Source organism: Lacerta agilis, chromosome Z (genome assembly GCF_009819535.1).
Source record: "Lacerta agilis isolate rLacAgi1 chromosome Z, rLacAgi1.pri, whole genome shotgun sequence".
In the NCBI taxonomy this organism is placed as follows: Eukaryota; Metazoa; Chordata; class Lepidosauria; order Squamata; family Lacertidae; genus Lacerta; species Lacerta agilis.
The window spans coordinates 12,053,325-12,125,413 of NC_046331.1; the positions used below are offsets into that span (position 1 = coordinate 12,053,325).

Sequence of the window (72,089 nt, forward strand, 5' to 3'; positions counted from 1 at the left end):
TACTCATGTAAAAACACGCTGATTCCCGGACCGCCTGGATTTAGAAGGCGATTGGGCTGGATCCAGCCACCGGGCCTTAGTTTGCCTACCCATTCTCTAGATAGAATGTCAGGCAAGGGATAGCCCAAGCCTTCCCTGGAGATGCGAGGGATCAAACCAGGGACACCTGCATGTAAAGCAGGTGCTCTACCGCTGAGCTATGATGACCACCATCCTAAAAGGCAGGAGGAAGCTGTTTCTCAGCATAGTTCTATCTAGCTCAGTACTTTTTACAAGCAGCTCTCTGGGGTTTTGAATAAGAGACCTATCCCAGTCCCACTTGCAGATGATGGGGAATGAACCTGGGACCTTCTGCCTGAAAAGCAGGTGCTCTGCCCCTGAGCCATGGTCCCTTATCCAATTGTACAGCAGGTTGCACCCCTTGGCAAAAAAATCCTTGCAGGGTTCAAGTCCCTCCCCCCCCCCCAATCCCCAGGCACCAACCATAACAGCCTCGTCCCAAGTTAAATCTAATACACTCAGCCGATACTGTACCACTCACATTCCGTGTTCCCCGTAGTGATTGTAGAACTCCATGTGACTACAGGCCTGGATCCAGCCCACGATCCAGGTCTCTTTCCTGGGGAGAGGAGGCACCAACACCTGAGCAGAAGCCCGGAAGTGCGGGGTCCGGTATCTCAGAACCACACTGGATGACTCATCGATGTTGGTAGGGACAGGGTCGATGGAGGCCTTAACTTCAACGACAGTAATACTCTCCCGAAAACCTTTTGATTTGCAGCTAATGCTCTGAATACAGCCCATGGCCCACAACACCAGCACGATTTCCAAAAGTCGCCAACAATCCTCATCTGTTATCTCAAAACCGATATCCATAGGATAGAAGAGTCATCGTGGGAAAAGTTTTTCTCTCTATATACACATATAGATATAATTTTGAATCCCACTGTTTGTTGGAGTAACAGATTTTGTGGCGCTTTCTTCGTGAGCGGGGCCTTTTGGGTATGTAAACTTCTGTGCAACGGCAGGCAAAAGTCTGATAAATACTATTTTGGATAAGGAAGGAAAACTGTATATAAAAGAGATTCAGGTTCAGCAAATAAATATATCTTGGTTTTGTTTGATTTCCCTTCAGCCTTCCTTTCTTCGAATGCAGTCGGTTATTTACTCTTGCAATGCACTCTTGGCCTTTTATTCCCTTTTTATAGATTTCTTTGGATTAAAAAAAAATCCTTTTAAAGCAGAATGCTGATGGTCTATATGAATTATAAATCCATCCCTTTTGGTCTGTCTCCTCAGCTTCTCATAGACAACGTGGAGTCTTCACTTCACTTCCTGACATCCAGTTGTTCCCAACTTCCCCTTGGTAAAAGACAAAAAGGAATAAAAGACTTTAAACACACACATAACGCACAAAACACCACAATAAGGAAAAGACCAATAGTAAGTTTTTTAATAAATAACAAACTTTTCTCTACCCCTTCCCCTCCCCCCATGCTGGCTTCTGAAAAAAAACATGTTTTGCTGATTTTTGTAAGAAAAGCAAGCCAAATAAATAGCTGAAGAAATAATAAAACACAAGGAGTTTTACTAACGTATCAAATTTGCCCTGTTTTGCATTTAAAAAGAAAAATCTATGAAGGAGGAGGAGAAAAGGGAAATGGATGCACTCAGTGTGTTTCTCTTCCCAGTTAAGAGAAAACATCAAACTAAAAAAGAAGTCTATGAATTAAAAGTATCCAATTTATCGTGGCAGCCTTTTGAAGGCTGGAACCTCGTTCTGTCACATTTATGACTTCATGCACCTGATGAAACAGCACCTCTGGAAGAAAGAGGGGATGGCAAGCTGTAACAATGCAGTCCTTACCATGGCAACTTGAAAGCAAGTCTCACTGACTCCCAAGTAGACAGCAGCCTAAGGCTGCAATCCTCCACTTACCCGGGAGTAACTCCCAATGAATTCAATAGGGCTCGCTTCTGAGAAGACATGGTTAGGACTTAGGATTGCACGGCAAAATATGTTAAGTCTTCTGGATAGCACAGCGTTCTTTTTCACTGCAGCAAGCAAGTTCCTCGTTTCTAGACAAGAAATCTTAGCTACAGCTCAACTAAGAACAAGCCAGTTAAGAGTCCTTAGGGTAGCTGAAAGGAACAGGCTTAATGGGTGCTCAGCACTATTCTCTTCTAGTTCATCCCTTACTGTTTATACACACACCATCCTTCTTTCGCTTCCTTTCAGAATGCTCAAAGTCTCCTCTCTTGGGAAGTAAAGCAAAAATAATTAAGAAATAAAATGAAACACCAAGGCAGCTAATTCAGAAACCTCTCTGTCACAATCGCAGACACTATAGTACCTTATCAAGCCACTTCTAAATATAAAATATATGGGCCCTAGCCAGCAGCCAAACACTTTTTAAAAAGTTGTACTAGATTTCAACAGAAGCACGTGCTTCAATTGTCTCCCTTTTTGAAATCGAGGAGGAATTGTTATAAATGCTCAAAAGTGGATGGATTGTGTCGAAAACACAATCGGTAAGTTGAGTCCTGGCTCTCCTGGGAAGAAAAACTTATTATTATTTTTTAAGCCTCTAAAAACATCCGCGATGCCTTACTTTTCGAAATGCCCCAAGAGGAGAAGGAAGATGAATTTGAGTCTCTTAATATATCTATAGACATATATCTAAAAAGACCAAAAAGAAGGGGGAAACTTTTGCGTAAAGTTTTGTCTCCTGATGCTGAGAGGGGCTGCTCTGGCACTGGCGGCGGAGGCTGCTCCGGTGATTGCTGCTGCTGCTGCCGCTCCCCGCAGCTGGATGGAGGAGCCCAACCCGGCAGCCCCCCGGTACCGTCCAAGCCCCGTTGCGCATGAATCGCGCCTTTAGTGACCCAACCGCACCTCATAATCGCTTTCCGTGACATCTCCAATGACACCCACCTGAGCGATACAGAGGGGTGAGGGGAGAGGAGGAGGGGGAGGAGGAGGGAGGGGGAACCACCTGCAAAGCCAGCCATGCATGGGTTGCCCCCTCCTCCCTCCTCCAATGCTGACCCCCCTCCTTCCTCTCCTCTCTGTGCAATCTTTGCAGCCGACGATCACACTGCTGCTGCTGCTGCTTCTGTGGCCGCCGCCGCCGCCGCTCTCGTCTCCTCCCTCTCCTCGCCCGCAGCCGTGTCCTCAGATCTTCTCTGCAGCCTTGCGCCTTCCTCTTCCTCCTCCACCTTTTCCTCCCTCTCTTTCCTTGCGGGCCACCGCCAGTCACCCGAAGAGAGTCGTTTTGCAAGCCATGCCCAGGAGGGAAGGGAGACCCTCGCCCGCAGTCGCGTCGTGTGCGCGGGTACAGGCAGGCACAGTAAAGGGTAGATCAGCCAAGGTGGCGCAAAAGGAGACTCTCAAGGCAAGGCTTCTGAGGCAGGGAATGTTTCAGATGCTCCTCGCCCGGGTCTGTCATCCCGAAGCTTCCTATTCCCGCCCCCAGCGAACGTTGGAACGCTCTGCAAAGCGCTGGAGATTTATTGCAACGAGGGTATAGAGTTAATTTATATTTTACGTTATTTCTTTCACACACACCCCCAGTTCAGCTCTATTGAGCCCACCACAAAGCTAGTTTAATGCACAAGTGTGCATATGAGATATTATTATATTACCCCGTTTCACCTTTAAAAAATTAATCGTCCAAATGCCATTCACAAATCCCTCCAGAACTGCAGCTGCAGAAGCACCCCCCACCTCCGCCGCACAAATAGAATGTGTATACGAGGATGCCTTTTTGCAGCCAGAGAGCAATATAAGCAAACAGAACTGTGTGTGCAAATGACTTATCAGTACATGACACGGGTTTGGGTGGTTTATGTGCGTAGCGTATCTATGTGTGCATGTGTGTCTGTTGGTTTGCTTGATATTTTTGTGCAAAGGGTATCTTATTATTCCCTCCCCGCGCAGCGCGCTAGGCTGGCGCTTGCGGGAATCCCGGACCTCGGGCTCCTCTCCTTTCTGCAGCAGGGGAGTCCGCACCGGCGGCCGCGCGACTCTGCTCCATCTTTCGCCCACCACCACAACCCGCTGCTTGCCCGGTTCCTAATTATTATTATTAGTATTTCTACGCGCGTGGTTGATCCGTTGCTTCCGACGCTTCTCCTCGGCTGGGGACAGAACTAAACAGCCAGACGCCCGACCCGCTCTTCGATTGCTGCTGCAACAACATCGGGTGACTGCAGGCGCGGGTCAAACTTTGCAGAAAGTCCCACTGGCCAGCGGCGACATCCTCCACCTCCCAGCGTGCCCGAGGCGTCTTCTTTCCCCTCTGCAGTCCTGCTCTTTTGCAAACGGGGCTCTGCAAAAGCACACGCGCGGGCGCACTACCCTGCCCGCCTTTCTGCTTCACTCTGACGAGGAAGACGGGAATCCCAGTGATGTGTGGAGAGCAAATCAGCCTGACCGCCAGCCTCCCACTCGTCTCCTCTATCTGCAGCTGTTTCAGACCTTAAAGGCACTTCCTTCCAACCCGCGCAGGAATGCTGGGTATTGTAGTTTTGGTTCTTTATTATTCCCCACACCCCCTCTTTCCAAAGTAAAGATTGGTTGGTTTTTTTAAATTTAAATTTCGGGATTGCTGTTCTTGTTGCAAACGGATTGTATTTGTGTTCTTCCTCACTCCAACAACGCTTCTGAATACCGGTTGTTGGAAACCTCAGGAGGGGAGAGCGTTCTTGTACTTGAATTCTGCACCTGACATCTGGTTGGCTCCTGTGAGAACAGGATGCTGGATCAGATGGGCCACTGGCCTCATCCTGAGGGTGGTTCTTTTATGTCTGTGGTCTGACACTCTTAACCACTACACCAGTGTTTTTCAACCACTGTTCCGCGGCACACTAGTGTGCCGCGAGATGTTGCCTGGTGTGCCATGGGAAAAAGTGAAAAATTACTTTATATATAGTCAATATAGGCACAGAGTTAATTTTTTTAAACATTTTCTAATGGTGGTGTGCCTCGTGATTTTTTTCATGAAACAAGTGTGCCTTTGCCCAAAAAAGGTTGAAAAACACTGCACTACACCACACTGGCTATAAAATGATGCGAGGTGTGGTGAAAGTGGATCAGGAGATGCCCTGGGAGTGTGAATTAGGTAGGTTGGTGTTAAAACAGGGACCGAATTAACAGCCCCTGCTCCAATTTCTACTTGGAATCCAGCTTCTCAGAGTAACTCAGAGCAATGAGGGAGGGGGAAAAGGGCTGCACAGGAATCTCTGAGATAAGGAGGTGTAGGGGACAGAGAACAGCTCTGGACAGAGCTGTTCAAGATGCATGCAACCCACTCAATAGGGAAAGCTTGCGGCTCAGTAGTAAGACCATCTGCTTTGCATGTAGAAAGTCCCAGTTTCAATCCATAACGGTATATCAAGGAACATCTGCAAAAGATTCCCCGCCTGAAATCCTGGAGAGGTGCTGGCAGTCAGTGCCTACAATACTGAACTTGATGAACCCGTGGCCTCACTTGGTATAAGGCTGCTTCCCAAGTCCCTGGAAAGGATTCGGTGGCAGAGCATGAATTACAGGCAGCATCTCCAGGGGAATCCAGGATAGTAAAGGTAAAGGGACCCCTGACTGGTAGGTCCAGTCACGGACGACTCTGGGATTGCAGTGCTCATCTCACTTTACTGGCCGAGGGAGCCGGCGTACAGCTTCCGGGTGATGTGGACAGCATGACAAAGCCGCTACTGGCGAACCAGAGCAACACACGGAAACGCCCTTTACCTTCCCGCCGGAGCGGTACCTATTTATCTACTTGCACTTTGGCGTGCTTTCAAACTGCTAGGTTGGCAAGAGCAGGGACCGAGCAACGGGAGCTCACCCTGTCGCGGGGATTCGAACCGCCAGTCTTCTGATTGGCAAGCCCTAGGCTCTGTGGTTTAGACCACAGCGCCACCTGCGCTGTGTACCCAGTCTCAAACACTGGAGGACCACTGCCAGCCAGAGTTGACAAAACTGAGCTTGATGGAGCAAAGGTCCATGTGGCAGAGCACCTACACTGCATGCAGAAGGTCCGAGGTTCAGTCCCCAGCAGCATCTGCAGACAGGTCTGGCTGAGTCCCCGATCTCAAACTATGGAGAGCATAGGAGCCAACTCCTAGGGGCTGAGATCTCTTCAGCCCTCCCCCACATTGCCATTCAGATAGTGTGGGTGTGCTGCATCATGTGATCATTGGCAGGACTTATCTGCCCCCCGGCAAATATTTTATTCCAGTGGGCTTCCCTGCTGGAGAGCCTCTGCCAGGCAGCGTTAAAGAGACTGAGCTAGGTGAATCCAGCGGTCTGACTCACTGTAAGGCAGATTCCTGTGTTCCAGTGCAGTGCTGCAGTCTCTCATGCTGGTCAGCCACAAATCTGCTATGAAACACAGAACGTTTAATAAGGTTCTCCCCAAACCCTCCACCTTCATTTGTGTGTGTATTTGTGTGCACATGTGTTCATGTCAGTAGGTTTCATTTTCCAGTGGTTTGCTTTCTGCACAGAATCAAGCAGATTGTGATGCTTTGGGCTATGCTTTCTGAATGCAAGGTCACTGATGAGCAGCAAAGCTTCCTGCCTTCTCACCCCTCCTCTCCTCACTCACGCCTTGCGGGTATTTTGCTGGCCTGGTCAATTTCTAATTTGGGTGAGCCCATGCTGCCTAGAGGCAGCTCATCTCTCCCGTTTTTCATCTGGGAGTTAGGGACATAGTACTCTGCCTTACAATGAGCCAGACCGCTGGTCCCATATAGCTCAGTACTGCCAACACTGGCTGGCAGCATTTCTGCAGGGTTTCAGGCTTCTACAAAGCAGGAACGCATATCTAATATCTCTTTACACTCAAGGCTCTTCCCTGCCCTCTGACTCTCTCTGTTTGCCACCCCTTTCTCTCTCATTGAATCACACACACTTCCCCCTCTTTGACATCCACGTGAAATTAGGCTGAGCTGTTAGGCCAGGGGTAGCCGATGTGGTGCCCTCCTGTTGTTGTTGCACTACAACTCCCGTCACCTCTGACCATTGAATATGGTAGCTGAGGCTATTGGGAATTTGAGTCCAAAAAAAAAACACACAACAACACTTGGAGGTAGACTAGGTAGAGAGAGACAGTGGGGATTTGAAACTTGGTCTCCCAGGTCCTACTCCAACACTAACCACTTGGCGTAGCTGTAAGGGAGCTAGTGGGCAGAGGGGTTGCCTTTGGGTTGAGGGACTTGGGTTCAGGGGTTGAGGGACTTGGGTTCAAATTCTCCGTCATGATGTTCAACGGATGACCTCAGTCCGGTTGCTGGCTCTCAGCCTAACCTCCCTCCCAGGGTTGCGAGAAAAAGGGGATTTGGCTGTTCTATGCCATTTTGAGCTCCTTGGATTAGGGGATTAAAACACTAACAATAAATAATAATAATAATAATAATAATAATAATAATAATAATAATGCAGTGTGTTAAAGCTACGCACACTCCAGGTTACAATGGCTCTCTCCACCAAGAGAAGATCTCCCGAGTTTCCTCACTACTGCTCAGTCTGTTTGGCTCTCTGATTGACAGACTCACCATAGCAACAGCTATGCATGAGATTCTAGTGCCGGAAATGTGCAGCCAAGGGTGCTTCCTCAGAGTTTGGTGACTGTAAGGGTGAAGAGGCATGTTATCTTGCAAAATGCAGATTTATTTGGCAAATGCAGATGTATCTGTGTCCCCGGGTGGTATCCATATCAGATTTTCGATCAATTTCATCTATGTCATATTCCATATTAACCTGTTTTTAAATATACAGAATTGCTTTTAAAAAGTTTTTATATATGCAGCTGTTTTTATATTTGCACCTGTAATGTATGCTTTCATCGCATTGCATATCACTTTGGGATTTCTCATGGAAATAATGCCAAAATTTAATATATGCCCACTCAACCACTTCAATCGTCAGGCTTGGCACCATCACAGACGTCACACAATAGTTGTTGTGCATTTGTAAGAAACAGATCTTTTAGCGTGGTGGCCCCCATGCTTTGGAACTCCCTGCCTATTGACACCAAGCAAACAACTTCACTGTACTCTCTTCGGGCCCCTACTAAAAACATTTTTTTATTTAGAGAAACCTATCCAGCTAGGTAGAATGCTGACATGTGCTTTAATCTAGTTTTTAGTTTATTGCTGTTTTGTTTTTTTTTAAAAAAATGTTTTAAATAGTTGTTTTTGTCTGTTCTTAACAGATAGTGTCACTGTCCTACTCTTTTCATAAAATGCTTTGTGGCAGTTGTTGTTTTACAATCAAGTGGTATATAAATTTCATGAAATAAAATATCTATCTATCTATGTATTATGCATTAAAATACTTACCTGGCACAGTTTCATAAAAATGATTCCCACACCTATGTATTTAGAGGTTATATATCAAGGTGACTGGCCCAAGGTTGCTCACTGAGCTTTGTGGCTGGGGGGCATTTGAACCCCATTTTTAGCCCAACACTTTAACCGCAGCCACCCACTTCCTGACCTCCGATCCTTTCCTTGCAATTATATCAACAGTGTTTCTGAGATGAAAAAAATGCTTGGGAAACCCATGGGTATGTAACCTAATGTGCCATTCAGCTTTAAGGCGAGAGGATCTGCTAATGATTATGGATAAATCAGTTCCACTTGTGTTTTTCTTTAAAAAAATATATGTATCTGCCTAATTCGTCCTTCCCCACCCAATACATGAACTGAAATTGCAGTAATCTTTCAAAATTCACACTTCTCTGAGTTTTGCGGTGCATCTCTCCAACCAAAAGTATGCATTCAAAAATGCAAATATTATGGGGAAACTATACAAACGTACGTGTGTGTGTGTGTGTGTGTGTGTGATGAAAATGACATGCATTATATTAGGGGAAATGGCTTGCTACAACACACATATATATGTATTACAGAAAATAACACACAACGTTTTTTGTTGAATTTATATGCCAACCTTCCTCCCCATTGAACCCAAGGCAGCAAAAGATGCTATATTGGGGAAAATGGCTTGCAAAAATGCATGTGCCAGGCAAAACTGTGTGCAAAAATCCCTGTATTGTGGGAGCGGGGCAGGGAAAGCTGGGAAACAGGACAAAGTGAGCTGATGCTTGGGAAAATGAGACTGAGGGATGTGTTCATCCTGAGGAACATCCAGGGAAAGGCAAGAGCAACCTCTGGCCTTTGGGAGAAGCATTCTTCTCCTGCAAAGAGGTGGAATTCCGAGCGCTGGGGACTTCTCCAAGGTGCTAAAATAGACTCCGGTGAGGGATCAGATTGCAGCACCAAAATAGCCAGGAGGCAGCAGCAACAGCCATTGCTGCCTTGGAAATCTGAACTGGTGGGTGCAACAGCTAGAGGAAGCCAAGGCCTGGAGCAAGAGGGAGATGGGGTGGGGTGGGGTGGGGAATGAAACAGAAGAATAGTTTAAACCTCCCTTGCTTCAGCCAGTATCCAAACTGCGCCAAGCCTGCCTGTTCTGGGACTGCGCCTACCACGATGGCTGCGGTGGAGAGTCCCCGAAAGAGCTGGGAAACCGTTGCTAAATCCTAGCCATTGAAATCCAGGCACAGATATGCAAGGTAGCATATCTGAGATGCCCTTTGAATGTGGTTCTGAAGCTTCAAAGTGGAGGGGGCTGTAGCCCATTAGTAAGCCAGTGGAGTCTGGTCTATTAGGGCAAAAGGGGCATTTCCCTAACCTGCCTCAGCCTGCCCTCATCCAGCTCCCACCTGCCTGCCTTGCTTAAGACCAGTTCAGGCAGTGGCCCTGACTGTTAGCTTCCTCCTCCTCATTCTCAGTTTCATTCTGATAGGAAGATGGGGACAAAATGAGAATGAGCTGGATCTGCCTGTGATTGGCTCTGGCTCCCCCTGCTGTTGGGTGCTCCCTGTCTTTTGCCCTACCAGTCCCAATGAGCGCCAGCCACCACCAGTGGCGTAGGGGGCGGGGCGCCCCGGGTTCCAGGGGAGGGGGGTGACACTTGGGCTGGCCTTGCCCCGCCCCGCCAGTGGGCCCGAGCAAGCCGCGGAGTGAGGCAGCCTTGTCCCGCAGCCTGCTCACAAACCTGCTTGGCAGCCTGCAAGCCAGCCGTGGAGCAAAGCCGCTCTGCCCCGCAGCCCATCCGCCAGCGCCGCTATGGGACTGCCACATGCGATCGGCGGTTCGTGGACCGCTGCTGCTGTTCCCGCTGCAACCTTGCGAGTCACTGAGCGATCAGCGGCCGCACACGAAAAGCAGCACGGCTTGACGCCCGCCGCTCACACTCAGTAGCCCCACGAGCCGCCAATCACTCAGCAGCTCGCAAGGTTGCCGCGGGAGTAGCAGGGGCCCCGGCAGTGGAGCGTGCATGCGCTGGATTTCGCACATGCGCACTCCGTCCTGACGTGTCGTGATGTCACGACGCAACGTCACAACGCCCCGCCCCCAGGGGGTGCCTCCGTTTGCCGTCCCGGGTAGCAAGGAGGCTTCCTCCTTGCCTGGCCACCACTTTTCCATGCAAAAAGTGTAGCAGCAAGGAAAGTAAACCCATTTAGGGAGGGAGGTCTCCCAAGGGCATCTTTTGATTCCACACCTGCTCCTCTCAAATGGAGTCATCTACCCCTCCATGACTCACCAGTGGCCTTAGTTGGTTGCCATTGACAACAGCATTTTACAGACCTTTCTGCTGCCTTTGGTTATCTTTTTTTCTTTCAACTGAATTCTAGCTGGTTGTGTGGTTTTCAATGATATTTTAAATTGGGCATGTGGCTTTTATGGGGCAAAGCTAATAGGAAAAGCAAGTTACAAAGATTGTAAATAAAATGCCCTGGCTGAGAAATGTTATGTTCTACAGAATGAGTTGCACACTTGTCCAAAAGTTTTCTGGGAGGTGGGGCGCTGATGTTTCTGGACATGTTTTCCCCTTTCTCACCTTTGAACATCTTACATCTCCCGTTTTTAAAAGAGGCAGCTGTTTCTCCACTGACAGAGCAACCTAACCCCCTGATCTGCCATGCACTTACCAAAATGGTGGCAGCAGTAAGTACTGTCAGTGGTATCCTTCACTGGCGATAGCCAGCGGAACCCTGACCCCCAACCCCCCAATAGGGCATTTCTGGAACAGAGAGGGGTTGTTGCTGTTGTAATATACAGTTACTGGCACACACTTGCATGCATAAAAGAGTTAACCTGAACTCAGAGCTCTTCTTGCTTCCTGGAATGAGCAAAGAAGGAGCCATGTCACCAATGGCTCCCAGCTGCAAGAAAAACCAAGTGAACTGAATCTCCAAAAGGGAGGTTTTTTTAGCCTGCATCTTTGTTGACTTAAAGATTGCGTGATCTGTTTTAGTAAGGAAACAAAGTTTTTTGGGTGGTTTTTTGTTTAGTTATTTGGAATCTTTTTTTCTTCTTTGTTTTGCTGTTGGTGGATGGAGACTTTGTTTGCTGGAAATTCTGAGAGTGAAATATTCACTTATTTAGAAAGCCTATTCTTGCCTAAGTATTTTCATGTGGAATGTTTGTTTATAGGTGGGTGAGGGCAGATACAAACCTAATCAGGTTTTAATGTGCTTAGAGCAATCGCCATTGTGCTAACTCTGCTACGACAGAGTAATAATCTCTCTTCCAGGCTTCTCTCTTAAACAGTTGCTAAGTTGGCAGTGGACCTACTGGATCTTGACGAGGCACTGCTGACGTCATGTGATGGCTACTGGCCTGATCCAAGCCTATTTGCTGCTGCAGTCTGGGAACCGGCGTAGCAAAATGACTCCCCTGCCCTGACCAACAGCTTTTGATTTTGGGAGTAGGGGGGGGGGCTGTGGATGCAGTGGTAGTTGGCATCAGATACTGCTGGTGCTAGGGGTTTGGACTGCTTGCCTGAGTCCCTCTGCAGGATCAATGCTTCATTTGGGTGAAAGGAATAAGAAAAGGCGATAGAGTGGCATTGCCTAGAAACTAAGGAACGTTTCCCCCCTCAGGTATTCCTGAGCCACATGGTTACAAGGGAACTATATTTTCCAGCATCTAGGGGTGCTGTTGTATATTTTCGATACCCCTACTCAACTTCCGGTGGAGGGAAGATGGCGCCTGAAGCAAGTCTCCTGTGAGCCTCAGCAGAGTGAGTAGGAGCTTTTAAGAATAATACCCCTACTCTCACAACAAAGGGTCATTGGCTGTTTGTTTGTTTGTTTGTTTGTTTATTACATAAATATGACAGTATATGCACCATTAAACAAAAGCCATACAAGGGAAGTGTGTGTGTGTGTGTGTGTGTGTGTGTGTACATACATACACATACAATTTTATATGACCAAGATGTGGTCCAACAAGTGACAAAATATATCAATTTATCTTACTTTTCTTACATATATATCCCGCTTCCCCCCATAATAAAATCATTTGTTTTAAAATATTTCTGTGCTACTTTTCTGGGCACATACAGTAGTACCTCAAGTTAAAAACGCCTCAGGTTACAAACTCCGCTAACCTGGAAGAGTTACCTTGAGTTGAGAACTTTGCCCCAGGATGAGAACGGAAATCGTGTGCCGGCAGCGCAGCTGCAGCAAGAGGCCCCATTAGCGAAAGCACGCCTCTAGTTAAGAACAGTTTGAGATTAAGAATGGATCTCCCGAACAAATTAAGTTCGTAACTAGAGGTACCACTGTATTCATCCAAAGTGGCATACAAAAATAAATATAATTATATCTGCCTTTTAAGATCTGCCTTTACAGATGGGGGGGGGGAGAGAGAGAGAGAGAGAGAGAGAGAGAGAGAGAGAGAGAGAGAGAGGATGAATGTGTTCTGATTTTGTATCACTTTGGGGCATTTTTCATGAAAAAAATGACCAATAATAAATAAATAAATAAATCTAACAGGACTGCAACTCCATTATCCTTGACCATTGACCACACTCGCTAAGATGGGTGGGAGTTACCAATTTGATATACATGTATTGAGGGGCGAATACAATAAAGAATTAGAGATCTCAATTTTGACCATACAGTAGGAAACTGTTTTAAGTGCTGTAAGCGAGGGTGTCTCTGGACCTTAAATTGAGGCTCATACAACAAAAAAATAATATTTAGAATATACTGGACCCCATTACATTTGTTGAAAAAAGCGCTACCTACTCCTAAGGTATCTAACTGTTGGAGATGCAATAGGGACAATGTTTCCCTAAAACATATGTATTTTCATTGTCCTATATTGAAAGATTTTTGGCAGAAGGTAACCTAAATCTATCAACAGAATTGTACGGAATGATCTTACATTTACAGTGGAAAAATATCCTTTTGAATTATATACCCAGCACATGGATCCTTACAAAAGGACAATACAAGTGGACTCTCCGTGCCCTTATCACTGCAAAAAGACTGATACTGGTGAATTGGAAAAATAAAAATGCGGCTCCCTTCTACAATTGGATCGAAGACTTGTACAAACTTGCAACATATGAACATCTTGCAGACTTGCCATGGCAAATTCAATATTTGGAATCCATTCTTACAAATACTGTAATAGGTTAAGATCTGGTGAATTACAACAACTCTGTAAAGTATACAGTTTTGGTTCCCCCCTCCCCCCTTTACTTTGCCTTCTACTCAGGTGCTGTTTCTCTTTTTCCTTTTCTCTCTTTTATTTACGTCTCACTGTGTTTAGTGCACATATAATTATGTACAGTATTTCTTTTTTAACTTTCAATAAAGATGCCTGTTTAAAAAAATAAAAAAGATTGATGGGAGTTGTAGTCTATCAACATCTGGATGGCCAAACGTTTTGCAGCCCTTTCTTTAAATGCCGATTCTTAGGTAGGCAAAACACCACCATAAGGTCACATGTGGGAGGGATCAATGGCCTTGGGGGCTGGGTACAGGGGAAGAAATTCAGCTTGCTTTGCATAGGAAAGGTAGATTTCATGCAGAGGCTTAAAGAGCTTCAGTTCACCTAGAGCAGGGGTAGTCAACCTTTTTATACCTACCGCCCACTAATGCATCTTTCTTGACAGTAAAATTTCCTTACCGCCCACCAGTGCTCAATGGAAGGAGGATTCATCTTGTGCCATAGAACCCCCTACCACCCACCTAGAATCCTGAAGCATCCATTAGTGGGCGGTAGGGACCAGGTTGACAACCCCTGACCTACAGCCATTGTTCTGGCAAGTTGCTCGCATGGAGTTCTCCATGGTGCTGAAACAACCAACCTGCCTTGCTGTGCTCTTATTCGTGACCAGGACAAGACATTCCAGGTTCATTCTAGCTCTGCACTTGTGGGGTTTGGTCCTTACTAGGGACACTCTCACCCATGCCTGACTGGTTTTTCACACGGTGCTCCCAGAGCATAAACCAGAGACCCCCATAGGCCAAGGACCCTGAGGAGCAGGCAGGGTCCTGCGGAACCAACACTGAGGATCCCCTTGAGAGGCCCTCTGAGTTAAGACCAGCTGAAGAAGAACTGGTCAGACGAGAAGATGGGGAAACCACACACAAATACACCAGCCTCAAAGGTTTGGGGTCAGGCTGAAGAGCAACATCACATCTTACACATGATGTAGCTAAAATTGTTTTATGTTTAGTTTTTAGGTTGTAGCAAGTATAGGTTGTAGGTTGCTCAGAGTAGGCCCATTGAAATTGATGGATATGACTAACAGGTACCTTAATTTCAGTAGGCCTACTCTGAGTAAAAATCCAGCCCCATCTGCACTATACATTTAAAGCAATATTATACTACTTCAAACAGTTATGGTTCCCCCTAATTAATGTGTATGGAAAGGCTTGCAGAAACAGAATGGTTTTAAGCAGGCATCTAAAACAGGATAGTGAAGGCACCTGCCTGGTATCAGTAGTCAGGGAGTTCCAGAGCACATATGGAACAAACATTGTGTGATCATCTTACAACTAAGATTACCACCTTTTTTGCAAACCCTGTGTTTTTGCCTTTACCAGCAACTTGACAAAGCAGAAATCCAACAGGTGCAGCTTTTTCCACTGCTCCAGGAAGAAAACTTCACATACAGTTTATATGGCCAAAACAAAATAAAAAAATCCTTCCAGTAGCACCTTAGAGACCAACTAAGTTTCTTCTTGGTATGAGCTTTCGTGTGCATGCACACTTCTTCAGGTACACTGAAATAGAAGTCATAAGAGAAAGACCAGATTGTTTAAGTGGCAGCTTACTCCTTTATCAGGGATAGGGGAGAAATTGTGTATTTCTTGTGAGTTTTTCGTATTTTAATTATAAACTACCTGGTTTGTACTTCTTGAACCAATATGCAACCTGAGTCACACAGCTAGCCTTTGAAATTCACACTTCTCCAAATTTTGTGATGCAGTTCCCCAGCTAACCAATGTTTACCAAAAAAATGCACATTAGGAGAGAGTGCGTAAAAATTAATCTATTAGTTAAAATAATACACAAAAGTGCATTATGTTAGGATTTTTTTTTAAAGAGTACATTAATCAAAACTGTATACTAAAATGTGTTTATAAGGATACATTTCCACTAAAATGCTGGTGAATTTTCCCAAGGGTTTGTTTTCCCCACAAGAGATTCACAAATTACTTCAGAAATATGGAGAACTGGATATAAGATGATTATTATTAAGATTGGAAGAAAAAGAAACTGAGAGAACCGAAATTGACAGAGCCGTCCATCCCTCTCTCCACCCGCTAATTCCCCCAAAGTTGTAAAGCGTTGACACTAATTGCAAGATAACTGTAGCGAACAGGCAGAGGGAAGCAAGGGAACTACATTTCCCATCCTCCTTTGAGGCCCTCAGAAACAAGCAATTGGAAGATTTAAATAGACCAAGCCAGAAGCAACCAAACTTTATGACTGGTCAAATTGCCCTCCTTTGATGCCTGCCTATTGGCTGATTGGGCATTGATCTGGTGGCAGACTGGATGCTGTTACTGTCATTTATCTCTTTCTTCTCTGCCCCTCCTCCTCCAAGCTTGGTGGGCCTGCAAAGTAAACAGCCATGTGCATTGAGCATTCCTATCTCTATATTTAACAGCTGCCCGTCTTACCAGGCTCATGACTTTTGAGGGAGGTGGGGCAGGGGCTGCTCAGGTCTTGGGGAGGGGTATAAAAAAAAAGAAGAAGAAGTCTGAGGATTATCTCTCTTTTTCTTTTTTTCCTCCTCTTTAAAATTCTTTTTTAGAGAGACCTGCACCATGCCGGCATCTCAAAGTCGGGCCAGGGCGAGAGACAGGAACAATGTCTTGAACAGGGCTGAGTTCATGTCGCTTAACCAGCCCTTGAAAGGTGCCCAAGAACCCAGGAGTGCTGGCCGGAGGCAGAACAGCCAGCCCGGCCCCACTCCTGCCCCAAACGAGGGTGCCAAGGAGCGGAGGCAGTCTCAGCAGCTGCCCGAGGAAGACTGCATGCAGCTGAACCCTTCCTTCAAAGGAATCGCCTACAACTCCCTCCTGGCCATCGACATCTCTCTCTCAAAGAGGCTTGGGGTGTGCGCCAGAAACGCCTCGTCCTGGGGCAATGCCCGCTCCATGATCAACCTCATCGGGATCACCGGGCATGGGATCCCTTGGATCGGCGGCACGCTGATCTGCTTGGTGAAGAGCAGCACCCTGGCAGGCCAGGAGGTCCTCATGAACCTACTTTTGGGTGAGTCACTTTGCACCTTCCCACTTCTTCCTTTCCTTTCGAGTCCTATCTCCAGTGGTGCCCGGTGCCCAGTGGGAATGGTGGGGCGGAAGGCAGGGAGCCCGAACAGTAGGTCGAGTCACAGCCCATGACAGGCAGAGCCAACTAATTCTGGTTTGGTCCCCATCCTCCTCCCCACTGCTGAGTTCCACAAAGGCAACCCTGAGACGACAGAGGGGCAAGGTGACAGTCAGCGCTGCCTCCACCCTTGGACTGGTGGGCAGGAGGGGGCTTGCTGAGGGCAGGCTGAGGTTGGTGGGGGCAGTGCCCCATTTGCCCTGATGGACTAGCCTGCACTGCCCATCGCCTCACCACGTGGCTTAGCTGGCTTTCTTCCTACTCTCACCTACTGTACATTCCTTACCGTTCTTTGCCTTTGCTTCCTTGAGCATCTCTTGAAGTCATGGAATAGGGAAGATGGCTTTGGATGAAGACCAATATATTGTCCTAAGTGTGGTGTAGTGGTTATTTGTAAGTCTGCACCTTTGACTGGAGGTCAAAGACAGGAGAACAAGAGGAAAACGACGTTCTGACATATATTCTTGTTTGTTTGTTTGTTTGTGTTGTTGTTGTTTGTTTGGCATTACATTTATATCTCTCCATTTTCCTCAAGGAGCCCAAGGTGGCATACATTGTCGTCGTTCCCTTGTCATTTAATCTGCACAACAACCCTGTGAGGTGGACTAGGCTGAGAGGCAGTGACTGGCCCAAGGTGAACTTCCTGGCTACGTGGGGATTTGAACCCTGGTCTCCTAGGTCCAGTACTCTAACCAGTACATCACACTGGCTGTCTGAAAAGCCTAGAAAGCCAGATTCTGTCAGGCTGAACCCACAACCCAACAGGTTATACCAAGTTCCCACTCATGATCTTGTCAAGTTCTTCTCAGAATCGTCCCCCGGCCACCATGTTCTTCCTCTTCTACCTCGCCTCCTTAAACCTCCCATCCACATTCTCAGCTCTCAATTCTGCAATATCGGTATGAATGATTATACTCAATGCTAGTATAAGCACATAATTTGCATGCGTTCCTAACTTTGGGGAAGGGGTCTCGCTCCAGAGGATTTGCCTCGTATGAAGAAAGTCCCAGGTTCAATCCTGACATCTCCAGGTAGATATGCTGATCTGAAAACCTCAAAAGATGCTGCCAGTCAGGGTAGACAATACTGAGTTAGATTGAACAGTGGTCTGACTTGGTTTAAGGCAGGTTCCTATGGTCCTCTGCAGCCAAAATGTCACCATCTACGCACAAGAGGCTTAGAGGGAACCCAAAGGTCTGCAGAATATTTATAGGGGGACACTAAAGGGAGGGGGAAAAAATACCCCTCTCAAAATAACTGAATAAGGACTGAGTATACTCAGTAGCCACAGAATGCTGACCAACTGTTGAACAGTGAAATGAAAAAGGGTGAGAGTGAGAATGGAATGGAGAGCCACAGAAATGAGTATGGCTGGCTGGTACCTTGAATTGGAACCCTCTGCTCTGCAACATTTTGTTGTACCCGACAAGTTTCCATTCTTCAGTGGCTGCAAAGGGTGCTAGAACTCCAAGGGTAGTGTACCTGATATGCATGTTGAAGGTCCCACGCTCAGTTCTGAGGGCCTCCAGCTAAAACAAGGAAGTGATAAATGATAAAGACCAACCTTACTGTTAACCACATAAGGGTTTTTACTCTAGCTCCACCCTTCCCTGGTTTCCATGGCTTCAGAGGTCATATAAAACACCATCTGTGAGTGTTTCATGAGGATAATTGAGACATCTTAGACCAACCAGCCCTTCCCCAAGCTGATTATCCGTCCAGCCATTTCAGACTACAGCTCCCATCAGTCCCAGGCTTCACCTCTGAGCCATAGGCTCCCCCCCCCCTTTTAGTCTCAAGAGTCTGAGCCACAGAAGGCCTAGCAAGCCTATCTCAGTTATCCTTTAAATAGGGTAAACCATACAGAGGTTAAAGGGAGTTCAGGGATTATCATCCCATTAGGCATCTGGCTTCCCATTTCGGCATCTGGTTGGCCACTGTGAGAACAGGATGTTGGTCCCAATGGGCCTTTGACCTGTTCCAGCAGCCAGGCTCTTATTATGTTAGTATAATAGTGTGTGGAAAAAAGTTGGGTTGTACACAACTAAGTTCTGCTCAGAGTAGACCCATTCAAATTAATGGAACTAAATCATGCCCATTATTTTCAATGGGTTTAAAATGAGTAGGACTAGCACTGGCTATAACCTATTATTATTATTATTATTATTATTATTATTATTATTATTCTGTGTGTATGTGTGTGTGAAGGTGCTCACCAATACACCATCACCTTTTCTTTTGCTAGGCCTACTCATGGCAGCCATTTTGGACAGTCACCCACGGCACTTTTAACAAAAGTACCAGCACCTCATTTCGAACCATTAAAAAAAAATCCTCCTTCTCTCTTACTTCTTCATCTTTGACCTTTCTTAGCACACTTAAGTCTCAAAATACCTCCAGATATTTTTTGCCTTAAGCCCCAAAATACCTTTGAGACCACCTCATCCACCCTTTGGTCTTACTACCCTCTCTGAAGCCCACTGCTTTATCTCAGTGTCGGATTTGGACAGTGAGGGTGGGAAGGGGAGGTGTTCTTGGTGGCTACCTTTTGAGAAGTTCACCACCACCACCATTACACATGTGTAAGGTAATAGTAAAGGACCCCTGGACGGTTAAGTCCAGACTATGGCATGTGGCGTTCATCTTGCTTCAGGCCAAGGGAGCCAGCGTTTGTCCGCAGACAGTTTTCCGGGTCATGTGGTCAGCATGACTAAACTGCTTCTTCACAACGGGACACCGTAACAAGTATCAAGAGTGCAACGCTGTTTACCTTCCTGCCACAGCAGTACCTACTTATCTACTTGCACTGGCATGCTTTCAAACTGCTAGGTTGGCAGAAGCTAGGACCAGCGGCGTAGCTAGCCGCTTGGGTGCCCGGTGCAGTGCGCACATCCTGTAGCTGAGGGTGGAGCAAGCCGCCCATGGGGGTGGGGTGAGCCAAGGCAGGGCATGCTGTGTGGAGCCTCTCCACAGCCTTCCCATCAGCTGTAGGGCGGCTGAGGCGGTGGGCAAACGCAAGCCCTGTGCTGAGGCGGTGGGCAAACGCAAGCCCTGCGCTGCTCGAAAAAGCAGCTCAGAGCTTGCAGGCACACTGCCCGCTGCCTCCCCCGCAGGAGAGATGCGTGGCTCAGGCATGCTGCAGGCCGTACGGTGTGGACCCAGTGCCCCCCGCCTCACCTAGCTACCACTGGCATAAGAAGGGGGTGTGGAGGGTGTGGAAGTTTTTTGTTTTTTTTAAGGGTCGTGAGCCCCATTTTTAAATTTTATTTTAAAAACACATGTTTTTGCCATTTTGTCACCCCCTCAATTATGACACCCGGGGCGACTCGCATCCACCGCACCCCCCCTTCGTACGCCACTGGCTGGGACAGAGCAATGGAAGCTCACTCCATCACACAGATTTGAACCGCCAACCTTCTGATCAGCAAGCCCAAGAGGCTCAGTGGTTTACCCTACAGCGCCACCCGCCTCCCTGCATGTGTAGACCCAGCATCAAACTTTGACATGGCTGGGCATCTGCCGAGGGACCACACCCCAGGAAGAGGTGTGGCAAGAGCCACATAGACCTGCTGCACTGAGGACGTGGGTTTCTTTTACAAGAGCCCTGCAAAACCTAGAGACAACACAGCACATTTGCCAAGTCTCAGAATTTTGGAAGCCCTCTAGAAACTATTCTAGCTGTGGTTAGTGTGCAGTAGCATAGCTAAAGGTGTGTGGGAAGGGTGGTCCACATTGGGCGGCAGGCTTACCCAGACGGCCCAAAGCTCAACATGGGACGCTGGTGGCATGCAGCCTGCATGCCCTCCAGCCACCACCTCCTGCTTGGCCGTGGCTACCTTCCAGTGGGTCCAGCACTGCCAGAAAAAGCTACACGGGGTGTGGCGCTGGGAGGGCACCCAGGAGGCATGCAGTTGGTGTGCGCCAGCCTGCAGGTTTCCCTCCCAAGTCCCAGTTGCCTGGGCAAAGGTGGCAGCAGCGCCCTGATACCTGCTGGGCTGTGCCAGGCGGGCGGGCATTGCAAGATGGAGCGAGACGAGGCGCCGCCAGGCCCCATGAGTGCAGTTACAAAATCAGGATGGTCCAGGGCTTGGCCCACACACCCCTCCCCCGTGGGCAGATCATCCCACCCCCTTGGGCGGTGCATGCGTGCCCCCACAAGCACCCAAATGGCTTGCTATACTGCTATTAGTGTGGTGGACCAGAGGGAAGGGCTGCAGCTCAGTGGCAGAGCATCTGCTTTGCTTGCAGAAGGTCCCATGTTCAATCCCTAGCATCTCATGTTCAGAATATTGAGGACTGGACTCTTGGTTTATTTTTAAATGAAGGACAATAGCTCATTGTGGGGGCATATGCTTTGCATGCATGGGAAAGTCCATTGCCAGTCAGTGTAGACCAGGAGTAGCCAATGTGGTATATTCCAGGCATTCATAGAATCATAGAATCATAGAATTGGAAGAGACCACAAGGGCCATCCAGTCCAACCCCCTGCCAAGCAGGAAACACCATCAAAGCATTCCTGACAGATGGCTGTCAAGCCTCCTCTTAAAGACCTCCAAAGAAGGAGACTCCACCACACTCCTTGGCAGCAAATTCCACTGCCGAACAGCTCTCACTGTCAGAAAGTTCTTCCTAATGTTTAGGTGGAATCTTCTTTCTTGTAGTTTGAATCCATTGCCCCGTGTCCGCTTCTCTGGAGCAGCAGAAAACAACCTTTCTCCCTCCTCTATATGACATCCTTTGATATATTTGAACATGGCTATCATATCACCCCTTAACCTTCTCTTCTCCAGGCCATTGTGGACTACAACTACCATCAATCCTAGCCAACATAGCTAATGTTCAGGGGTGGGAGGGAATTGTATTCCAAAACACACAGAGAGCACATTGGCTATTGTCCAGTGTGGACAGCCTTGCACTAGATGGGTCAATGATCTGACTCAGAATCAGTTCCTACATTCTTAAAGCTCACTGGATAACCCTGGGCTGATCACCATCTCTCAGCCTAACCTACCTCACATAAGGTGGCCTGTTTTGCATTGTCAAAAAATGAGAATTAGCACCACCAAAAAACAAAGGGCAAAGGAGGGTGCAAATTTGCTTCAAATCTGCACATGGTAATTTATATGTGCAGGTGCAAATCCAGCAGCCCTCCAAAATAGAGGAGGGCAATGGCTATCTCTAACCACACAGGGTTGCCGTGATAATGACCTTTGCCACGCAGCCCTCACCTGGGCCGCTGCCACCACCCTCAACTTCTTAGGGCAGCATAACTACCCTCTGCTGTTCTTAACCCCTGGGAGGGTCTGTAGGGCTGGTCTTCCAGATATTTGAGGCCTCGGTTGTTTAGGGCTTCAATCACTAACTAAGCACCTTCACTTGATCCTGAAAATAATCTGGCAACCCATGCAGCTGTTTTATAAGATCTAAACAGAAGACCATCCAGTAACCTAGCCGCTGCACTTTGGTCCAATTGACATTTCCAAGTTGTCTTCAGATAAAGATATGGGCTGGATCTCAGGGTTAAGTTGGCAAAGGAAAGAATGAGGGGGTAAGTGCATTCTGGTTGCTATTGTGGGCTTGTCTCAAAAAAAAAAAAGCACACCCACCTGCTTTTAGCATGGCACTTTCATAATTGTTGTTGTTGTTGTTTGTTGTTACTATTTAATTAGTATGTGACATAGTGCCAAAGTGGGCTTCTAAATGATTTACAAAGTATGAAAGCCTGTTACACAAAGATTAAAATATGAATACTGTACTCGTAATTGAAATACACAATGAAACAATCCTGTTAAAATAAACAAGCATAACTACAGACATAATGAAACTATCCCATTAAAACAACACAGCATGCCAAATGGGAGACTCAAATTCTGATACCCAGAGAATGCATCTTCAGAGAAGGTGCATCTTCAAAACCAGTGGGGAGTGTGTTCTGTAGCACAATGGAAAAGCCAACAGCAGAAAAACCTCCTGTTGTGTTTCCAGCTAATAACTACCAGGCCTTGGCGAAAGTAACTGGCTTCCAATTGTAGTATCACTACGCTTAAGGCTGCAGATCCTAAAAGGTGTAGCATGGCTTGGGATGCCAAAAGGCTGCCATTGCAATAGGTTTTACCCTGACTTTTGGGGCCTCTCTGGTTCTTCTGATGGTAAATTGTTTTACCTCCTTTCAATATTGTGTCTTTATATTGCTATGAAAGGCAGGTAAGGAATTCAATAATAAAAACATAACAAGCATGATGCAGTTCATGATGTTGCAGATTCCTCCCTGCATTTTGCGGGCATTTGAACATGCGCTGATTAGCCTAGCCACCCATCTGCCTGTCATCAGATGCCAGGATGGGTCATAGGATCCATTGCACAACCCACTCTTCTTCTTCTTTTTATAAATGTATTTTTATTAAAGATTTCTTGGTTTACAAAAGCATGTGCAATGTCTCTTTTTTCAAGTTGCATTTTCTACAGATCAGTTTCATTTGTTGAGACATTAGTGTTACATTAGGAAGAAAAGGGGGGAAGAGGTGGAGAGGGGAATGGTGAGGGGTTGGGGTTGGGGTAGGGTGGGAATGTTTCTATTTTAGTTAATGTATGTGTGGGGTTTTGTGTCAGCGTCGCTTGTGCAGGTTCTCTTTGCTATTCACTTGTGTTCCTTTGGTTGTGGGAGAGGTTGGGGTTGGCCTAGGGCAGGGGTCAGCAACCTTTTTCAGCCGTGGGCTGGTCCACCATCCCATATTTTTTTGGGGGGGGGGAATGAATGAATTCCTATGCCCCACAAATAACCCAGAGATGCATTTTAAATAAAAGCACACATTCTACTCATGTAAAAACACCAGGCAGGCCCCACAAATAACCCAGATGCATTTTAAATAAAAGCACACATTCTAGGGCAACCTAAGGCCCGTGGGCCAGATTTAGAAGGTGATTGGGCCGCATCCGGCCCACGGGCCTTAGGTTGCCTACCCCTGGCCTAGGGTATGGTTGTTTATTTGTGATTGGCTGTGGTGAACTTTGTTTTCATGTGTGAATGGTGTGTGTGTGTGTGTGTGTTGGATCAGGTTAGCCATGTTGATTTGTATGCTGTTGGTGGATTCTTGTCGTCATTTTGTTGGGCTGTGTATGTGATAAAGGGGAGCCATACCAGGGTGAAGGCATCTTCTTCTATTTGTCCCTGTGTCAGTTTCAGTTTATTGGTTAATTTTTCTAGTATGGCTGTTTCCCATGCTATTTGGTACCATTGGTTCATGCTTACTCCTGACAGGTCTCTCCAGTGTCTGGTTATGATGTTTCTGGCTGCTGAGAGTAGGGTGCACAACCCACTCTGAAACTTTGACAGAGCAAAATGGATCCATTCGCTGGCTCCAAAATACCCTAGAGCTGTTTCTGTAATTATGGCTTCAGAGTTAGGTCCTGACATCATCCCACGAGTGTAAAACATTGCATCAAAACTAACCCTGTATAAGTTTCAAAATCCAGACCTTTCAACCTTATTATACATAAAGGGGGGGGGCTGTTGTTCCGGTGCTTTGCTGCTTGCTTGTTGTCGTGGCAATATGGGCCAATATGACCTGCAATGCAACTTGATACGGAAGGTTTTGTGTAGCCACCTCCTTGCACCAGGCAAGTGACCTGGTTTGAACTCGCTTTGCAGGGAGAAATTTATTGCTTTGTGTCCATTGCATTGCAGGCAAACTGGATGCTGAATTTCCAGGATTCAGATGTGCCTGTATTCAGAGGGGCTAGGTTGCATGGCCTGTGACGGGATCTGGTGGGACACTGTTGCTTTGGGAAATGAAAAGACAGATTGTTTTAGCTTGTCCACTTTTGGATTTTGACACACCAGGCAAAATTTCTGATGCAGTCACTGGGCTGAGAGCCAACCTCTGGCTCAGCCTTAGCAGCCAGGCTGTTGAAAAAAGGATGGGATTAGAGAATGGCTGGAGATAGTGTGTTCTCCCCACTCTCTTTCTTTTTCTCTCTTATCTCTCCTCTGTTCTAGGGGGGAACGCCAATCAACCCAATCTGAGTTGGAAGCCCCATTAGCAGAAGACACGAGCATGTTCTCTTTCTTTCTTTCTTTCTCATCTCCCCTCTGTTGGTGGAAGGGAAGTCAGTCAGCTTAATCTAAGGAGGCTAATCTACTGACCATTAGCTTAGTAGGTAGCCCAACACAAGTTTATTTTGCTGCGTTAAAACATAACAAGCCAGACTTGCTTATTGCTGCTCCAACCCACAGTCACTAGCTAACAGTAACCCGTGATTTGTTGTCGGCTTGCCGACTGCAAGAAACAACTAACCACACTCCCTAGGTCAGATGTTACAGCAAGCCATTGTTTCTTGGTTTATTAATTCCACCAGCAGCAAAATCTCAGGTAAAAAAACCACAGGGCTTTAACCAACTAAATTCTACTCATCGAATAAGCCTATTGAAATTAATAGGCCTAAATTAATCATGATTTCAATGGGACTACAGGATAAGATGTTGGACAAAACCCATAAGTTCAAAAAATAGGCACAGTGCAGTGTGATCCAGTGTGGTGTAGTGGTTAGAGACGAGAGCCTGGGAACGAACAGGGTTTGAATCCCCACTTGGCCATGAAGCTCACTCGGTGACCTTGGGCAAGTCCCTGTGGCTGACACTAACCTACCTCACAGGGTTGTTGTGGGGATCAAATGAGGAGGGGGAGAACCATGTATGAAAGGTGGAATATAAAAACAGTGAATGATTGATAAATAAATTTGCCTGCTAGAGTGGTTGTTGTTATGGGGATAACATTCTGCTCTGAGTTAGTCTCACCAAAGTCAATGAATCTGTCAGTATTTGCCATTATTTTCAACGGGGCTACTGTCAATAGAATGAGGATTGTATACAGCCCATAGTTTCTAGGTTACTTTTTACACATTGTAAAGTAGAAGAGATTTGTGCCACCTGTGTCTTCATGACATTACCAGCCATTGCAGCATTTTCCACCCTCATTTCAGAACAGTAACAACCAACACGTTTTAGGAAAGGGACAATGAGAGGCAAGAGTAATGAATGGTCTAGAATAAATGTGAGTGATACACATCTAGCATTAAACTGTTCCACGCATCTTTACGACTGCATTTCAATAGCAATTTCCATGACACTTTTATTTTGTGTGTGTCTAAGCATGTGTGCTCTCTCTTGCCAGTTGGGACACTGTACATAAAAACTCAATAATTCTCAAGTATCAGAAATCAATTTCAGAATAATTATTTCACACAGCTCTCTTCCTCTATGGTGAAAACGTAATTTCTTCTGCAGTAAGATGTTGGTGAATATACTGTGTGATATTACACATAGAATTATGCAAGGGAGCTTCTGAGATAGTTAGTGATGCACATTCATGCTTCATCCTTCGCCCCTTCATTGTTAGATTTATAAATGTAAGCAGGAAGATGTGCTTAATACCAGGCAACACTACACACACACACACACACACACACACACACACACACTTTCTGGGCTTCGCTTGACCTGCTGTGATCTCAGTAGGTGTGCAGTGATGTGGGATAAATTCCAAATGTTGTGCAGGCTGAAGAAGAGGCGGGCAGGGGCTGAGAGAGGGAATGCTTCCTCTTCTTCTCCTGGAATATGACGTCCAACTCCTCACAGCCTCGGGATGTGAATGAGAGTATCTATTGCCATCAAAGATCACACCATGAATCTCACTCTTTTCTGTTCTCCTTGGAAGCTGCGGTAAACACCTCGCCCCAAGTCCAGGAGATGATGCAGGCTGCTTTCTCTCTCTCTCTCTCTCTCTCTCTCTCTCTCTCTCTCTCTCTCTCTCTCTCTCTCTCTCTCTCCTGTCTCATCTGATGTATTAAATGCACTGGCAAAGAACAAACTGCGTCTGACTAGGGCTGTCTTTGTATAAACAGGGGGAGCTCGTATTTTACTGCCACTGTAACTTGCACCTAGGGAGAGATGAATCTGTCAGTTTCATTTTGTCATTTTTCCAGTCTTAAATACAGTTAATAGAGTTCTTTAGGCTGAATTTTGTGATTTTTAAACATATTTTTTTAAGAAATCCCCATGAAAATTCATCACCATTCTTGTGCAAGTTTTATCAATTACTGTAGTCACATGTTTGCAGGCGAATACCGGTATATGCATTTTTGCAAGCAATTTCCTCAGTGTAATGCACTTCTTAAAAAAAACCACTTGTGCTAATATATGCATTTTGATGCACATTTCCCACTAATGTGTGCATTTGTGTATACACTGCTTGGGTGGAGAACTGCATCACTAAATTCAGAGAAGTACAAATTTCAAAGGGCAGCCATGTTTCAGTTCACACATTGGTTGGAAAAGTGTGAATTAAGTAATTTCTCATTCAAATGCAAACAAAATAAAATATCTCCACTATCCCTATGTGTAGCATAAAAATGTTTAATCACCACCACTGCCAACATTCAAGACTCACAATTCACAGCTTTGCTATTATCTTCTACAGTATTTGCAATTCTTTCTCTCACTTGTATCCAACCATTTGCACTGTTTTGTACATCCACTGTTTCACATGGACACTATTCACTCAACACAGCTTAAGAGCTGACTTGCCGTCCTGCTGTTTCCTTTCCTTCTCTGCACACATTCCCATCTACTGCTCTTTCTGTCTCCTATGCATTTTGTGTGTCCCTATGTTGAAAATAACTTTTGAGCAGTTGGAGCATTTGCAGACAGTCCATAACAGGCTCAGGCACTGGCTAGAGGGTTTGGTTCAATCAGCTGAAGCCAGAGATCTTGTAAGGCACAGCTGGTACAGCATCTACTTTGAATGCACAAGATCCCAGATTCAGTCCTAGCATCTATCTCTGGATAGAACTGGGAGTGTCACCTGCCTGAAACCCTGGAGAGCAGCCAGTGTAGCAATACTGAGCTACCGTAGATAAAACAAGTGGTCTCTGTATAAGACTGCTTCCTAGATTTGTATCATTGTTGTTATTACTACAGGCAGCAACCATTTTGCATAGGGGTTCCATTCCTGGACTCCGCATACATCAGCAGAGCGCAAATAAGCCCCACCCCATTCCACCCTCTTCCGGGTCCGAAAGGAACCCGACTGTCAGCAGTCGCGTGTCAATTGGACATGCGCAAAATGGTCGCGGTCTGTAATTTTGTTTCTCTTGTCAAGGCTAACTTGATTATTGTTTTGTTTTGGCTTTTAGGAAATCTGCAAACCAATTTTTGGGGTGGGGAAGGGAAATCTGTGTGTTCTGTTCTTTACTTTGATAACTGATAGGTAGGTATCTCTACAAACATAGTCTTGCCCTAAACTGCTTGGGACCAGGTTGTGTGAAGAAACACCTGCACCACTCTAAGCCTGCCTGGCCTTTAAGACTGGCCTCTGGTAAGATCCATCAGGCACACCTGGCAGGGACGTCTCAGTGGCCGCTCTGTTTTTGTGGAACTCCTTCCATGGGAAACATGCTTGGCTTCCTCACTGACCGATTTTACATGGGCTGCGCTTCTGATTTTATGTTGTGAACCTCTCAAGAACCTGAAAGGTGGTTTTAACATTTCTGAAATAAATTATTATGCCTGAGCCACCTTGCTGCTTTATCACAAGAGGTTGCCTAGTGACCACTATAGGCCTACTAGCCTGTCCCCCCAAATGACTGGAATATTGAGACCTAGCAACCATTGTGGGCCCATCAACTGCTCTATCCAATGGCTGAAATATTGAAGTCATATTAGTTGCCTAGTGACTACTATAGACCCACCAGCCTGTCCCTCCAACCCAAAGTATCAAGGTGGTCATAGCATCATAGCAGTATAGAATTCTAGAGTTGGAAGGGACCCCAAGAGTCATCTGGGCCAACCCCTTGCAATGCAGGAATCTGTAATGCAATAGATGGTGCAAATATGTGTCAAAAACTAGATTCTGGACCAATGACCATTTAGTGCAGTGGCTTATAGAGTCTGGTAGTGAGAGCTGTGAGGCAGTCCAGGAAGTGACTAGTTAAGATTTAACTTCAGCTGTGAATTCAGGAAAACTTTAGGCCAGGGCTGGAAAACCTTTAGCCCTCCACATGTTGCTGCTGGACCACAGTTCTCATAATCCCTAACCATTGGTTGTGCTGGCTGGTGCTGATGGGAATTGGATTCCAACAACATCTGGAGAGCCACAGATTCCCAAGGTCTGCCTTTATGCCCCATTTGCAAAATTGGTTAATAACAGATCTACCATGCAGGGTTGTCATAAAAGTGACTGAGATCATTGTGTGCAAAGCACTTTGAATGCTCAGAAAGCAGCATAGAAATGCCTTCACATGGGAGGTATGTGTCATGCTCACCAAAATCAGGGCATCAGTAGTTATTTTCAGTACTGAATTACCAGAGCCAGCCTCAGCAACTGGTACCTTTGTGCAGCTACTAGCACCTAAGTTCTTTGGTAGGACTTGGGTGGGGCACTCGGCACTCCCACTCCCATAGTGCTTTGGCCCTCTAGATGTTGCTGAACAAAAACTCTCATTAGCCCAGCAAGCATGGCCAGTGGTTAGGGATGAGGGAGTTGTCGCTCAGCAACATCTGGAGAACTAAAGGTTCCCCATGATAGCAAAGTCCCTTAAATAAGGTTGGAGGAGTCCAGAGAGAAAAGTCTTGACAATGCCTTACTGATTAAATTGAGCAGTGTACAGTATATAATTTGATTTGGGCGGGGGGGGGGGAACCAGGGGTGTTTTGTCCTTCTTACTTCAGGCTTTGAAATAACAGGGCAGTGTACAAGCATACAGAGGTAAAACTCCCTCGGAACCACATAGCCAGTTAAAGCACAATGCTACTTTAATGAAGATCATACCACTCTGCAGGGTTACTAAGCAATACCCCCACCTGTCTTCCTCTTCACTAGTTGTCTTTAATATCAGCAGAGTTAACCCCTTGATGAATGATCTCTGCTGTGGGACTTCCAACACCCCACAGGTGCTCTCAAGGGATTCTATGTTGGGGCATTGTGGGTCATTAAAATGCTGGTTGGTTCACCTGCCACCTAGTGGGATGCTGCTGCCTGCCACTACAGTTAAGCCCACCTTGGGGTGCAGTGGCATGGGGGGCACACCAGATGGCACACTGCCTGTGCAGGAAGCTCCAACCCAGAGCCAGTGCTGTGAAAGATTACAGGGAATGGCTGCACCTCCACTTTCTTCCGCAGCCCCCTTTTCCATTTATATTTCCACCCTGGTGTGAAATGTGATTTGCCTTAATAGCAACCCTTCCAGGCAGAACTTAGCAGGTATGAACGACGGCACGCCAGCTGAATCCAGAACGGAGTGTGGAGAAATGCTTCTGTGATTCAGCAGAGCTATTGATGCTGTCAGCACTTACAAGCATCTCGGGGGGGGGGGGGCACACGACTACTATACTTGAAGTCTCACTTCCAGTTTGTGACCTTGGCAAGGTACCCCTGCAGGGAATGGGGGGACAGACAGAAAGGTTCCTCCCCCCTCCGAGAGTGGTTTTGCAGCTGCGAGGAAGAGACTTCACCCGAGGGGGAACCCATATGCATTTATAGCCTGCCTGGCCCTAATGCGACTTGACAGAAACATGAGCTGAGAGAAGAAAGGAAGAATGGAGAGAGGAGAATTCAGGATATTTCTTGAAAGCTGCTGAAGAACTAGGTTTTTGGGTGCGGGGCAGGGGAGTCAAGGAGAACATGTCTTTAAAAGCTTTTTTCTTTTTTCTTTTTGCTGAGAGAGAGAACTGGATCCCAGGGTTAAATGCCAAAAATAAAGGTGGCCCTGGAGCTTGGGGGACCTGGTCTACACAGTGCTCCTGAAAATATTGTGGTCTCACACTCTTAAGGCTTGAAACATGCCTTGGTGCTCATGGCAGACACACAATGTACCTTCTAAGATCACATAGCACTACATAGGAATTCATTGATGGAGGCCAGCTAAAAGGCAAATATATTGATGGAGAATAGCTAAATGGAGCTTCCATGTTCAGGCACAGTATATCTGAAGGACCAGAGGCTTTGAGTAGCCATCAGAGCAGCTTAGTTCTTTCTTGCTCTACTTCTGGGGTGGAGAATTTTTTTGGCTTTGAAGGCCAGGTCCTTATCAGCATTGGTCTTGCCTTGCAGTTCAAATTTGACAGGTGGATGGGATGGCCCACTTGTCAGTCACACAGTGTCATTAAGACATCATGTGATTAACAGGTGGGCTGTCCCATCCGCTTCTCAAAATCCTTTTCACAGGGTCCCAAGCTTGTGTACTTCCTAAAGAACCAGTGTGGTGTAGTGGTTAGGAGCAGTAGACTCGTAATCTGGTGAACCGGGTTCGCGTCTCCGCTCCTCCACATGCAGCTGCTGGGTGACCTTGGGCTAGTCACACTTCTTTGAAGTCTCTCAGCCCCACTCACCTCACAGAGTGTTTGTTGTGGAAGAGGAAGGGAAAGAAGATTGTTAGCCACTTTGAGACTCCTTTGGGTAGTGATAAAGCGGGATATCAAATCCAAACTCTTCTTCTTCTTCTAGAGGCATTGAAATGACTACATCTGGTTTGCCACAGTGAGAACAGGATGTTGGACCAGATGGGTGTCTGGCCTCATCCAGCAGGGCTTGTCTTACATTCTTGTGCTGCTGGAAAGAAAATTCTGTGCTTGGTCTGATCCAGCAAGGCAGCACCTGCATAGTTACAGAAATGTCCCTTTTCTAGTGAGCTGTGCTGAATTGCTTATTCTACAACGTCAGAGCGGTTATCTATTGCAGCAGGCTTGGTTTGTTCATCAATCATTGTGCATCTCTAGGGAACTCTGCAACTACTCTCTGTCGTCCTCTGCATTCTAAAGACCTTGCTGCTGATTGCCAACTTCTTCTTTTTTTATTGGGCTATGCTCCTCTGCCTTTAATAGCAGCGTGGCATGCCAGAAAATTAAGGAGATGAAGCTTTTCCTGTATAGAGAATGAAGTCTGGGAAAAGATTCAGTTGCTCAATTTGTATTTGCTGTGCAACTTTTAAAGGCATAGGAGCAGGGCTCAAGGGGAAAGTTGGCCACCAAACTTCTATCTATTAATGTGTAGGGCTGAAAGCAGAGCTGGGGAAAATTCAGTCCTTGGGTCCAAATGCAGCTCTCCAGGCCTCTTCATCTGCATCTCTGGACTCAACCCAGGTTACATCTCCTCAGCCACAAACCCTCTCCCAAAACCACATCACCCACCAGATCTGCTCTGCAATCTCCTTCTTACAACTAATTCTATTTCCACTCCTGTTACTTTACAATTTATTCCTTGAATACCGGGTATGTGAGGAAAGATGTTGGAAAAGAGTCAACGGGAGGCTACTCTCTCAGGATGTTCCCAAACTTGCACTAATATAATAAAATGCTAAGCAGGAGATCAGCATCCCTGTGTAAGATCTCTTTCCACCGCTCACCCTCCTGATGAGCTTTGTCTCTCCAGAACAGCTGCAAAGTTGCTGCATTTCGCAGCAATCTGGGAAGAAGCCACACTAAAGTAATTGGTTCAGAGATACAAATTGCCTTTGCTCACAAGGGCACAGTGTGCAAAAAGAATGGAGGGTCTTGGGTCAGCCAGCCATTTTACTCGTTAGTCCTAATCATCTTGGACAGGGGAGTCTAACATATCTTATACTTCTCATCTCTTCCTTAACCCCATACCTCATAATCTTTTTTGATAATTTAGCTTATGAGGCAGTTTATACCCACTCACACACTTTAGCCCCCAAATCTGCTAAATATTGTGGAAAATTGTCTGTATGCTGTGCAATCTAGACACCTCTTAAGATATCATAACCACTTTTTCTGGGACGTTTCCTGAGATCAAGGAGCAGGTTTTTGTCTATGTTTAGATGCCATCATGAATCAAGATGGTGGACTGAAACTTTCAAAACAGCACTGATCTTAACCAAATATTGCATTACAGTCCTTGAAATCAAGGAGCAGGTTTCATTTATATTTGGATACAAATGCACACCATTTTGAATCAAGGCGGGTGGCCAACTGGTTTTCAGAACTAATGTTTGGTTTCCTACAATTCCCAAGCAACGCCATGGACTAGGCTACTAATACCTATATATTTCCATGGGCATGACCTCTTGTTTAAATAATAGACCTTTTTTCTCTACTCTGAAATGTGTGTCTGTGGTCACCTCCAGGTGATCTCTTTATTGGGTATTCATCTTGATTTGTTTCCACAATGTATGTGGGGAGGTTAGATGACACTGGCTGTTTACTGAGTGTTTATTTATTTAGAGCACTTATACCCTGCTCTTCAGCCAAAAAGACCCCCTAGAGTAGCTTACGTACAATTAATTAAAGCAGGACAGTGCCTGATGGAGCTGGGCTTTCAGCAAAGAATGAACCCTGCTTCCTATCTCTCCCAGTCAGGCAGAGAGCATTCATTCTAATTTGTCTGCGGGGAGTTTATACTGTGTTGTGTTGTGTTGTTATCCCACATATTCCAATGCATTTCCCCTTCACTTTCCTTATCACAAAAAGTCCAATCTGGGGATGGAATGCCAAGTCAACTTTAATTGCACAACTTGGACTTGCCAAAATGTGACTGACTCCCATCTGAAAATAGCAGCCACCTGGAAATGTGCACTCTCTCTCAATCTCAATCTCTCCCTCTTTCATGCATCCAGACTGCTGACTTTTATTTTTATGAAATCATTGTTCCACTGTATGCTGCATGGGAAATTAAAGTTAACCTTTTGAATTTTAAGGGTGTGGGGGGTATAGGAAAGAGGAAGAAATCCAAATTAGTTAAAGGCAAGCTTAACTAATTCTCACTTTCCAAAAGAATGCACAAACCGAAATGCAGCCACCATTTGAAATTTGCACTTTCCCAAGTTTTGCAATGCAGTCCTCCAGCCAAGCAACACATACAAACATGGATTTACTGGGGTAAAGTGTGCATATAAATGCATATGTTAGTGAAACTAGCCTACAAAGGTTATATTACTGGAAATTTATTTGCAAAAATGTATGTGGCTGGTTAAAGTGCATGCAAAAATGTGTTTATTAGGATAAATTCACTAAAATGCAGATGAATTTTCATAAGGACTTTATTTCCCCCCTTTCTTGCAAATTAACGTAGAAATATGGAGAACTGAACATAAGACTGGGAAAAAATGAGAAGCTGCGAGAAACCCAAACAGGCATGTTTGAAACTGACATATAGCTCCTTTTGTGTGTGTTCATTTTTTGTGTGTGTTTCAGTCACACTAGTGGGCACAACACAGCTGTGTGGGTGGGAAAGAGATGATGCATCTGAGCATGCCATTTGAAAAGAGCAATACTATTATCTATCATTGTAGTCCATTTTAAAAATGCACAAAAGCCCTTTTTAAACTTAGGCACTGCTGTCTGATGGTATCAGTAAAGGCGTACTCAAGTGCCTGTGCGTCGATACAGCCACCCACCTAGCGTGTCATTGCACACATCAAACCCATGCCTCTTAAAAAGACAGAAAAAGAGTGCCAGGGAATCCTTCAGCCAACCTAGTGCCCTCTAGATGTTTCAGACTACAATTCCCATCTGCTCCAGCTGCATTAAGATGATCTACACCTGCAGAGATGGTTCTGCTGTTCTGTTCTACCACCAAGCAGCCAACTAACATTCGTATTTTACAAATGAGGAGCACTGAGACTGAGAGGTTTTGCGCATGTGTGTGTGTGTGTGTGTGTGTGTGTGTGTGTCACACACACACAAACACAATTGCTAGAAATTTTACTTGCCGTTGTTAAAACTAATGGGAATCAGGAACACTTACTGATCTCCTGCAGCAAATCACATAGGGAGATCTTTTGGTAGAACTCAAATCTAGCTCCTGCATACCCCCACCCATTTTTATTAGGAAAGCAGAAAGGTGCCTTGCAGCCAGCAAGTTAATCCATTGCCCTATCTAGCATAGTTCTCCAGGGGCTTTGACAGGAGGCTTTGCCTGCCCTATCTGGAGATAGCAGAGAAATCATCCTGGGACTTTCTGTGTGCAGAATATGTGCTCTGACACCAAGTTGCGTTCTGTCACCTTCAATGACTGGGGCAGGGAGGAAGATTATTACCCCATGGGATTCAAAAGCAACGCAGACAGTGTCTGGCCCTGGAATATCCCAGTGGCTCATAGTGACCCTGCCCTATAGCTGAAGTGATTGGGGCAGGCAGTCAAGGCAGCCGAAGCCTTGGTTGTTGGTATGTAGGCCAGATAAGGAAACTTGAGCCTTGACTCACAGACTGACGGCACCAATTGTATCTATTTCTGAAGGCCTTGTGCCCCTGACAGGCCTGATTTGCTGTTGCCACCGAACCTTCCCAGCAATTTGGTGAAACAGGCACTGCAGCTGATTAGAAACACCAGAACGTTTATGCCCCTGAACTATGTGCCATGACACAAGCTAATTGGAGTTGGAGGCTGAAAGAACAGTGCCTTGCCCAAGGTTACTCTAGTAGTGAGTCTGTGGCGGATGTGAGACGTTAACCTCTCTGTGTGTGGGTATAGGTCTCCGAAGGCCTTAAGTATAGAGAGCCTGTGTGGAATACCGAGCAGAGCAAGTGTTTCCAGCCTTTTTGGGCCTGGGGCTACGTTTGGAAGCTCAGGGAACTCCCCCAGGCACCACAAAATACCCATTTCACAGAAAGAGAAACAAAGATGCTCAGAACCCCAAGTTCCTCTGAAAAAAACAGGAAAAAACATCTACACAAGTACACTCACACACATACAAGTCAAATCCTTTCTGTTTTTTTAAAAAAATGTGATGGGCATGGGGCTTTTGTGGGCACCAAGGACATGTCTGAGGGCACAATAGGGTCCCCAGGTGCTACACTGGAGGTCCCAAGAGCTAGAATGTCAAACTAAGACAGTGAATGCCAGGGTTCAAATCCACACTCAGCCATGTCACTCACTGGGCTACCTGGAGTCATCTGCTATATTCCTCAGCCTACCTTACTTCAGCACAAAGTTTAGGAATTACTGGTCTACATTGTCTAAACAGACCTTTGGTAACCATCTTCCAAAGCCAAGCTACCTTTTGATTGACTGTCATTATCTTGTAATCTCTCCACAACAATACTTGACAGGTGCATGTGTTTTCTCTCTTACATAATTCTGTCCATATCCCACTTTTCCTTCAGAGTGGGCTTTTGCCAACATGGTCTCCTCACCTGCTATACTCTCAACAACATTGTGATGTAAATCCATCTGAAAAATAGTGGCTGGCCCAAAGTCACCCAGTGAGCTTCATGGTTGAATGGAGATTTGAACCTGGGTCCCAGTGCTATCATGACACTCTGTAAAAACTAAGCCCTACTTACACACTCAAAAAGTAAACATTTTCATGGTGTAAGTGTGCCTTTGATTGAAATTCAGATACACAATTCAGCTAAAAGTCTGAGAACATTGCTTTAAATGTTTCAAGTGAACAAAATACTAATCAGAGGAGGCTGCTTGTTATTTGATGGTTGCTAGTGGTGGGTGAATCTCATTTCCCCACTTTTATGTTCAGTTTGCCGCATTTTTGAAGCAGTTTGTGGATTATTATTTTTAAGTCACAAAAAATAACCAGCATTTTAGTAGTCATTGCTCCTAAGAGACACATTTTTGCATGGAATTTTGCAAGCAATTTCCCCATATGCAATGCATTTTTGTATGTTATTTTCACTAATATATGCATTTTTAAGTACAATTTATTTTATTTTATTTTATTTTTTGGTCAAAGAACCGCATTGCAAAAATTTGGAGAACAAATTTGAAAGGATATTTGTGTTTTGGTTTGCATATTATTTGAGGGAGGGCAAATTATGCAGGTTTGCATTAAAACGTGAACATTTTTTGTTAGCCTTTATTTTTCAGTTTAGGGAAATGCTTGTAGCTAAGAATCACCACCTACCCCCTCACCCACCAAGAAACACTTCATGCATATGCAGTGTGAATTATAGTAAAATATTAACCAGGTTTGGATAATGCTTTAGGTTTCATTGTACCAGTTATGCGTCTTAACTGCCTTAACAGGTTCTCAGAGCAAACCATGGATAGCCAGTGGTTAAAGGGTTACGCTGCGTTTTCTCGAATATATTTAATAAACATGTACCATACAGTTTCAAAATTCCCTTCTGTTTTCTGTGTCTCTTAGCACATTAAAATGTGAAATGAAATGAATTTCTACCCTAATGGTTACCACTTGAGATGATTATTTTAACCTTTTGCCTCAGACAGCTTGTCTCTCTAATTCTCTGCCTTGTTTTTTTCTCTCTTCTGCTCCAGCCTTATTTCTGGACATCATCATTGTGGCTGGCTTACAGAAGATGGCCAAGCGAAAGGGCCCGTATGACATAAGCCCAGGCCTGTTGGACTACTTGACCATGGATGTCTATGCCTTTCCAGCAGGACACGCCAGCCGAGCTGCCATGGTGTCCAAGTTCTTCCTCAACCACCTGGTCTTAGCTGTGCCACTCAGGATCTTAATTGTGATCTGGGCCTTCTTGGTGGGACTTTCCCGGATCATGGTTGGGCGGCACCACGTCACCGATGTCGTTTCTGGATTTGTGTTTGGCTATTTGCAGTTTAGGCTGGTGGAGGTGATGTGGATGTCTTCTAATACTTGCCAGATGTTGATCTCCATGTGGTGAAACAGCAGCAACGCACTGTCCTTTCCCCCTTTATTTTTACACAATGAAGACTTGAATACACTTTTTAAAAAGTGAAGGATTTTGAAAATGAAACACGGTACACAAACCTCCACATGTTGGGAATGAGTATCAACTTCCACCAGGCTGGTGAAGACCTGGTTGCATCTATTATAGCACAATGTCTTGGGATGATTTCTTGCTGGTTGTGCTGCTGAGACCCACTGCTACATTTTGCCATGTTTTCTTGACTCCCAAGTGGATGGAAAATTCATTTCGCTGTAGGGAGAGAACACAATTACATTCTGTTGCTGTTTGTTTGTTTGTTTGTTTGTTTGTTTGTTTGTTTGTTTGTTTAGATGGCACACTCTTGACACTGTTGGAATACCCAGCCCTTGTTGTTGAATGTGGTTGTGCACTTATTTTCTTTCATGGAGGCCAGGAAATTTGACGTGAAGTGAATTATAAGGTTGCAATCTGGAGCTCTAGGATTCAGTCCCTAAGTCATACTCGGGGTAGGCCCACTAAAATCAATTGACTTAAGGTCCTCATCTACACTAAACATTTTAAAGAAGGACCGTGCCAGCCATGTCTTACCCCTATAAATCCTGGAAATGTAGTTTGTTACAACACTGCTGATTGTTGTTAGGAAACCCTTGTTGCCTTCATAGACCTTCCCTGCGAAGAGGGGTGGACTGTCCAACCACCCTGGGAAATGTGGCTCCATGAGGGGAATAGGGGTCTCCTGACAACTTGCAGCAGCATTAACAAACCACAGCTCCCATAATTCTTTAGGGAAAGCCATGACTATTTAAAATGGCATGACACTGTTTTAAATGTATGTTACAGGTAGGTAGCCGTGTTGGTCTGCCATAGTCAAAACAAAATAAAAAATAAAAAAAAATCCTTCCAGTAGCACCTTAGAGACCAACTAAGTTTGTTCTTGGTATGAGCTTTCATGTGCATGTATCTGAAGAAGTGTGCATAAACACGAAAGCTCATACCAAGAACAAACTTAGTTGGTCTCTAAGGTGCTACTGGAAGGATTTTTTTACTTTTCATTTTGTTTTAAATGTATGTAACTTCGTCACATCCAGCAATTTCAATGGGTCTACTCTGAGTAGGGCTAACACCAGCTCTCTTACAATTCCTCAAAGCAGCAAGATCTGAGGGCATTTACCAGTATTTGCTCCTGTTGCTGTAATTACCATGATTCTATTTTTTTCTGCTCAGCAGACTACAAGTGCGTGAGAGTAGGGTGGCTACTTAACATATCACCAAAGAAAAGAGGACACAGATTCACATAAAATTTGCATGTACCACTTCGTATGTATGCATGCAAATATAGTGAATATGGTTATAATTTAAATAGAAATATTTAAATCACCATAGTAGGAAGGACAAAAGATTAGGTGACCTGCTTGTCTCAGGGCTAGCCGTGATGGATGGCTTCAGGGTGCTAGCCAAGGTGATAGGAGTTGTAGTCCAAAACATGTGGATGGCACTAGCTTGGTGAATAGTGAAGTAAGTTAGTGCTGAGTGAAACCATGTCTGCCTTAATTCTTGCTGTATCAAGCAATTTAAACATATGGTCCAGAATCCCAGATTGCAACTGTCACTCTCCCACCCGCTGCTGCAGTGAATTGCAATTCTGTTTGGGTTACTTGCATCCATTGTCCCTCATGCAAGCCAGGCACAGAGCCAGACATTAACAAATAATAAAGGATATGTCAAGTTTGGCAATGGTTCCCCCCCTTAATTCGATTAAGTATTTAAAGTCTTCCAAGGAGGAACCTTTAGGATGGTGGATGCATCTGTGGCTCAGTGGCGGAGCATCTGCTTTGCATGCAGAAGGTCCCAGGTTCAATCCGCAGTGGCATCTCCAGGTAGGGGTGGGGGAGACTTCTGCAAGAAACCCTGGAGAGTCTCTGCCAGTCAGTGCAGGCAATACTAAACAAGATGGGCCAATGGTGTGACTCAGGAGAAGGCAGCATCCTTTGTTTCCAAGCTGGTGTTGCAGGATTGAGATCTAGCGCAACCCAGAACGGGGTGAGAATGCATTTTAAAGACAAGGCGGATGCCGCATCCCAGAATCTACAGGTTGAAAGGGAGAGGGAGTTAGGAGACCCTCCAAGTGTCCCTACTTTCCAGGGACGTCCCTGATTGAGAGAAGCTGTCCCGGAATGTCCCGCTTTTCCTTAGGACATCCCTATTTTCATTGGAGAAATGTTGGAGGGTATGGAGTTATCCAATCCCCCAAGCCACCTTAAGGCAATCCTGTATAGGGAAGGTTTTTTTAATATATATATATATATATATATATATATATATATATATATATATATATATATATTTCATGTTTTATTATGTTTTTATATACATTGGAAGCTGCCTAGGGTGACTGGGGCAACCCAGTAAGATGTGTGGGGTATAAATAGTAAAATTATCATTATGGAATGGGATGTCCTGATTTTCATCAGAGAAATGTTGGAGGGTATGAGTTAGTTGAGAGTAAAAGGTAACCCATTGGGGATCAAATACTGTGAAACTGTCCAGAAATTACACACAGTGCAAGAGTGGCTTCAGATCTCTACCAACTTCCAAGAGTTACTTCACACATTTAACTGCAGAGGTGTGGCACTTTAGGCCGGGGGCTAAATGTGGCCCCCTGGCTCTTTCTATCTGGCCTGCAAACCTTTTCCAAGGCAACATTCCTCACCACCCCCACTTCTGCCCCCCTTTACCTGGCATGGATATATCCTGAAACACAGTTTATTTTTCCTTGCATGCTAGGATTGAGGATTGAGAGTGTGTGTGCACGCATATGCACATACTCATGCACAGAAACTAGCCTACTGAACAAAGGCAAAAGTTATATTCATTGCTCTACCCACTTTTGGCTTTGGTCTTGCCCACCACTGCCATGTGGTCCCCGGAAGGTTACCCAGATGGGAATGTGGTGCTTGGCCTGAAAATGTCCCCTACCCCAGTGATAAGATATACACTGGCTTGGCTAACAACCTTTATAGGCAATGCCTGTTGAGGTGGGTGCAGGTAGATTTTTAGCTGTGGCTGTTTTGTGATTGTTTGTTGTTGGGTAATCAATGCGAGAAGCAAATAAATAGAAAATCTATCCCTGGCATACAAATTGCCCTCTCCCCAGGAAGTCACCGGAGAAGCACTAGCTTGCAAAGCAGACAGAAGGAATCCTGTTGCAACTGAGATGCAGGAGGGGATCCTATGCAGCTTTTGCTGCTGCCAAAAAACAACCACCACTGCTGGAACTCTTAAGCTGGCCAGTTTACACCATCAGCCGTTTCAAGCCCCAACACTTTTCCTGGACTCAAGAGCAGCCCAAAATGAAATAAAGGAATCTCCATCCTGAGATTCCCCCCTCCCTCGACAAATTATTCCCCTTTCAAATAATTATCCCACCCTGCTACAAGCTTCATCTTCCTTGAAGATTCCCCTGAATAATTTATATTTTGATTATCTCCCCCCACACACCCTAGACAGGTTTGTGGAGCAGAAGGCTACTGATGACTGCTAGCCACAATGGCTATGCTTAGCCCCCCCCCCCCCCCCGGTCAGAGGAAGTAATGCTTCTGAATACCAGTTGCTGGAACACACAGGAGGGGAGAGGGCTGTTGTGGTCGGGCCCTGCTTGTGGGCTTCCCTTAAGCATCTGGTTGGCCTCTGTGAAAACAGGATGATGGACTGGATGGGCCATTGGCCTGATCCAGGAAAGCTCTTAACAAGTTGTTATGGAGGGTCACGGGCTCCCCACCCTTGGAGAACAAGATGGAACCCTGCATGTGAGAGTCCCTGCTTGTGGCCTATACCTTAGCAAAAAATGTATTTCTCCCACTAGACCTGCATTTTTAAAAATATATTTTATTACTGGGCATGCATTTTTAAGCTGCCACAAAAGCAGCAACTTCCTTTGCTAACTAATTCTGGTTTGGTGTCATCCCAAGTTCTTGAGTCACTTGGTTTTTTCCACTCTCACCCACTCACCCTGGTTTTTTTTTGCACATCTACTCACAGGGGTGCCAACTTGAATAAAATATTGAGGGGGGGGGGAGATAAGCACCGCCTCACATAATCAATCACATGACACAGTGCATGCACACTATTTGAATGGCAATGTCCATCAACCTGGGGGGTTGACCCCCTCAAATATTTTATTGGGAGGCCAAAGCCTACTTGGGCCCTAGGAGTTGGCTCCTATGTCTCCACCTTATTGTTTCTCCCACGACAGCTGGTCCCCTTTTTCTTCACTGCTGGCCAAATGCATTTTTCTCTGAAGGATGCAGTTCTGTTAGCATAGCCAATAAGCTCTCACTCCCTGAATCCGGGTTGAGCTGCTCTGTTCTGTGATTTGTGGCTTGCTCTCTCTCTCTCTCTATCAGCAGCGAAAGAAACTGCATAGTCATCTGTCATTTGCAAGCCTTATTTCCTTTTTCTTTACATCTTTGCTTCCTGTGTGATGACATCTTTCACTTAAAGTGGGAGGCACCGTCCTGGCACCCAGGCTGTCTCAGAGGTCCAGAGAGGGCAGGGCACTGCTACGTTGGGCCATAATACACTGTACCGTAAAAAGACGATTCCTTAAAACAAAATAAAACGAAAGAAAGAAAGAAAGAAAGAAAGAAAGAAAGAAAGAAAGAAAGAAAGAAAGAAAGAAAGAAAGGGTTTATTTCTGTAATCAGTTCAGCTGGGAATTTTAATGCAAAACTTACCAATTCACCCTAACTCGATCTTAATACATGAATGGGGACATAGCCACCCTTCAAAATTCACACTTTTCTGAATTTTGTGGTGCAGTTCTCCAACTAAACTATGGGTAGAAAAATGTGTATACTATATGAAAAGGTGCATTAAAATGCCTATACTACAAAAAATACAAAAATCTATTACATATTTTAGAAAGTCTGTCTGTCCATTTCACAGAGTTGTAAAGCTGGAAGAGACTTCCAGGTTCATCTTGCCCAACCTCTCCAATGCAGGAATCTCAATACATTGTCCCCCATCCAATTTGAAGCCATACTGGACCCTGCTTAGCTTTGCACTTGTGCTAGCACTAGCAGTTTTATTGCTGTACCAATAGGACTTCATTCTCTTTGGGTTTGGCCGCCTCTTGAGATAACATTGCCAAACTCAACATTAGGGCTTCCGAGGTGTAGGATGCGCTTTTCATCAATGTTGGGATTTCAGCCACCATTTTGAATTAATATGGCAAACCGAAACATCACTTTGGCATGACACTGCCCATTTTGGGGCATAGATTCAGCCACTTCTAGACATACGGTATCACCATTAAACTCAACACAAGGGTTCCTGAGGTGGGGTGGGGGTCTTTGTTGTCATTTGAATGATAGGCACCATTTTGAAATAAGATGGTTGACCAAAATGTAACTTTGGTGTGAGTTCACCCAGTTTTTGGTGTGATGGGTCCAAACTCACAAACTACATTGTCCATTTAAAATAACAGAATCCCTCCCCCTTTTTTATCAGGAAGCACCAGGTACTCCCCACCAGTGCATTATATAAGGCGACATAGTTTGCAAAAATGTCTTTATTAGGAGACCTTACTTGCAAAAATGTGTGTAGTAGGATAAATTTGGCACTAAAATGGAAGAAAGCAAAATGAGAAGCACATGAGAGACATTTTCCAAATGGGTACACAGTGGTACCTCGGTTTAAGAGCAGTCCGGTTTAAGAACGATTTGGCTTACAAACTCCGCTAAACCAGAAATAGTGTCTTGGTTTGAGAACTTTACCTCGGTCTAAGAAGGGAATCTGAATGGTGGAAGGGAACCGCAGCAGGAGGCCTCATTAGGGAAAGCATGCCTCAGTTTAAGAATGGTTTTGGTTTAAGAAAGGACTTCCAGAATGGATTATGTTTGTAAACCAAGGTACCACTGTAATAAAGTGTAATATGATATGGTAGATTTAAAAAATAACATCACATATAACAACTTAAACAATGCAATCTTGTCACAAACTCAAAAGAGGAAAATTTCAGAGTTTGTATTATGCTGAAATCTCATGAAGACTTAAAAAAAAAACGAAATGCAAACCACTGTGCAAATGTGGAGAAATGAATGTAAGACTGGATATACCAGAAAACTGAGAGAAATTGAAATGGAAAAGTATTTGTTGTTGTTCAGTCGTGTCCGACTCTTCGTGACCCCATGGACCAGAGCACGCCAGGCACCCCTATCCTCCACTGCCTCCCACAGTTTGGCCAAACTCATGCTAGTCGCTTTGAGAACACTGTCCAACCATCTCATCCTCTGTCGTCCCTTTCTCCTTGTGCCCTCCATCTTTCCCAACATCTTTTCTAGGGAGTCTTCTCATGAGGTGGCCAAAGTACTGGAGCCTCAACTTCAGGATCTGTCCTTCCAGGGAGCACCCAGGGCTGATTTCTTTAAGGATGGATAAGTCTGATCTTTTTACAGTCCATGGGACTCTCAAGAGTCTCCTCCAGCACCATAATTCAAAAGCATCAATTATTCGGCGATCAGTCTTCTTTATGGTCCAGCTCTCACTTCCATACATTACTACTGGGAAAACCATAGCTTTAACTATACGGACCTTTGTCGGCAAGGTGATGTCACTGCTTTTTAAGATGCTGTCTAGGTTTGTCATTGCTTTCCTCCCAAGAAGCAGGTGTCTTAATTTCATGACTGCTGTCACCATCTGACGGTGATCTGCAGTATACCCTTCCATATTTGGGACTGCTGAAGTTTTTGAACTAGAGGGGTCAAGCAGGCGGGTTGCCATATAGTAAAGGTAAAGGTACCCCTGACAGTTAAGTCCAGTCGTGGACGACTCTGGGGTTGCGGCGCTCATTTCGCTCTATAGGCCGAGGGAGCCGCCGTTTGTCCGCAGACAGTTTTTCTGGGTCATGTGGCCAGCAGGACTAAGCCGCTTCTGGCGAACCAGAGCAGCACACGGAAACACCCTTTACCTTCACGCCAGAGCGGTACCTATTTATCTACTTGCACTTTGACATGCTTTCGAACTGCTAGGTTGGCAGGAGCTGGAACCGAACAACGGGAGCTCACCCCGTCGCTGGGATTCAAAACACCGACCTTCTGATTGGCAAGCCCTAGGCTCTGTGGTTTAACCCACAGCGCCACCCACGTCCCAATTGTGATGCCATATAGTAGAGAGAGAATAAAATGCCTGTTGGGTGCTGACACCGCCTGCTTTCTTCCAGAATTGCAGTTCATCGGTGTGCCCGTGTGGGAGGGGGGAGGGGAGAAACCCGTTTCTGAAGCCCGCTTCAGAATTTGCAAAGAGTCTGCAGCGCATCTCGGGGTGCAGGAAGGAGCCCTCAGAGGGATTGTGCTGCTTGCATCTGAGAACTCAAAATTTGCTTCTGTCTCTATAGCAACAGTCAAAGATTGCAGAATGCCTGCTTCTCCCCCTTCCTCTTCCCGCTCCCATATATCAACTTTGCATGAGCAAAGCACAGCGTCATGGCTGATGAACGTGGTGGCACCCATGCAAAAAATGTAACGGCGTGTTCACATCGATCGGGGTCACCTTTCCTTTCCAACCATGCACCCAGTTATCGGTAGAAGGACTCCCCCCCTCCCTTGAATGAGGGAGATTACTCTCCCTGTCATGCTGATTTGGGATAAATCATTCGAAATGCGGCTCTTAACCTCCGTTGTGCAAGAAGACGTGGGGGATGCCTTGATTGCTTCCGGCATTTGGGAAAGAAGAAGCATTAAAAATTGGAATAACTACTGCAATTACTCAGTGCCATTCTTTCTGGATGGTTCCCCACCCCCCCTTTTTCCCTTTTCTTTCCGATTAAGATGTGTTGAGGACTGAAGAACTACATTCTGAGCGGCTAAAAGTAGACAGCAGCACCTGGAGATCTTTGGGCCAAATCTAGCCATTATCGTTGGGCATCGTTCTGGTTGCCAGCCTGGCTGTAACAGAATGGAGTGACCAGGTGCAATGCCCCATTGATTGACTCACCTAGGAATTAATATATTTACATTTACATTTTTTTAAAACGCATTTTTAAAAGAAGGGGAAGGAGAGGGCTATTTCTGTGTAAGAGCTTTTCCCTCATAAGTTCAGATCTCCACGTTTGCAATTAAAACAAAAACAAAATTCACAGGAAAATTCATCAGCATATCAATACAGATTTCTCCTCACATGCGTGTTCGTATGTAATTTTGCCTAAGCAGTACTTCCTAATACAATACATTTTTGTATGATTGTTTCCTATATCTATCTATCTATCTATCTATCTATCTATCTATCTATCTATCTGCATTTTTACGGGCGCTTTCTTTTAGTATGTCCATTTTTGCACATACTACTTGGATTGATTTTCTCCCAAAATCTTATAGGAAACAATCATACAAAAATGTATTGTATTAGGAAATACTGCTTAGGCAAAATTACATACGAACACGCATGTAAGGAGAAATCTGTATTGATATGCTGATGAATTTTCTTGGGAGAAAAGCAATGACAAACCTAGACAACATCTTAAAAAGCAGACTTCCGGCGGCGACGCAATCGCTGGGTGGTCGAGGGCTGCTTCGGGTCCGAAGCGCCCTGTCCATCCCGGGGGTCAGGAGCCCCGCTACCGCAAAGCGGGGCTCCGGTTGGGGTGCGGGAAGAGCGTCCCGCACCCTGGGCTCCCCGGCAGCGCCCGCGGAGGCTCCGAACCCTTCCCTCGCTCCCCCTGTAAAGGGGGAGTGGGGGTGAAGGGACAACCGGAGCCGGGCTTCGGGGACATGCCCCAACCGGGATGCAAATGCGGCGACAGAGCCCGCGGTGAGCGTCTAAGTTCTACCTGTGAAGAATGGAGCTAAAGGAACCCGGTGGTCGTGAGTAAAGAATTTGAGTGAAATCGTGCTTTTGGGACGATCCGGGGGGAAGGAGAAGGGCAGCCTGCCTCCCTCCCTTCGAGCTCAAGAATCTAACCAATCTGAGTGATTACTGCTACAGAACTGGCTATAATGTATTTAAAATTGACACATGAGACTGGCAAATTTTTCTTTCGGGAAGCTAATTAGAGGAGAATATCTCCATTTAAAGTTGCGGTATTTGCGCTCCAGCTCAGGAAAATGGCGACGAACAAAGAGGGGAGTAGAAATATGACACCCACTTCCTCCTCCTCTGCCAGTATGTTGGGCTTCGTCCTTGAACTGGTATTGAACTCTGGACTAACGGATGAACAGAGACTCACTGCCTTGAAGGTGGAACTGCTTTGTAGAAAAGTCAAAGTCTTGTGTGGGGGTCTGAAATGGAACCAATTGCCCACAGAGGAGGCTTTCAAAACTTTTGACACTTTGGAAGAATGCCTTGCCAAGGAGCTGAGAGGATTGATGAGTGAGCTACTTCGGAGAAGAAATTCGCTTTCTGGGGGTGGCAGCCCCAAGGCGACGTCAAGTTTTTTTATATCCAGTCCCCGAGGTGTGAGCTCGGGGGCCAGGGACAGAGAATTAAGGTATTTACAAGAAGAAAAGGAATGTCACAAAGAACCGAAGAAGCTGAGAGATGATGAGATGGATACCTCTGAACTCGTGGCAAGGAGAGGTTTGGACTGTGCCTGGATCTGTGGACGTTTGGAGAGGGAAGCTACATGGAAGTTTAGGGTTGAAACCACCAGGAGAAGAATAATGGACAGAGGGGGTGTGGGGTGAAGCAATAAGTAAAACTTAAGGTAGCCTGATATGGTAAACTGAAATCGGAGGGTGAATACTGTCAACAATTTTTTGTTATATTTTTTATTTGAACATGAAAGGAGATATTTCTAGTTATCATGTTATTAGCAGCAATCTTAAGGATAGAAGAGATAGATTTGACCGAATGAGCTGTGAAGATCAGTGAGGTGGAGTATAAGTAAAGTAAATTTAAGTGGATTAAGTTTATGGAATAAGAGGATTGAGATCAAGATGTAGAGATGTATTTTTAGTAAAATGTTGAAGATATAATTGACTGTAATTATACAACTGAATTTAATTTCTTTTTTCTTTTTTAGGAGAAATGGTTATAAAATAGATTTAGGATATAAACTCGAAGGTGAAAAGGCAGGGGAAGTCAACAGTCAAGATATGGAAATAGAATTTTTTTTTTTTTTCTAGAAAGATGCAATAAGAAAACTTGACACTGTTTGTATTTGTTCTATGTGTTTTGCATTCGTTTAATTGTAGGTGTGGGTGTGGGTATATGTTGTTATAGAAAAATGCCAATAAATTCTTATATAAAAAAAAAAAACATCTTAAAAAGCAAAGACATCACCTTGCCGACAAAGGTCCGTATAGTTAAAGCTATGGTTTTCCCAGTAGTAATGTATGGAAGTGAGAGCTGGACCATAAAGAAGGCTGATCGCCGAAGAATTGATGCTTTTGAATTATGGTGCTGGAGGAGACTCTTGAGAGTCCCATGGACTGCAAGAAGATCAAACCTATCCATTCTCAAAGAAATCAGCCCTGAGTGCTCACTAGAAGGACAGGTCCTGAAGTTGAGGCTCCAGTACTTTGGCCACCTCATGAGAAGAGAAGACTCCCTGGAAAAGACCCTGATGTTGGGAAAGATGGAGGGCACAAGGAGAAGGGGACAACAGAGGATGAGATGGTTGGACAGTGTTCTCGAAGCTACTAACATGAATTTGGCCAAACTGCGAGAGGCAGTGGAGGATAGGCGTGCCTGGCGTGCTCTGGTCCATGGGGTCACGAAGAGTCGGACACGACTGAACAACAACTTGGATTGAGCTTCTCAATCACATTTCTCCCCGTACCTGGAAGGTGCACCTGACCTTACCCTGCAAAAAAATAAGCAGCTGAGTGAGGTCTGAGCTTGCTCAGTAGTCACTGAATACTCAAAGTGTCTCTTGGTGGGCGAGGCGGAATGTAAACCAGGGAGGAGCGGGAAACACAATGGAATATCTTCTAAGAGGGCATGGCTGGCAGGCATCCTTAACAGCAGCGCAGCATCCCATCCCATTCCCACTTATTGTGCTTCTTATACTGACTTGGCAGCGCTGCAAAGAGATTAAGAGAAATTGGGGCGGTGGCGGGACAGGAACCCTGCTGGAAAGCTGCTCAAAGTGCACAGCGCCAGCCTAGGGTGTTCTTTGCCCTTCTAGCATTGCTGCTGAACAACGCGGTAAGTGTGCCTCTCCAATTTTAATTCAGGGGGTGAAAAGTGTTCCACGGTTGTTCAGCTATTTGAGCGACACCAGCCTATGAGAGCTCGAAATGCAAACTCGAAAGCCACCCATTGGGTAGCAGTGAAGCTCCGGTACACAAGATGCCATCGGGACCTCCTCTCCCACGTAGAGAAGCAATCAGTGATTCTCTTTACATTTCGCATGACCGCCGTAAAATGCCTCCAGCACAGGATTTTTAAGGCTGATTAAATTCAGGAGTGAAAGAGGTTTTAATTTTATACAAAATATGAAGCGTGCCAAGCATCTCGCAAATCTGGATTGTAACCTCCAGGCATGCAGAGAGAATATGAGGTGGAAGAGAGTGAATGTGTTTTATCCTGCTTTTTCCTTTGTACATTTCCCTGTAAGCCTCACAAGCCGTTAGTGCGGTACTTCCAAAAAACCTGCTTATTGGGCATCCCTGCTGATTTGTTTGGCAGGGAGATCAGACAACGTTGGCTGTTTAGTGAGCATTCATTCCGATTTGAATGTTTGGAGGTTAGATGACTGTTACATCAAAGCAAGGGTTCTCCCATACCTTTCTGGTGCATAAAAGGTGGCACCCACAGCACACATACATTTATAGCTCATTTCTCCCTGCCCCATAATCCTGGGAATTGTAGTTTGAAATTGTAGCTCTATGAGGAGGGGTAAACTATAGTTCCCAGGATTTGCATGCAGAAGGTCCCAAGCTCAATACCCAGCATCTCTAGGTAAAGCTGGGAGTGTACCCTGTCTCAAACCCTGGAGAGCTGCTGCCAGCCAGTGTTCACAATACTGAGCTAGGTGGACAATTGACCTGACTTGGTATAAGGCAGTTTCCTCTGTTTACACCCATTGGACCATCTGATTCAGTACAAGGAATGATATGTTTATGCAGATTTAATTGATCAATGAATATAATGAATCATCTTAGTTTTCTTTAATCAGGTGACACCACTCATTAGTGTAATATGAGCATAAAAGCTACGGGTTGTGTCAGACATTAGTCACACTCAGAGCAGACTCATTTAAACTAACGGGTGTTACTAACTTAGGTCCATTAATTTCAGTGGTTCTCCTCAGAGTATGCATAACATTGGCTACATCCCTTCATTGTCCATAATGCTCATTGGCATCACAAATGCCTCCTCTCCAGTGTCTCTTTAAAGTGAGCAGGGACCAGATGGTGTTAACATCTATTAAGCACAAAAAAGGCTGAAAGACTATTTGATCTTTGCATGGGAGAAAGCCCCTCCAGCAAGCTAGTACAGTATCCTCTTTGTTTCAGCCTTCACAGATGCAATTTTGGAAGAGTTAGCAGTGGCTTTCAGAGGAGGGTCAGGAGCTGTATATGGAGCAGTGGTACACACTCTATAAATTTAATGCATTAAAAAAATGTATGAATGAAAATCAGCCTTGTGCAGTTGAGAGGCATGTTGGTTCCTGGATTCATGGGCAACTAGACAGTGTCCCTGTTTGCATTTGCCAGCGCTGTGTCTTCCTGTGGCACAGGACTGCAGCATCTGCATAGTGTGTGTAGAGTTGCATGCCATCAAACAGCAGGAACACCCCCCCACACACACACACCTCAAGTCCTGTAATACGGGTGGCAGCATAATTCTGTTTCTCCGCAGGAAGAATAATCCTGCAAAGAGAACACACTGTGTGTGTGTGTGTGTGTGTGTGTGTGTGTGTGATTAATGCTGTTACGCAATAATTCATTTTGCAAGAGCTTAATGGAAAGGCACCTTTTTTGGTGTGGCTATTTCAGCTGCTGCCTGCAGCTAAGTCCCCTCCTCGGTCAAGAGTCCAGTGAGCAAAGAAGCTCAGCAAAACTGGTGTCACTCCACAGAGACCCATGCAGTTTTTGCTTAATGCACTCAGACTCAGCTACCCATAATATAACTGGTGCATGCCGGCTGAGGAAGTGAAACTGTTCTTGGAAGAGAGGGAGGGAGAGTTGAGTACTATGCCAAAGCACCCCCTCTCAGTTTCAATACCATTTGTGATGACCTTATAGTAATGTGACACCTCTTCTGTTGTCTGGGCTGCACCTGTCCTGCCTCAGATGTTGATCTCAGTCAGATGGCTGGTAGTGGGAGGCAGTGTCAGCACAAGCCAGGGATCCTAGGCAAGAGTTTGAGCTCTAGCAAGGCAAGCAAAGTGAGGCAAAGTTTAGGGCAGGGGTCAGCAAACTTTTTCAGCCATGGGCCAGTCCACTGTCCCTCAGACCTTGTGGAAGCCAGACTAGATTTTGAAAATAATGGACTTCCGGCTGGCGACGCCATAGCGGGTGGTCGGGGCTGCTTCGGCTGCGAGGCGCCCGATCCATCCCGGGGGTTAGGAGCCCCGCAACCGCAAAGCGGGGCTCCGGTTGGGGTGCGGGAAGAGCGTCCCGCACCCTGGGCTCCCCGGCTGCGCCCACGGAGGCTCCGAACCCTTCCCTTGCCCCCCCTGTAAAGGGGGAGTGGGGGTGAAGGGACAACGGAGCCGGGCTTACGGGGATATGCCCCAACCGGGATGCAAATGCGGCGACAAAGCCCGCGGTGAGCGTCTTAGTTCTACCTTTGAAGAATGGAGCCAAAGGAACCCGGTGGTCGTGAGTAACTAATTTGACCAGAAATCGAGCTTTTGGAACGATCCGGGGGGAAGGAGAAAGGCAGCCTGCCTTCTTCCCTTCGAGCTAAAGAAGCTAACCAATTTGAGTAACTGCTGCTACAGGACTGCTACAATGTGCTTAAAATTGATACATGAGACTGGCAAACTTTTTTCTTGGGAAGTAAATTAGTGGAAAATATCTCCATTTAAAGTTGCGGTATCTGCGCTCCAGTTTAGGAAAATGGCGATGAACAGAGAGGCAGGAGTAGAAATCTGATACCCACTTCCTCCCCCTCTACCAGTATGCTGGGCTTCGTCCTTGAACTGGTACTGAACTCTGGACTAACGGACGAACAGAGGCTCACTGCTTTGAAGGTGGAACTGCTGTACAGGAAAGTCAAAGTCTTGTGTGGGGGTCTGAAAGAGAACCAATTGCCCACAGAGGAGGCTTTTAAAACTTTTAACACTTTGGAAGAAAGTCTTGCCAAAGAGCTGAGAGGATGTCTGGGAAGATGGAGAGAAATGAGTGAGCTACTTCGGAGAAGAAACTCGCCTTTTGGGGGTGGCAGTCCCAAGGCGACGGTAAGATTTGTTATATCCAGTCCCCGAGGTGTGAGCTCGGGGGCCAGGGACAGAGAATTATGGTTTTTACAAGAAGAAAAGGAATGCTACAAAGAACCGGAGAAGCTGAGAGACGACGAGATGGACATCCTGGAGCTCGTGGCAAGGGGAGTTTTGGACTGTGCCTGGATCTGTGGACGCTTGGAGAGGGAAGCCACAGGGAAATTCAGTGTTGAGGCCACCAGGAGAAGAATAATGGACAGAGGGGGTGTGGGGTGAAACACTAAGTAAAATTTGAAGTAGCCTGTCATGGAATTCTGAAATCGGAGGGTGAATACTGTCAACAATCTTTCTGTTTTATTTTTTGTTTGAATATGAAAGGAGATATTTTGAGTTATTATGTTATTAGCAGCAGTTTAAAGGATAGAAGAGATAGATATGATATAAATGATTGGTGAAGATTTCAATGGAAGAAGAATTATGATGAGATATTACTACGATGATGCATTGTTAGTTAAATGTTGAATATATAATTGTGTGTAACTATATAATTGAATTTGAATTTCAGGAGAAATGGTTATAAAATAGATTAAGGATATGAACTCGAAGGAGAAAGGGCAGGGGAAGTCAATGGTCAAGATATGGAAATAGAAATTTTCTTTTTAAAGAAAAGATGCAACAAGAAAACTTGACACTGTTTGTATTTGTTTTATCAATGTATTTGTTTTGTATTTGTTTAATCGTAGGTGTGGGTGTGGGTATATGTTGTTATAAGAAAAAGGTCAATAAATTCTTATAAAAAAAAATAGATTTTGAAAATAATAATAATGAACGAATTCCTATGCCCCACAAATAACCCAGATATATATATATATATATATATATATATATATATATATATATATATATATATATATGTGTGTGTGTGTGTGTGTGTGTGTGTGTGTGTGTGTGTTTTATATATATATGTGTGTGTGTGTGTGTGTGTGTTCCCATTGTGTGCGTGGGTGTTACCAACTTATCCGTAACTGCTGGACCAAACAGCATCAAATTAGGGCACAGCATCCCATGACCATCAGGGAATAACATGGGATAATAAAATTTCAAAAAACAAACAAACCACACCTGACATACCTAAAATAAAGAATAAACACAAAAAATTGGTGCGCCTATTAGATGTCACCAGCAACAGCACTGACATCACAACCAGCAACCAATAGAAAGGCGCCACCCAACTCCCGAGGCGACAACTTTCAGCCGCCGCCTCAAACGGTTGTCCGCCATTTGCGGCCTAACTTTCAGCCGCCGCCTCAAGGGGCCCGACAACGCATAACAAGGAGGCAGCTGTTCGCGGAGAGGTGGGGTGCGGGGTGCGGGCGATAGAGCTGCTACTACACGATCAAACCTCAAGACACAGGAGAGAAGCCGGGCTTTGAGGCCAGGCGGCGTTGTGAGGCCAGGTTGCTATGGTAACGCGGGGCAAAAATGGAGGCCACCAACCCCCGAAGAAGCTGTCTGCGTGTGCATGCGCCGTGTGCCTTCCCAGGCCACAGCAATCAACAGCCTCTTTCCGGAACGCAAGCTCCATTTGCAATTATATAGCAGTAAGCAACAGTTTCGGGGTGACCAGGGAAAGTGCAGCGGAGGGGAAGGTAGCAGGCAGAAACAGGGGGAAGACAGAGAAGAGGCAGGCGGAAATTCAACGGGAGAATCTGCGTGGAGGCAGTCAGAAACGGGGGAAGACGGATAGGAGGCAGGAGGAAATTCAATGGGAGAAGCTGTGTGGAGGCAGTCAGAAACGGAGGGAAAAACGGAGAGGAGGCAGGCGGAAATTTAACCGGAGAAGCTGTGTGGAGGGGGGAAGAAACGGGGGGAAAGACGGAGAGGAGGCAGGCAGAAATTCAACGGGAGAAGCTGTGGGCATGGACAGTTTACATATATATATATATATATATATATATATATATATATATATATGTAGATCTTCCTTTTCCATTTCACAAAAAAAGCCACCGCAATGCATGGCCGGGCCAGCTAGTTTCAAATAAAAGGACACATTCTACTCATGTAAAAACACGCTGATTCCCAGACCGTCCGTGGGCTGCATTTAGAAGGCGATTGGGCCGCATCTGGCCCCCGGGCCTTAGTTTGGGGACCCCTGGTTTAGGGCATATCCACACTTACCTTCTGCCCTGCTCTCTTTCCGTGCTTAAAAACTCTGCAAGCATTTTTTGTTTTTTTGCCCCAGAACATTTTCTGCAAAAACCCACTCTTTGAAGCTCAGTTGGAGCAGACATAAATTTAGATTTTCCATGGATTGCTTTGCTCTAATAGAACTTCAGAGGGGGGGGGTGCTTGGACACAGAGCGTTAAAACAGGGATTGTGCCTGGAAAGAATGGAGGAAAAGCAAGTTCTGGTAAGGCAGGACAGAGCAATGCAAAGTTCCCGGTCAGCACCACTGAGAGCTCAATGCATACGGTAAGTCAGACTGGACATTTTATAGGAGCAGGACTCAAATGATGCTTCAGCAACAGCAGGGGTGCCAACCTGAATAAAATATTGGGGGCATCAGGTAAGCACCTGCATAATCAATCACAAGGCACGACACACACACACACCATATGAATGGCAATGCCCATCAACTTGGTGGGGTGGCCCCCTCTAATATTTTACTGGGGGGGTCCAAAGGGACCTCAGCCCCCTAGGGGTTGGCTCATATGAGCCACAGGCAACCCCAGCCTGAGAACAGAGCATTCTGGGTGGCTAGAAAGCCACCTCCTCTATTTAAACAGGCCTTGCCTGCTTCAGCAGATGTTGCCTCTGATGGTATGTGGGAGATTCTGGGTCTGCTGGGACCTCTGGGCCAAGGTCTTTGACTCCAAGGGTTTAAGGACAGCCTCCTGTGTCTGAGGAGGTGGCAGCAAGATGGGCTCCTTATACAAAAGGGATTCCATAACTGAAGGTGCTTGCTGAATCTCTAAGGGGGGGGGACTGTTCCAAGATGCCACAGATGCTACTGCAGAGAACACACTTTTCCTAGCTGACGCCACAGGGATCAGTTGTAAGTGTGCTGTTCTCTATTGCAAGTGTTTTTCAGCATGGCTTTGATGGCAAATCCATCCTGGACATATCGCTTGTTTTGAAGCCTGCTTGACATCACATATACTGGGCACCTGTTGGGGTTGATGAGGAAGTGTTTCAACATCTGCTTTGAGAAGGTTGTCCAAGTAAATTACTAAGTTTTTTGTGGGGGGGGGTGGAGTGGGAGGGAATTGGGGAGAGTGAGAGATTTAAATCGCCTGGGCAGACTGTCTGAGGAAGCTCAGCTAAGCAAAGGGCCCTTCGCTTCCTCTTTGTGTGGGCAAACCGTCTGCTGAGCTCCAAAGCTCTTAATTGTGGCATTTGGACAAATTGGCGATTACCGCCAAAGGCCATTTTGTTCAAGCAGAGCAAATGGCCCGCAGCATTCTGGAGGTCCATCTGTCTTTATTAATTAACACTGGGGAAGGAATGAAAAGGAGACACTGAAGGTAACGGTTTATGTAGTGTTGCAAATATCACCGCCCTTCAGGGTATTTCTCCCCCAAAATGGTATTGGGTAAATAAGCCTTGTAATGGAGAAAACACCCTAGAATTTGGTCAGATTCTTTAAGGTTCTGGCAAAAGAAGAAGGAGAAGCAGAACAGCTCATAGATACTACAGCTTTGAGATGTCACCCTCTGCCCATGGCCTGTTTGGGTGCAACACATGCCAGCAAATAATTGTTTGCTTATCTGCAGTCAGGGAGAGGTGGAAAATATTATTTAATATGCCCTGAATTGGTCCCTATATAGTTCTGCTAGGGATAGATTTCTCAAAGGAATTATCCAGAAGCTTTACTTTGTTGAAGAACTTTTTGTTCTTGGGTGGGGATAAATACACTACATACTGTATAAGGTTTGTGTGGATTGCATCCCATGTTAGTCCTGCTCAGAACAGGCCCAATTAAATTTCATTGTACAATGGGGGTCCCACCTGCTGGGAACCTCCTGTGCTCTTTCTATAGTTTCTAACAAGCACATTTGTTCATTGGCTGGCTGGCTGAACTAGCCTGCTGTACAAGGGTAACAATTATGTTTTGCCTCTGGCTCCACCAACTACTGGCATGTGGCCCTCAAAAGGTTGCTCAGAAGGGAATGTGACCCTCAGCCTGAGAAAGTTCCCCTGACTCTGCTTTAGGTTGTCTTTCTCATAGGTCTCCCTAGTTGTTGACTGTGGCGACACTGTCTACTTCCATTTCAGAATTTTGGATAAGGTAGTAGGCTTTCAAGTTTCTTCAGCCTGCTCTGCTTGCAGATTAGCAGGCAGGGTTTGAACAGGAAGAGAGCTTTCTCCGCTGGAAGTAGAGCAGCAGCAGGCTGAACCATTTGCCCTCACCCTCCTCTCAAAATATATAACGCAGGGAATAATAATAATAATAATAATAATAATAATAATAATAATAATAATAATAATAATAATATATTTGTACCCCGCCCATCTGGCTGGGTTTCCCCAGCCACTCTGGGCGGCTTCGAACAAATATTAAAATACATTAAAATGTCATAGGTTAAAAACTTCCCTAAACAGGGCTGCCTTCAGTTATTTCCTAAATGTCAAGTAGTTGTTTATCTCTTTGACCTCTGATGGGAGGGCGTTCCACAGGGCGGGCGCTACTACCGAGAAGGCCGCCCTCTGCCTGGTTCCCTGTAACTTGGCTTCTGGCAGTGAGGGCAGCGCTGGACCTCAGTGTCTGGGCTGAATGATGGGGGTGGAGATGCTCCTTCAGGTATACAGGACCGAGGCCGTTTAGGAAAAGCTTGGAAAGTAAGAACGACTCTCACTGCCTCTGCCAATCACCAGCCTGACTTCCCTCCCAAGTGACATCTGTGTCTACCCACTGAAGGGATGTATAAGACTTTGGCATGGCTTTTGGACCATGAGGTGGGGCTTTGTAGATAATTGTCACTGATTTGCTGCTCCATGTACCTGGATTAAGATTTTGTGATGTTATTTACTTTGTGTAAATAAATAAATAAATAAATAAATAAATAAATAAGTCTTTTTTGTAATAAATAAATTTGGTAAATAAATAAAATAGAATACCTTGTGGTGGGTGCTCTGGCCTCGTAGCTTACAGAGAACATATCTCATTCACATAACAATTCTTTGCATGGTTTTTGCTAATAAAAGAATTGCTCATCTAGGAGACCTGGGTTTGCAAACCTAGAGAAAACTGAATCGGCAAAGTAAAAGCCCAGATACCTAATTCATTACAGCTGAAAATAAATTGAGCAAAGCCTGTATATCTAATTTGCGGGCATGTTAGGAGTCATGCCTTTTCCATGAGTGCACAAAGCCAAATCCATTTCAAGCAAGACTTTCCCCCCACAGAGATTGTCCCTGACAGTAGTCTTGACATCTGCCACATTTGTGAAAATGGGAAGAAAATTGTGCTAATTATGCACTTTGAGGGATGACAGTGGCTCTGGGGCAGAGCACGTGCTTTGCATGCAGAAGGTCCAACATTTAATCCCCGGGCATCTCCAGGTGGAGCTGGAAATGCTTCCTGTCTGAAACTGTCTGAACTGCTGCCAGTCAGTGTCAGCAACACTGAGCTTGATGGGCCAATGCCATGGCTCAGTGTAAGGCAGTTCCCTATGTTCCATGAGGACTAGAATCTTATTTTATTTTTAGGAGGACAATAGCACAGTAGCAGAGCAGATGCTTTGCATGTGAGAGGTCCAAAATTTAATCCCCAACAGAATTCCAGGCAGGATTGAGAAACACACCTGTCTGAAGCCTTGGAGAGTCGCTGCCAATCCATGTTGACAGTACTGAGCTTGATGAACCCAACAGCCTGATAGAACTAACTATGACAAAACAGTTGCAACAGGCGAGCTTAGGATGGTTTGCCTGCCACGGTAAAGCTAAGAGGGGGGAGTTACATCCTGAGCTTGAATCATGCCTGTGACTGGGGGGAAACGAGGGAGCTGTACCCTTTAAAAGTCCTCCAGCATGTCTGCTTCCACACTGCAGAATTACTCCACGCCAAGCAATAAGTATCTCTACAGTAACTCATCTGAGCCCACCAATAGGATTTGCAGGTTCACAGCCTGGTTAAAATGAATGGATTCCGCAGCTCTGGCCTCCAAATAAAGGGATGGATGAGGATCTATGGCCCCTGTGATTGGAGGAGAAGTATTCTGCACCTGCTATTGCCATACCGCCACCCTGTTTAACCAGTCTCCCTTCAGACAGCATGGCAACCGAGGGAGGCAGGGAAGAGGATGGAATTTGGCCCAGCAGCTGGGAATGTATATTGGTTGTGGGCAATAGGTGGGAGTCACTTTGCAAAATGGGGAGAGACATTCTGCCCCAGCTGAGCAGTGGGTAAATGATGCAAGATTAGGTGTGTGGAGGTGGGAGGTGGTCAGGGTAAAGTTTCTCTCTCAAGTTAGAGATGGGCAAATCAGTCCATTTCAGTTTCTTGTTTTTTGCAAACTTAGGTTCAGTTCTTCACACTTCCACACTGGTTTGAGATTAAAAAAAAAAGTCTTCCCCACTTTATATACACAGACTTTTAAAAAATAATTTTCTCTAATATGATATATTCTTATATGTGTCCCCCATTTCCTGCACTCTGGGTTGTATGCAGAGTTAGCCCTACTCAGATTAGACTCATTGAAATGAATGGTTTCATCAGTTCATTAGCTTCAGTGAGTTTAGAGTGAGTAGAATTTAACGTGGCCTTCTATTCCTCTGTTTTCTTATGGGATGGGAATATAGCTCAATGTGTTCCACTGAAAACAGGATTGCTCATGATGCAAAAAGAAAGCGGGTGAGAATACCATCCAACAATAGAGTGATACTCCAGCTTTTCACAAAAGTGACTCCAGCATTGCTACATCTATTTGTGAAGAGAGAGACAAACAGATCACAGTGTCGGGGTTTGGGTGCTGGAGCTCCTCGTGCACGGCCTTGGACTGGTTATGCACGAGGTACCAGTTGCGGGGAAAGCGGCCAGCGTTCCGCGTGCTTTTGAGCACGGTCGCCGGCCAAGTCTCACAGTCTGAAGGATGTTGAGTAAGCCAATAGATGACTCCGATGGTGTGTGAGTTCCTAATTGCCTTCTTAGTGAAAAGTTGCCTCGTGAAATAAAATATATACCCTGACTCTGAATAGACGGACCAGCTTAAAGAAATTAAAAATTTTACTTTACTCCCCCCTTTAACCCCAAAGGAAGACAGACACCGGTTGTATCTTTAGTGGCTTCGGCAGAACCCGCATAGGCTCGTCCCCTAAGCTAAGTTCTCCTAAGCTTAAAGTCCCTGCGCGCCCAATCTTCCGCGAGGCTAACTAAATAAACTAAAACCGAAATATCTTCCGCGGGCCTAACCCTAGGCTAACCTAAAAGAACCTATCTAAAACTAAAACCGAATGATCTTCCGCGACCTAACTCTAACTAAAGAAAAACCCATCCAACCCGTCCAGCCCGCTCCTAATCCCTTAAACTAAACTTGACTTCAACTAAAACCCAACTAAAAAGAACATAAGAAGAACGACGACCCTAACCCAAACTGAACGTGAACGCGCGAACCTTGCCTAAGCGGGGTGCCTCTGCCTTTTATTAGGGAACAAACGTGACATCATCATTAATGCCTCAACCAATAAAATCACTGTTGCTGCCCTCCAAAAAGGCGGGAAGCAAGTTTAACGCTCATTAACAACTTTGAACATGACCGGAACTATAAAATAAAGGCGGATTAATCTCATAAGTGAACCACACTATTCATTCATGCTTTCACTTTCGCTTTTGCGCGCAGTTATACCAAAAGTAGACCTCGAAAAACTCATAAAATAACCAAATAAATATGAATGCATGGCGGATCCGTGAAACGTATTCCGACATATCATCTTTCTTTTTTTGTTTTAAATTAAATTAATTTTGATTTAGTTATATAAAAAAAAGGTTAGAGATATCATAAGCATTTATCTGACACAAACATTACCATTTGTTTTGATATAGACCTCGACATGAAAAGGCGAACGTCGACAATGCTGACAGTGTCCACATCAAAGTCTACATCAAAACTGTGATATAAACACCAGCAAAACCATCAACATCCACCCCCTTCATAGGAGGAAATACTTGTACAATAATGTAGCAATAAAGTCATGAAAATAACAAACCACTAGCCGAACATAAAAAGTGATCGATCCGATACACTGTAAACCTTTTAGGCATATATAAATACTTCAATATGTAGTGTAACACAACAAATCACCTCATAAGCATATATACTTTCGCGTGCAGCGTAAAACAACAAATTACTCCCCAAACACAAGAGAGGACCTGATGCAGGTCCAAAATTAAAAATAACGGATAACGACTGCCCAAACATAAGAGAGGTCCCGATCCGGGACCCAAAATTAAAATATAACCAGAGCTGGGGCTACATAGCCTACCCAGACCCCTCCCCCATTTTTTTTAATTTTTTATTTGGAAAACTGAGGAAAATGGATAAGGTAACGGAAAAGGGTTGTGGCTCCGAGGCTACAGAATCGAGGGAACTTTCAGGAAGGTAGATTCTGGACTTACCACAGCGACCACAGGTAACGGGGAACTAGGGTCCGATTCCAGAGAGGGGATTTAAGCCACCTATGTAATGGCTTTCCAGCCGTGAGTTGGGATTTAAGCCACCTAAGTAAAGGTCTCCCAACCATGAGGAAGGATTTAAGCCATCTACGCAAGGGTTTCCAGCGAAACGAGATGGGATTTAAACCAGCTACATAAGGGTCTCCCATCAACAGCAGGAAACAGAGTGAAGGGAAAAGCTGGGAACCTGGTTTACTGCCAAAGGTAGCATATAAAGGGGGATTTTTCAAAGAAAAAAAGGGGTACCAAGAGGGTAGGATGCCACCAGACTTGACATATATACTTTGAACAAATCCGAGAATGACCAATTCTTTGACCAAGGAAAGTATTTCAAATAAGGTATACAAGTGTTACCACATTTTGAACTACAACTTTTGTAAGCACAACGAGGAGATTTAAGATTACTGAAATAAAACATATATGCATGAATATGTCTATGACTAGAACTGCACAAAGGCGATACTGAGACCTTACATAAACATTTCCATATCATCAAAATTGTGACGCTCTAAATGGAAACCATTTCAGAAAAGCTTTGTATATATAAACATCCATATCATTAATTACCAAGCTATAAGGAAAACACATGTAACATGCGAGGCGGATATTTCAAAAAGCATACAAAGGTAAATATGCAATTTTTACAAGTACAATATAAAGTACAAGACAGGTTTAGAACTGCAAAATGGTGTTGGAGAGGAGGATGAAGACGATGAATGAGTTGCCGGTCGTCTTCTTCTCCGACTACACACGACCATGTAGAAGAAATAGTCCTGGAGCTCAGGAAAAGTTCATGGAGCTCAGGAAAGTTCTGAAACATCGAGTTCTGAAGAAACAACGATACCTGTAGAAGAAAGGAGGTTAAGCAAGCAAATCAAGGTGATCTGCTAGTGAATGCAGGTAAGAGAGTAACTGGAACAAATCCAGGCAGCCAGGAACCAAGGGGCTGCCTAGAGGCAAACAAAAGGCATAGGTTGAGGATAGTTGAAGAGTTGCTGCATTTGACAGGAAGTTGAGAAGTTAGCGAGCAGCTAACAACCAGAGTTAGACATCACGGCTTGCGATAAAAAGGGAGTATCGAATTTCACGCAAAGTTTGTCCAGCGTGTTTCTTGAGTGAAGAATGGAGTTGAACACACAAACAATGTGTGGGAAGTAGGAGTTTTTTCCGCAGAAGTAAGGACAGTCCTCCGCTGAGAAGGATTAAGCAACAAGGGGCTGTCGTTGAAGATGCAGGCTGGCAAGTACCACGCAGGGTTACATGACTTGACCTTCAGGTGAAGAGTTCCTTGCGGAAGACAGTACTTCTGAGCACAAGGAGGAACCGCCTGAGGAGCCTGTAGTAGAGTTCTTGGTTGATGCAGGAAAAGATACTCCAGAAGAATACCTGGGGAGATGCGGAGCATATTTGCAATCAGGTAGAGAGCAACAGAAAGCAGGTGAAAAGGGTTTGCGGTTTTGGTTGGAAACAGGTATGCTGCAAGAAGTGATGGCAGCAATCTGTAGGCACGGTGAGTACCATTCAAAATCAGCCAACAGAATGCCCATGCAAAAGACAGCACGGAACATAGCAAGGAACGTCCCATGGTTGGCGATTGGATCACTGAAACAAGGGAAAGTTTCAACGGCGTGAGAGCGCTTGAAGATGCTGCTGAACAGAACTTGTAGACAGGAGAATTCACCTTACCAAGCAGTGAAACTTTCCAGGAGAACTTTGCAACAGGCTTACTGCAAAGGACAGTTCTAAGACTATCAAGGGAACGCTCTAAGGTTAATGACTGTGGAGCTTTATCCATGAGGTACTGATGGAGAGTAAAGGGTTGCATACGATCCTGGTGTAGCAGCTCTTTGATTAGGGCCTCTGCTGCAGCGAGCTTTTCTGACGTCAGCGCCCATTGGTCGACCCATACAGGGGGTCCTTCCTTCCATGTGAGTGGAAGAGCATGTACTGGCGCTGATGCAAAGGCCCACATCAAAAATGCGTATGGACAACAGTTCTTGCTTTAGACAATAAGTCTCTACCCCAAAGGGTGATAGGCACATCCATAACAAGTGGACGGAGCTGCACCATGGAGCCTGAGTCTGACTGGAAGGTAATCGGATGCACGCTCTGGTGGGCAGGTTCGAAACCTCCGACTCCGAAGACTTCCTGGGTGACAGTCGTTGCCCACTGGTCAGGCCAATCCTTTCTGGCGATCACTGTGACATCTGCGCCTGTATCAAGAAGACCCTTGATCTTTCGTCCACCCATTTCTAAGACGAGATGAGGGCGTTCTTCTGTAATCTTGATTAGCGCCATTGCTGCCTGAGGAGGCAAAGAGTCTACAGGAGCTGTAGGCGTAGAAGTAAGCAAATAGAGTCTGGCAATTTCCAAACCTTTAGTTAGGACACAAGGAACAGTTGAAAATCCTGGAATCAGCAACTGCGATGAATCTGTGATTCGAACTAAGCCTGCAGTCAGTGTGACTGTGGCAGGGAGGCGATCCATCCTAGGCAGGATAAGGCAAATTGAGGTGTCTGGGAATGGACCACGAATGGATGTTGGCAATTGCTGAGCAAACCATGGATTTGAAAAGTAACAGTCCTCTGTTAAGAAGAGTGGTATACCTGGGACAGAAGAAGCTTCTTGTTCTTCGTTGGCAGTGTTTGAAGACATCTTTTTGGCTTCAGGTTTTTTGCATTGCTGAAGTTGGCAACTTTGAAGCTGCTTCGCGTTGAGTTGGCAAACTTGAGGTTCTTCCGTTGGTAAGAGTTGCTGATGCTGTTGAACCTGTTGGCATTCAGTCAGTTGTGCATCAAAGTGACAGGATGGAACTTCTTCTTTGACACTAGGTAATTGAAGTTGTTGTTCATGATAATTGTTAGATTGTGGCGGGCTGAGCTTAAAAGCTGGAGGTGACACAAAGGTGTGGACATTGTTAACTGGAGTGATGTTTAAGCTTCCACAAGAGGGAGCTGTCTCACTCACTTGTATTCTTTGGCCACATGGAAAGTGATCATCAGCTGGGTTGCAACTTGAACACTGCTGTTTCACCAAGGGCAAATGTTCTTCAACGATAGGTTGACCTTGATTTGAAGGTGAATAAAGCTCAGGTGTTGCAAGGTTGACTTCAGTAGGATGTCTTCTCAACGTTGAAGGCAATTCTGCGATCAGAGACTTGACTGTGATTGCTTGCTGTGAAGCGGGGGTGACATCAGCAGGAACTGAAAGGCGGTTAGCAGAAGGTGAACTGAATGCTGTGTTCTCTACTGGAACCCTTTGAATAGGTAAAGCAGATGATGAAACCTCTGGAACCTGAATGTTTGATGAGGTCACATCTTTTCTCTGGACATCTGAAGAGTAGATATCTCTCTGGATCACTCTCTTTTCCTGATGACCTGGATAAGGAGTAGCGTTGTTCACCTTTCTGGGATGGTTGACCTTCATGATGTTCTTGAACTTGCACCCTATTGTTTTACCGGGGCCGGGGCGCGGCCCGCAGAACCGTTTCCCTGAACTGGAGATGAGGTAGGTGATGTATTTTGTGGATTCAAACGACAATCATTCGCCCAATGAAATCCTTTTTGACAGATGGGACATCTCTCTGGCGGCTTGGCAGAAGGCCTTGGTGTTGCCGTGCACTGCGACCTGAAATGCCCATCGCCTCCACACCCATAGCACTTCTTGACTGGCGTAGAGCTGTCTTGACGTGGCATCTGTACCGCAGCTGCCAAGAGTTGTGCTTTGTAGGAGTGGGTACCAACATTCTGGCAGACGCGTAGCATCTCAGTCAATGTGGCATCTGGACGAGCTGCAACTGCTGTTAGGGCATTCTTGCAGTCATCATTGGCATTTTCAAAGGCAAGTTGTTTTGTCAGCATGTTTCTGGCATGACGATCTTCTATCTGGCGTTCCACTGCAACAATCAGGCGATCCACGAAGTCCCCATAAGGCTCTTTTGGACCTTGCCTAACTGCAGCGAATCCTGATACTGAGCTGGCATCTGTGCGATTGGGTAATCTGCGCCAAGCTTTGACTACGATGTCTGCTATGGTGACGAGTGCAGCATCAGGTATGGCTAGCTGTTGATTGAGATTGGAGTAATGTCCTGATCCTGTGAGCATATCTTCTGTGGCGAGTGGCGTTGCACGTCTGGCTGCTACTTCTTTCCACTCTTGCAGGCACAGAAGAGCATCTGTAGGCGACAGGAAGGTGCGAAGAATCAACTTCCAATCAGATGGCAGAAGTCTACTAGTGGACAGTCCTTCAAGTAAACTTCTAGTATAAGCAGCTTGAAGTCCATTTTCACGTATGGCCTTTCGCAGTTCACGTAGTGTTTCAAAAGGAATGGCTTGATATCTTGCAGGTTGTCCTCCATTGGCACGAATCACTGGAAAGATGTGCATTGGATCAGCACTAAAGTCTATTTGTCCCAAAGCTGCTTCCAAAGCTTGAGTTCTGCAGATGGGTTGCATTGCTGTTGGATCTGTAGGTGGCATCAGTGAGTTTAAATCTTCTTGATGCTTTCCAAATGGTGAGCCACTAGATGGTGCTAAAGAGTCTTTGACATCTGGATGCCTTGAAGATGGCTGACTATGAAGACAAGATGGCTGACTTGAAGTTGGATGAAGACAAGATGGCTGACTTGAAGTTGGATGAAGACAAGATGGCTGACTTGAAGTTGGAGCATAAGATTGTTGGCTCTGTACTGCAAGTCCTGGCATCTGGATCATCATTGTTTGGCTTTGTTCTTGTCTTGGAATCTGCATTGGTATCGGAGGTGCTGAAGGGTTGGTAAATTGCTGTTGTGCTGCTTGCATTGAAGCTTGGATTGCTGTTGATTGGAAATCAGCTTGCTGCAAAACTGGAGCTGCTGGCTTGAGCGCGGCCTGCAGGGCAGCAGGGTTTGCTGGCAAAAAGGCTGCTTGCTGCTGCTGCTGCTGGATCGCTGGCAAAAGCGCGGCTTGCGATGGAGGAAGCGGGACCGTTGCTTGGAGCGAGGTCCGCGGCTGCTGCTGACTTGAGATCGCTGGCTGGTAAAAGGCCTGCGATGACTGCTGAGCGACTGGCGGTGGGGCAGTCCGCGGCGGGGCTTGAAAGGCCGACGGCGTCTGCTGCACCGGCACAGGCGGCAATGAATCTGGCAATGACAAATTGGACAAGGGCGAGTGCGTGTACGACAACGGGGCCTGAACTGGCTGCTGCGAGGGGGCCGAAAATGGCACAACCGCAAGCGGCAGCACAGGGGCACTATTAAAAGCAGTATTTCCCAAATTCACTGTTCCATTAAGCAAAACATTTCTTGGAGCGATTTGTTGAAAGCAGTTTCTTACTTTGCTCCATACTAATTGTACAGGAATTCCGATTTTCGGGTTGGCCATAAATTCTAACCCGATCCTTTCCCATGAAGCTAAATCTTTCGTTCCCTCCTTAGGGACCCAAGGGCAAATTTCCCCAATAGTTTTAACTAAAAGCTCTACTTCTGATTCAGAGACAGGGTGACCATTTCTTTTCAAAAGGTACAATAAATCTTCACAAAATTTAACTTGAGCAGTTGAGAGTGAGGAGCCCATTTTTTAGCACTTTTCCAAAAACTTTTCCTCCCCCACCCGTAGGCTTCTACTAGGGGACACCGGTCCTACCCGTAGGCTTTAACCGAAAAACCTGGCACCCGTAGGCTTTAGCCAGAAAACCTCCACCCCCACCCGTGGGCTTCTACTAGGGGCTACCGGCCCTACCCGTAGGCTTTGACCGAAAAACCTGGCACCCGTAGGCTTTAGCCAGAAAACCTTTCCCTCCCACCCGTAGGCTTTTTCGGGAGACACCGGCCCTACCCGTAGGCTTTGACCGAAAACCCTGGCACCCGTAGGCTTTTGCCAGAACCCTTCCCACCCGTAGGCTTTAGGGAAGACCTTACCCTGCCCGTAGGCTTACACTAAACTCCTTGCCGCTCTACCCGGGGACCCCTTGGGGCAAAATACACGCGCGCAATTTCTATTTACACTACTTTGGGCAAGCGGTGGATTCGCGCTAGTGCAGCGAAATCCTGGATAAACCGGGCCGTTATACCTCACCTCTCAATGTCTGTTTCCGAGCCACTTCCGATATGTTGCCTTTAACCGGAGTCTTCGTGGAAGCGATTTTCGACTACGCTTTGCCTCAGAGAGGGCACCACTTGTCGGGGTTTGGGTGCTGGAGCTCCTCGTGCACGGCCTTGCACTGGTTATGCACGAGGTACCAGTTGCGGGGAAAGCGGCCAGCGTTCCGCGTGCTTTTGAGCACGGTCGCCGGCCAAGTCTCACAGTCTGAAGGATGTTGAGTAAGCCAATAGATGACTCCGATGGTGTGTGAGTTCCTAATTGCCTTCTTAGTGAAAAGTTGCCTCGTGAAATAAAATATATACCCTGACTCTGAATAGACGGACCAGCTTAAAGAAATTAAAAATTTTACTTTACTCCCCCCTTTAACCCCAAAGGAAGACAGACACCGGTTGTATCTTTAGTGGCTTCGGCAGAACCCGCATAGGCTCGTCCCCTAAGCTAAGTTCTCCTAAGCTTAAAGTCCCTGCGCGCCCAATCTTCCGCGAGGCTAACTAAATAAACTAAAACCGAAATATCTTCCGCGGGCCTAACCCTAGGCTAACCTAAAAGAACCTATCTAAAACTAAAACCGAATGATCTTCCGCGACCTAACTCTAACTAAAGAAAAACCCATCCAACCCGTCCAGCCCGCTCCTAATCCCTTAAACTAAACTTGACTTCAACTAAAACCCAACTAAAAAGAACATAAGAAGAACGACGACCCTAACCCAAACTGAACGTGAACGCGCGAACCTTGCCTAAGCGGGGTGCCTCTGCCTTTTATTAGGGAACAAACGTGACATCATCATTAATGCCTCAACCAATAAAATCACTGTTGCTGCCCTCCAAAAAGGCGGGAAGCAAGTTTAACGCTCATTAACAACTTTGAACATGACCGGAACTATAAAATAAAGGCGGATTAATCTCATAAGTGAACCACACTATTCATTCATGCTTTCACTTTCGCTTTTGCGCGCAGTTATACCAAAAGTAGACCTCGAAAAACTCATAAAATAACCAAATAAATATGAATGCATGGCGGATCCGTGAAACGTATTCCGACATCACAGAAAGTAGCCTTGTATTGAATCAGACTACTAGTCTGTTTAGCTCAGCATCATCTACACTGACTGGCAGAAGCTCTGCAGGATTTCTGGATGGGACTAAACCAGAGACCTTCTGCATGCGAAGTGGATACTCTACAACTGAGCTGTGACCTTTCCCCTAAAAATAAAGTAAGATTCTAGTCCTCATGGTTCTAAATTAAACAGCTAATTTACACAGGAAGCTGTTTTGCACTGGGTGAGACCCTGGTCCATCTAGCTCAGTATTGTCTACACTGATTGGCAGCAACTCTGCAGAGTGTTTTCTCAGCCCAGCTATTTATTACCTATGTTAATCATGCAAAGAAAACAATTACATAAGCAAGACTAGGTATACAAAAAAGATGGGGTGTAGTATAATTGGCAGCTGTAACAAAAGAATGTTCTTGTGCTATACCTTCCTGGAGAACAATACAGTATGTGATAACTTAGGTTAATTTTATACATCATCCACATATTCTGAAATACTTCTGATGGAGATTTGCCATTTTCAGATTGTAAGTGGAAGTTCTGAAGCTCTACTAGCCTGCCCAAAAGTAGCCCTTTTCCCTTTCCATATGCAGATGATGTGTTAGCTTGTTGGGGAGAGCCATTTCCCATACTTCATTCTAGCACTTTAACAGTAAGAGTCCTTGTAAGCCCTTGCAAAATCTAGTGGTCAGGGTTTTTGCTGCAATTAGCAAAAAACAAAAAACAAAAAAACCCCAACCAGTTTCTCCTCACAAAATATGTCTTCATTATTTCCAGTAAACAAATTCAGTAATGTGAGTTCCGGTGTAAAACAAAATTGTTTTTACTGAATTTTGTTCCAGCTTAAAAGGAGGGAAAAGGCTCCACCTTTCAATAAATGTGTCGTCTTCCCGCTCTCACCCTTATTATATTCATTAGCTTAACCATCTATGCTGTGTTCCAAATTCTAATTAATGACTCATCTGCTGTAAGTGATTGGATTTTTTCCAGTTGTAACCTGTCACTGTAAGAGCTGCTGTTGGCAAGTGGACCATAATTTATGTACCTTCCATAAAGAGGATTTTCCTTAGCAATGGGAGGGGAAACCCTGAAGTAGCCATCTCCAACCTGCCCCCCACCAGATTCTGTGCTGTAGCCCAAAACATCTGGAGGGCACCAGGTTTGGGGGTGGCTACCCTAAGGAGAAAGACACTCGGGGGAATCAAATGTGCATCCTCAGCCAACCAGAAGAAGAAGAAGAAGAAGAAGAAGAAGAAGAAGAAGAAGAAGAAGACGAAGAAGAAGAGTTTGGATTTGATATCCTGCTTTATCGCTACCCGAAGGATTCTCAAAGCGGCCGGCTAACATTCTCCTTTCCCTTCCTCCCCCACAACAAACACTCTGTGAGGTGAGTGGGGCTGAGAGACTTCAGAGAAGTGTGACTAGCCCAAGGTCACCCAGCAGCTGCATGTGGAGGAGCGGAGACACGAACCCGCTTCACCAGATTACGAGTCTACCGCTCTTAACCACTACACCACACTGGCTCTCACAGCAGGAGTGGGGGGCATTTGGCCCTCCAGATGTTGTTGAACCACAACTCCCGTCAGTCCTAGCAAGTGTGGGAAATGGGAGCTGTAGTTCAGAAACATCTGGAAGGCCAAAATTTCCCAATGCCAGATCTCAGCCAGCCACTTTTTCTGCCTGCCTCTTTAAAGAGAGAGGGCCACACAGGATCCTGTCATAGCGAGGGCCTGGTGGTCAGAAGCCCAGCGGTGGCTGAGTACAGTCAGTCATCAGGCCAGTTTCCAACAACCAGCATACAAAGAGAGCCAGTCAGGGCTTGAACTGTTGCTCCAAGACTAACTGCTGCTGGCTGTGTGGGCAAAGCATGTCTTCCTCCTCTGCAGGGCTGTCAATCCAGCGCAACATTTCCCAGTGTGGGATGTGCTCAAAAGGCACCATGAAAAGCAATGTGTGACTCCGATCGATCTCGCCTGTCAGTCACCCTGACCACGCTCCCTGCCTAGAGTGACAGCTTATGCACCGTCAGTATTCCCTCAATTCATAGTCATTGCCTCTAGAGGCTTTTCCAACTCTCAAAGGTTTGCACTGGTGGGAAATCCTTAGATTTTTTTTCTCCCACTGACACTTTGGCTAGGGATGTGGCTTTGGTAGTGAGGTGGACACTCACCTCAGCAGGTTGCCCTGCGTGCCACTTCTGCTGGAGAAGCAGTGCCGGTATCAGCACTGATTTCTATCAAAATCTCACAAAGTCTTGCGGAGCCCGTGAGATCTCGCAAGATCTCTCCATCGCCGCTGTCGCTTTGTGCCACTGCCACACAGCCTAGGCAAGAGATGCTTGGCGGCGGGGAATGGCGGCACTTCCTGATTTGCCTCAAGGAAGTGCCGCCCCTGTTGGTAGCCATCACTGGCTTTTGGGGGAGCGAGTTCCATAGTTTAAATATGTGCTGTGTGAAGTAGTACTTTTTTTTCAATCCACCCTGAATCTTCTGGTGTTTGTTTTCTTTTGATGTCCGTTGGTTCAAGCGTTATGAGAGAGGGACAAAAACTCCCCCCTAGCTGCTTTCCCTATGCCATGTGTCATTTTATGAACTGCCATCATGTCCCCTCTTGCTCGCCTTTTTTCTAAACTAAAAAGTCCTGAAGGTTGCAAACTTCCTTCCTGGAAAGTCCCTCCACCCCCTTGATCATTTGGGATGGAGAGGTATTATAGTTATATTATAGGTATTATAGTTAATGCATTGTGGAGACGGTTGAAGATGGTTGGATGGGGGAATCCCTGCCCTAATCTTAGCCTCAGCTGCACAAAGCTTACCTGGTGCCGTTTTGAAAAGACGCTCTGCACATGTTCAGAGACGCACTAATCCTGCGGTATCCCTTTGCTTGTTGCAGAGCTGAGCTTTTGGTTTAGTGACGAAGCCCTGTGCCACTGCCAGTGTCCCTGCTGGAAAGGTCAACCAAGTGCTTAGCTGTTACAGCACTCCTTCCTCCCTCCCATTTGTCTCTATCAATAAGAAGGGTATGAGGGTTTAAAGAAGCAGAGGGCGGGTGGGAAGACACCATCCAGCCTGCCCAGCATCTGCATCTTGTGATCCTGGAACTCAAGAGCCCCTCTGACTCAGCAGGTTATTAATAACACACAGGCCCCCAGGCCTCCAGGCTTTTCCACTGCTGCAATCTCCATGCCAGCGTCTCCTCTATCTCTCCTCTAGAGACTGCAGAATGCACCGTTTGGTGTATTTTTTATTTATTAAAAACAAAAAATCACCAGCAAGGTTAAAATCTTCTCTTCTTCTCCCCCTCCCCTCTGCGCCATCAGGCATTCCCCCATCCTCAGGGATGGGCCTGACAGTTGTTGTTGTTGTTGTTGTTTGTTTTGCTGCAAGCTTGAAAAAGCCGATCTGTGCCTGAGACTCTCCTACCATCCCAAGGGACAGAGGTGTGCTTAAAACTGTGCTGTGCCAGAATACATTTTTCTCTCCTGTGGTGCCATGAAAGTTATGTGTTCTATTTGCACTAGTAAGACATGCTGCAAAAAGCAGACCAATCTTAGACCAATCTACATAGGATACTCCCTTTTGATGCTCTGCCACAATCCCAGACAGAAAGGTCGGTTTTTAAAAATCCTGTTTCGGTGCCAGAATAGGGCTGTTAAGTCTGATCTGGGGCTGATCTTCTTACATTCTAAGGTCCTGTCTCTGCTTCTCAGAAGACACATTCACACCATACAGATTTAAAGCCCTGTGATACCTATTTAAACAGTGACAGCTTACCCCAAATACGGTAATTCTGGGAGCTGTAGTTTGTTATGTGTGCCCCTTACAGAGGTACAATTCTAGAGTGAAGAAGAAGAAGAAGAAGAGTTTGGATTTGATATCCCGCTTTTCACTACCTGAAGGAGTCTCAAAGCGGCTGACATTCTCCTTTCCCTTCCTCCCCCACAACAAACACTCTGTGAGGTGAGTGGGGCTGAGAGACTTCAAAGAAGTGTGACTAGCCCAAGGTCACCCAGCAGCTGCATGTGGAGGAGCAGAGACGCGAACCCGGTTCCCCAGATTACGAGTCTACCACTCTTAACCACTACATCACACTGGCTCTCTGGTTTAACCATGGGTAGGCAAACTAAGGCAAACTAAGGCCAGATTCGGCCCAATCGCCCTTTTATTTAAAATGCATTTCTGAGTTATTTGTGGGGCCTGCCTGGTTTTTTTACATGAGTAGAATGTGTGCTTTTATTTAAAATGCATCTCTGGGTTATTTGTGGGGCATAGGAATTCATTCATTATTATTTTTTCAAAATATAGTCCGCCCCCCCCCCCCCCAAGGTCTGAGGGACAGTGGCTGAAAAAGTTTGCTGACCCCTGGAACCGTTTAACAATCAATCCCTCTTTCCAGCAGACGCTAATCATTGTAGATCTGGGAGGGGATTAAGGGTTTATTCACAACTCTCAGCGCTGTTGTACCTGCAAATCTATACCTGTAGTTAAACAGGAGGTGCAGAGTGGTAGGTGATAACTCTGGACTTGACTCTGGACTCATATCATCTAAGGCAGCTTCCTGTGCTCCTAGCCCAGCCCAGGTCTTTTTCTTCTTCACACCTGGCTTGTGATGCCAGGT

At 45.6% G+C, this 72,089-nt stretch overlaps 2 protein-coding genes across 3 annotated transcripts in view; one reads left to right on the forward strand and one right to left on the reverse strand.

Annotated features, from left to right (window-relative positions):
• FAM78A (family with sequence similarity 78 member A) overlaps positions 1-1,366 on the reverse strand; it is a 22,481-nt gene extending 21,115 nt beyond the window's left edge. For both annotated transcript variants that reach the window (XM_033137671.1, XM_033137670.1), the window contains exon 1: positions 542-1,366. In XM_033137671.1, coding sequence (XP_032993562.1) covers positions 542-876 — 335 coding nt within the window. In that variant the 5' untranslated portion in view covers positions 877-1,366. The remainder of the gene's footprint in view (positions 1-541) is intronic.
• A 2,540-nt stretch (positions 1,367-3,906) lies between these two features.
• On the forward strand, positions 3,907-37,375 carry PLPP7 (phospholipid phosphatase 7 (inactive)). Its single transcript, XM_033137796.1, has 3 exons — positions 3,907-4,519; positions 16,142-16,605; positions 36,966-37,375. Exons 2-3 carry the CDS (start codon positions 16,155-16,157, stop codon positions 37,328-37,330), a joined length of 816 nt encoding a protein of 271 aa, XP_032993687.1. The 5' UTR covers positions 3,907-4,519; positions 16,142-16,154; the 3' UTR covers positions 37,331-37,375.
• Positions 37,376-72,089: the final 34,714 nt, after the last annotated feature.

What these genes read in the sequence shown, in the direction of transcription:
- PLPP7 (XM_033137796.1), top strand. Translation starts at nt 16,155, where the DNA reads ATGCCGGCATCTCAAAGTCGGGCCAGGGCGAGAGACAGGAACAATGTC. An exon ending in CCTCATGAACCTACTTTTGG is followed by an intron (nt 16,606 to 36,965) that starts GTGAGTCACTTT and finishes CTTCTGCTCCAG; the next exon opens with CCTTATTTCTGGACATCATC.